The sequence below is a fragment of the Bacillus rossius genome, assembly GCF_032445375.1.
Source record: "Bacillus rossius redtenbacheri isolate Brsri chromosome 9 unlocalized genomic scaffold, Brsri_v3 Brsri_v3_scf9_1, whole genome shotgun sequence".
NCBI lineage: Eukaryota > Metazoa > Arthropoda > Insecta > Phasmatodea > Bacillidae > Bacillus > Bacillus rossius.
The window spans coordinates 15,398,364-15,470,452 of NW_026962012.1; the positions used below are offsets into that span (position 1 = coordinate 15,398,364).

The 72,089-nt window shown below is 39.4% G+C and overlaps 1 protein-coding gene across 1 annotated transcript; it reads right to left on the bottom strand.

Moving 5' to 3' along the window:
• Positions 1 to 3,325: 3,325 nt before the first annotated feature.
• LOC134542723 (pickpocket protein 28-like) lies at positions 3,326 to 46,215 on the bottom strand. Its single transcript, XM_063387197.1, has 18 exons — positions 46,061 to 46,215; positions 45,945 to 46,022; positions 45,829 to 45,906; positions 45,713 to 45,790; positions 45,597 to 45,674; positions 45,481 to 45,558; positions 45,365 to 45,442; positions 45,249 to 45,326; positions 45,133 to 45,210; positions 44,861 to 45,094; positions 41,569 to 41,665; positions 34,349 to 34,503; positions 29,530 to 29,734; positions 24,292 to 24,562; positions 20,894 to 20,953; positions 18,455 to 18,641; positions 12,129 to 12,220; positions 3,326 to 3,516 (listed from the first exon to the last, which is right to left on the bottom strand). Exons 1-18 carry the CDS (start codon positions 46,213 to 46,215, stop codon positions 3,326 to 3,328), a joined length of 2,271 nt encoding a protein of 756 aa, XP_063243267.1.
• Positions 46,216 to 72,089: the final 25,874 nt, after the last annotated feature.

Below are 72,089 nucleotides of genomic sequence, written 5' to 3' on the forward strand. Positions count from 1 at the left end.
CAGCCTAAATTATGTAATGGTACACGATTAGTAGTTAAAAAATTAATGGATAATCTTATTGAAGCAACAATTTTGATTGGACTTCATAAAGGTGAAGACGTATTACTTCCACGAATGCCACTTATTCCGACAGATATGGCGTTCGAGTTCAAACGACTTCAATTTCCAATACGCCTTGCGTTCGCTATGACCATCAATAAAGCACAAGGACAATCTTTGCAAGTGTGCGGTTTGAATTTAGAAAATGAATGCTTCTCTCATGGACAGTTATATGTCGGGTGCTCCAGAGTCGGTAAACCATCTGATCTATATGTTTATGCAAAAAATGGGAAAACAAGGAATGTAGTCCTTCCATTAGCTTTACAATAAAAATATTTAAGCTAAACACATTTTTATTTCTTCTATTACATTCCACAGCCATGCACAGTAAAATATTAAATTAAACAATGAATTAATATTAAACTGTGCCACAGCAAAGCGTGGCCGGGTTTAGCTAGTTGGAAATAAATATAGTGGACATGCCCTCTAGTGCGTCATGCTATTATTCCTTCAAATTAAAAAAATTACATTTCCAAATATGTATTTTACTTTTTTATAACTTAATTAATTCTCAGTCTGGTAAATAACTCAATGGCCGTGAGGTTAAAGCCGTAGGTTTTCCAATCCTGACGTCATAAATCTGATAGTTGGAATCACAGCTCATCCATTATATTTTGTATAAAAAATTAATTTAATGTGTTGATAAGGACCATAGCATATCTGGTAGTTCTTGGATCATCGACTTTATGTGCATGAGACAGAGCGACCAAAATAACGTAATCCAAGATTTTGGCCTCCAGAAAATATAGAAAAAAAATGGCGGCCGTAATATCGTCTAAGATGGTGGCGTCCAGCAGACGAAATCAAGATGGTGGGCATGATGTCAGAAACTAAAAAAAAAGTGGTTGTTAATTCAGATCCAACATGACAGACATGTTTTTAGCATTTAAGATGGCGACCATTACGAAAACTGCAACATTCAGAGACTGGGGCAGAATCCAATTTGGCGACTGAGATCAAAGGTCAAAGTCATGTTCAAGATCAAATGTAAAGGTCAAAATTCAAGTCATATTTTAAGGTAAAGGTCCAAGTTCATGGTCAAGGTTAAGGGCCAATTCAAGGTCAAATTTATAGGTAAAGGTCATCCAGTATTGCCGCAATGACGTTAGGGCGGTCGGTCATTGTTTAGTTCTCGGCTCCAGAACCAGGAACCATCGCCAGTACCAGCTAAGCTAAATTAGGAACTGATGGATCAAGCTATTCTGTACATTTTAGAGTATTTTATTGAAGAATCTGCTTGGAAAACATTTAAGCATCTGCCTTGCAGGGTTTTGAGGATACCTGGAATATTTCAATCAGGACAGTTGAATTAGTATTAGATGTCGGTTTCTGCCGAATTTGCAAGCTAAATATTTTACTAATGTGACAGATTTCTCGGTTTGGTTGAGTGAAATATTCTCCAAAATATTTCATAAATAATTATTTTTATACTTTCCTCTTTTTATGCTCAGATTCTCTTGCACTGTTATGAATGTGTTTTAAGTGAATAATATATTATATTTCATATTTGTTACACCCTCTTATTAAATAGCAGAGGGCTAAATGTAAAACGTTACGTTGTTTTAGCAAATTATATACTTTCACAGTTTGTCATGATCTATAGGATTATGTTAATTGTTCCTTAGGGCATATTTTTACCGTATGGTAAGGTAATTATGATAAGTGAATGAGTGAGTGATATAGGAGTCACTAACAGATTTATGAGAGATGAAAATTTTACAACTTTCCCTGAAGTTTCGGTCAACCTTGTAGTCTGCAACTTTGGCGCGGTATATTGAGATCTTGCTGAGTCTTAGGCCGGGTCTTCCTGGTGTTATTGATAATTTCTGATAAATTTGGCTTATTTACAAGTGATTGGGCGAAGCTTGGGTGTAGATGATACTTGTTTACATTTAAATTTGTTTTGCTTTAATAAGTTAATATTTACAGTTATTTTTTCGTATTTTATAAATTCTACTGTACTGTCTGTTTTTAGGTTAATACAATATATGTGTTTTCATTTTTAATTCTTCGTAATATGTGGCTGTATATATATATATATATAAAAAATTATGTATATCTATATATATATATAAAATTATGTATATATATATACATTTAAGTTTTGTTCCTGTAATCAAGTATTTAATATCTTAATGTAACATGTGAATGTAAATGCTGTGTTCAATTAAATAAAATCAATTGGTTTTGCACAATAAATTTGTCGTACTCCATTTCTTTGTATTGTATTGTATTGTATTGTTTATTGTTTATTGTTATTGTTTGTTTGTTTATTGTTTATTGTAGAGGTAAACATAAGTAACTATTCTCTCAAGAAAATACAGGTAAATTATAATTTCTTTTTTATTTAATAGTCAATTGCCGAAACATACAAGTAACATAACATCACAATTCACTCTAAGATATCCTCTCAACAGCCACAAGCTTGTTGTCAAGGCAACGGCTGAGCTGGAGTACCTCAATACCGCCTCTGCTGGCCACCGCTCTGTACTTACCATTCCATAGGCTATAATGCGTATTATTGCCGAATTTATGAATGGGAAAGCTTACAGTTATAACCATGTTTCACGATGTGGTATAGTACAGTGGCTTGTAAAATCGACCACCTAAACATGATCCAGCTCCTCGAACTATAATCGCAAAGGTTATCTTAGACGTGGGCAGCCGACACCAGGACACAAGCCGCCGCCCTCCTCTCTTGGACAGAAGCGAAGGACTGGTGAAGACTTCCTCTCCCCCGCCCGTGGTAGAACTCTATCAGCTGTGTGTGGGAGTGAGAGCGAGCTTCTGCTGGTTCCTCATAGATGGCAGGCCACGGGGCGAGCACCACATACACCCTCCCCGTCTGAATGCCGTCTCACCACTGACGCGCTGGAACTAAGCTCCTGACCTCCCTACACAATAACGGCGACCTACAGAGGCATACAAACACTTTAGAGGTCAACTGATCCCAATTTAATTGTTTTCGGAGCTGTGACGGTATTTTACCATTCACCAATCGCCTTAACAACATGCCTAAAAATAATAAAAGGCAAACGCAGTTAAGAGGTATTATCAAAGGCAGCGTGGGAATAAACTGCCAAAAGAGGCGCCAAAATGTGCCAGTGAACTGATGCAAGATTATAAAGGTAAATATGGTAAATATAAAATAATGACCTGCAATGAATATACCCTCTTAACTTGCAATTTGATATGATAATATTACAGGTTGTTAAGTCATTTAAGTTCAGAAAATTGCATCCAGACTCTCCAAGCCAGCGTTCATGTCTCTCAAGGCGATTGTGTTTCCCTTATTCGTGCAGAACACTTTCTTCAGATTGACGTTCAAGCACGGTCTTATGGTGAGGTAGTAGAATATCTCCACTACGCTTATGACGCTGAACCCGAGAAACAGGCCCAGCAAGCCACCGCAGTTAGCTGAAACACACATACAACTTAATTTAAAAATACCTTTGAAAATAAGCCAGATTAATGCAAGTTTATAAAAAAAAATTATTTGCTTACAAGGAATAAAAATACATTTATATAATATTTTTAATTATATATAATACTGGGGTTTTCTTTTTTGTACTATGTATACGAATATTACATGGAAAATGTTAGAGAGTTTAGATAGGGGATCAGATATCATAAATATATTTATATAATTTTAATATTTAGAATAATTTCAAAAAAAAATTTAATTTATTCCGCGTTAATTTATTTTTTGCTGAATTTTACTTAATCAGAGTAAATGGATACATTAATTCTATTTTAAAGATCCAAAGATAAAATAAAAATATATCTGTAGATTTTATTATCTGAAATTTATTTTCTACCTGGTTTTTGCCTGTAAGTGATGGAATTTAACAAACATTCCCAAACGTTTTGTTAAAATTTCTTAATTTAAAATCTTAACGCACTAATTCTACATTAAAGCGACGTTTCCGTAACAAAAAATTAAATTAGTCCTCTTATTATATTTCGTGTAGCCAAATTAATGACCCAAATTGCATTCAACCAGATTGAAGCGTACCGACGCTCTATGCGCGGCAAAGGAGGCTTCGACCCGCTGCTACGATACAACTATACCAAATACCCAATACAAAAATTTCCTTCTGTTAGGGAAACTTTAAAACATAGAAAGTGTGTTAAATATAAATCGTAAGAATAGATTAAATTTAAAAAACGACATTCTTTTATTTCATAAAAAAAATTGACAAGTTAACATGGGAGTATAACTCCAATAATAACAAAAATTAATATTTTTATAATTTCAAATGGACATCAATCAGAAGGAATATAAAGATGTGTAAGTAGGCAGAATGAAAATCTCACGCGGCACGTGTGAAGTCAAGAGTCCGGTGGACAAAAGGTCGCCAGATGTAGCCTACCACATTAGCTACAGTTCACTAAGCAGGACAGATAAGACAATAGACATTATTAGATCGTACAGACACACTTAATTCATGACTACCATAATTATATCAATTACAGTGTATGTAAACATAACGTTAAGTGAATGCAGTAATGCAAAAATGAATAAGAAAACTAAAACATAAAACCATGTACAACCTATGATCCAGGTGATTTGTTTATCATATACAATGGGTGAAAAACTCAAACATGGCCAAGTAATGAATATTAAAATGGCCTCTTACAGCCCGTGAAACCTAAGTTCCCAAAAATTCCCTAGAAGGCAAAGATAAGGACATAAGTGCCAGACAGAATACCGATCGTGAGTGTCAAATATGTACACGCCAAGACTAACTGTTGAACGAAGATAGTTTTCAAACACTAAATAGAAACATAATTTCTTCAATGTGGCAGCTAAAACTAAATTGAACAGCATAAAAAAATTACAACTCTAATAAATTACTCTAATGTACTATAAACCATACGTTCTGCAGCACTGCCATCCGCAAATATGACACTCGTTCAAAAACCAGTAATAAGCAGGAGACCGCTGATTCATCACTTGCCATCCGGGGCACTTAGTATAAGAGGGACCAGAAACCGATATTTTTTTATATCTCGCAATGTGCATTATTTCAGATGCGCCCCACACATTTGTTAAAATCGTTTGGATAAACCGGCGGGGTGCGTGTATTGTGCGATAGGTTTGGCACACGGGCCTGTGTGTGTGCTGGAATGTTGTGTGATGTTAAAGTTAAGTTTTCGTGCCGTCAGCGTGGGAAGGAAGCTCCCCGCCGGTCGGGTCGGCTAACTGGCGTGATGTAGTGTCGCGATGGTGAGCGATAGAGGCTTGCAAGTGTGCTGGAAGATCAAGTGCCATAATTACCCTCGGGAGAGGCATGTGGACCGAGCCGCTCCAAAAAAAAACCTTCAGACACGTGCATGGATATAGCTAGCCCATATGTTCATGTTCAGGTGAATCATGCCGACACTCCCGTATATAATCTTTGAATATATATACTGTATAGAAGTCGCGAGCGGATAGGATTTACTCTACGTTTTTCAGAAGCGTATGATGAGCAGCTTGGGAACTTCACCGCTGCAGTGCGCTGCCGTAACGCCCTGTATCGTCTTAGTTGTTATTTACACGTTAGAGCGCAGCACTGTCGCCCGCTGTCATTCCCCGCACCCCCCACCTATTATTTACTGCAGCTCAAGGTCGTTCAACGGGAGGGGGAAGGGGTGTTTGAAGAGTTCGACACTTGTCCGCTAGGGACCACCACAAGTCGATACCCTATAGATGGTGGCGATTGCGGCGGTGAATTAACCAACTACCTCAAAACCGTATTAGAAATTTTAACCTGGGCTGGCGACTTCTATACAGTATATATATTCAAAGATATAATCGTGTGGTCAGGCTGGTGAATAAATAAATATACACTGGTTAGTAACGAGTGTCTGCACTAGCTGCCGAAGACTACCGCGACCCCAAGCAGTCGGTAAAAGACCGGGCGAGTCAACATAACGTAGAAATGTCTCCCCCGAGGGAATGCCAGTAGTAGATATGAAACAAAAAAAATATCTATATTTACAACTGAATGTTGTTTCATGTCTTTTATGCTTTACTGTGTGATTTGTACGCCTTGGATGGCACAGGAGAATGGCAGAGAATCTTAGGGGGCTGATGGGGCTGATTAGTTTTGTTAAAGTTCGTGAAAATTGAACGCGGACGTACAGGTAATTTATCCGACCTGCAAGGTTATTTGAAACTAGTAGGTAGAGCTGGGTTGGTTAGTTTGGTGTGCCAGAGAGCATTTATGAGTTCATAGAATATTTTTGTTATAATTATTTGGGCGCGTTATGAAAAAAAAAATGATGAGAATGCATTTTTGCGATGCGCGCGGACCATGTAACGAAAAGTTTACAATATAAGAAAAAGGTACATATAAATAAAATTTAACATTTGCTTTTAAATTTTATTCTCTAGTGATTATTATTGAATACTGGTCTAAATAATTAAAAACTTCTATTTGCTGTGAATATTATTGAATGATATTGTATTTTTAATCAAGTGTATTTATTAAATTTAGTTTATATTTTTTTATGTACAATTTATTGCATTACAAAATATTACGTTATTATTTATTAAATAAATTTAAATAACATATTTTAATAAACGTTTAGCATTTCTATTATTTTTATTTTAACTGAAATTTATATAGATTATTTAACTAAATTAAATTATTTATTTTAAACTTGTTTTTATATTAGTATTGAATTTTTATTTTATTTTAATTTGATTGAATTTACACATTACCAAGCGTATTTATAATATTATTTCAGTCCTTATGTAATATTATTTCTATTGATGTTTTGCGTACAAATTTAATGTTAGTTTTTATTAGTAAAGTTTCTGGCTAACTTAAAAACTGGGCTATATATAAGTAAGAGTTCCACTCCTAAGGTGATGAAAATCGTGTATATATTGCTTTAAAATAATTAATTATGTCTCTAAAAATAATCAACGATAAGAAATTATTTTTCCTACGAATAAAACAATTTAAAAACTACAAACCACTTTATAGTTTGCGAAATTCAACCCATAAGGGAAAAAGGCGCAAGCATGCTTTTATAACTTGTGAGTCGGAGCAGTTCGGTTTGGATCGGAGCTGTTGCGGACGGTAAAGAAAAGCATCTCGGTCGCGCGGGGATCCACACGTTGCTGGCGAAATTGTAATATTTTTTTTTGACGTGACAAGGTCTAACAAATCAATGAACGCCGGCTGCACGCACGAAAAAGTGTCCCGTTACGCATATTGTCCCGTTATGCTGTGTCCCGTTACGCTAATTGTACGCTCGCGCCGCATCTATCTCTCTTCCACTCGATTGGAACAACCATCGATTTGACTATTTCGAGGCACATTAAACTTGAAACACTCCCATTCGTTTCCTACTTTTCCTATCATCGTCCTATCCTTAACAGAATAACACAGATTGGAAGAAATTAAATAGAAAACTTGTATAAAAGTTATAGTTAAAATAATCTCTTCGTTAAAGTAATAAACATATTTGAATTAATGAGTGCAAATAAAAGTAAAAGTATCAATTAAATTGTAGATTTGATTTTACTCCTTCTTTGTATCCATTAAAATAGTGATAATTCAATAAAAAAATTCAATTTTATTCATAAAAGTAATCAATCATTTCATCAATGTTTTGTTATGACGTTGTCACGTTAAACTATCGTCCGTAAACCGACTTTACAGACAACCAATTTTTTTGGTAAATTTTACTTTGGTTTTCGCGATGTGCTCGTGGAATGCTTGGCACTCCTGATCTCACTTTACTGAGGAAAAAGCCTAGGCCGTGAGGAGGGCACGACTCCCTCTACCCATGGCTGGCTGGTTGACAGCGCAGTTGCACGTTTCTGCAGCAGCGTGGCCAAGCTTCAGTTTTAATTTTTTAGCAGTGTGAAATTTTCTTTATTTTAATGCTTGCTAGTTTTTGCACGAATTGTGGTGTGCCATTATGCGGTGGGTTCAAGGGTGCTGTGTTATTTTAATTTTTTTTATTCTGGTGTGTGCTATAGGTGTTGTGACTCCTACTCCTAGACCATGGACCACAACATCCTGGAGTGCCGGGGTCTGGCCTGCGGAGGGAACGACACCCCTCGGCCCACTATGCAGGCGGGACACTGCTGCCGGCTCCAGCACTGTGCGACGTTGCCCGACGTGTGGCACTGCCATCTGCCGGGATGTCCAGCCAGCCTCCAGCGGCCGAGTGGAGGCTGGAGATGAGCCAGCACCGCGTCACTCCAGTCGGCTGGCGGCCTCTGTGCTCTTCCTGCGTCGGCAGGTCGGAGTAGTGGGTTCCCCTGCCCTGGCCTCCGCCTGGACGACAGCCTGTGTGCTGGTCCCTCGGTCGTCGCCGGAGCTGGTGGTGCCGTCTGGGTGCTGCTGTTGCGTGGTTGTCAACGTCGGAGACGCACCACAACACCGAAAAACCACGACGCCGAAATGCCAAATTGACCACAACGCCGACAGATAGAAAACTGCTGTGTACCACAACGCCGAATTACCACAACGCCGAAATACACTAACGCCGAAAAATGTCATTGCAGGACTGCCACAAAGGTTAGGTTAGGTTAGACTAGGTTAGGTTAGGCTAGGTTAAGTTAGGTTACATTACGCTAGGTTAGGTTAGGTTAGGTTAGGTTAGACTAGGTTAGGTTAGGCTAGGTAAAGTTAGGTTACATTACGCTAGGTTAGGTTAGGTTAGGTTAGGTTTGATTGTGGTATTTCGGCGTTAAGGTGAATTTAAGAAACACACGCAAATTCATTCAGTTTTTATTTCGGCGTTGTGGTACACAGCAGTTTTATAGCTGTCGGTGTTGTGGTAACGACCCGTCAGCGTCGTGTCTGCAGCCGTCCCGGTGTTTACGCAGGCAAACACTGCCTTGCAGAGGTGCGTGCAGGCTGTGTGGGCAGCCTGATTGCCTGGCCAGCAGGCAGACTGCCTGGTTCAGTGTTCGGGCGGCCAGGTACCACCGCGCTGGAGTCTCGCGTTAAAACCCGCATGGTGTGCGGGTTTTTGTAGTCGTTCGATCGAGTGTTCACCGTTTTACCTTCAGGGCCTGTTGCATCTCGTCTGGTGAGTGGAACTTTCTCGCAGCGCTGAGTTTTCTGTCCCGCTTCGCCGATCGCTCAGATAAGGTGGGTCGGTCTCTGAAATGGCACGCGAGGTTTGGTCTCGTACGGATCCTGGAGTTGAGAACCGCTGATCTGGGCAGGCTCTTTGTCTGCAGCGAAGAAGAAGTATTCTTTCACTTGTTGCGTGTGCTCCGCTTACGCACAGCAAATAAGTCGCGCGGCGCCTAACCGCGCGCCGATGCAACCAGCACAAGCAAGTGTTCGCGCGCTGCGCGCATGACGTTCGGAGCCGCTCGGCAGCCCTCGGGAAGGCTCGTTTTGGCGGGCTGCCAACCGGACATCGCCGCAGGCGCCGGTTCCGGTTGCCCCGACCGAGAACAATCTGCCATGTTTGATACTAGCAGTTCGCAGAGTATAAAAGGGGGCCCATTTTGCGTTGAGGGAGGAGACTCGTCGCGACCACCAGCGACACCAGCCGGAGGCCCTGCTGGCCTTCCCCGTTCTGCTCTCCGTTCGGTGCGCCCTCTCCTTGTGCCCGCTTGCCCTCTGGACCAAGATACCCGTCTCCGGCTGTGGGCATCACTCATCCTGCCCATCTTGATGTACGGCGCCGTTGTCTGGGCGTACGTGCCGGAGTACTGTAAGCGGCCCGTTTACTCCGGCTACAACCGCGGACTCCGCACCGTCCTCGGCTGGCCGCTCCGTACTGCCGTCCGCCTTCTCTACCGACTGGGGAATGTGCCCTCCCCGCAGGAGCGGGTTAGAATGATTGCTGCCTCTTTCTTCCGGAAGATCCGCCGGCATACCATCCCGGTGATTGCGGCCATCGGCGATTATGACGTCGCGGCACCACATGCTCATCGCCGCATTCGTGATTTTCTGCTGCAAGATCCCCTTTGACCTTAGTGACGAACCACGGCCTGTCCTCCTCACATTGGCATGACTTTGCCTGCTCCCTTCTAACGTGAAGATTATTTTCCTCGTGGCTTCTTGCTGACCGCCCTACCTGTTCATCAGCATCGGTTTTTCTTTTGCCCCGTGCCACTTTCTTTCTTTCTTTTGTTGGCGAAATGTCATTTTGTTTCTTTTTTGCTGCCCCTCCACCATGGCTGCGGGCTGGGTTTTCCAAATTTTCCCAGCATCTTATACCTTTGCTGGTAATACCTCATTTTCATTCTTTGCTTTATTTCCCCCGCTCGTAGCAGTGTTTACGAAAGAGCTCCAAGAGCTGGAGCGTTTGAACCCAACTGTAGGTGGTGGGATCGTGTAATTTACACGAGTGAGTACCTTACTCAATAGGTGATACTTGACTTGTCAAACCTTTAAAAAAAAAAAAAAAAAAACCTGCCGGCCTTGGCTGCGGAAGGAAGCTACACCGTCAACACGTCTCGCCGGTCTGCCGTCACGCTGCCCGTTGGAAGAAGCTACCACTTGGTAAAGTACTGTTTCGTCGTAGACACTTATAGACCGAGTGGGTAGAAAACTTAGAGTGAGAAGAGGGGCGGTGGTGACGGAGGCAAGGCTTGGAGACGGCGGTGTGAGCTGTGAGTCCCGAGGAAAGACTTGACTACCGACTGGACATACAGCACTTAGGTGCGAAACAGGGCAGTGACACCCGAAGAATAAACCCAGTGCCCACACCGACGAGCATTTCTGGCGCTAAGATAGTTTGCGCAGATAGTCACTGGTAATCCATGCATCGACTTGCCCGCAGAAATACGTGTCGACAAGAGTCGACGAGCTGTTAGAGTAATTATTAGAGGTCTGCGTACCTACGCAAATACATGCTATATGTATTAGTCATCACGTGTACAAATAGTATTATTTTAGTTACTGATGTTTGGTAACTTGTTCATTGACAGAGGTCAACAATATATTTTCTTTTACAGTCTGGGAATTTATGTACGTTGTAACTTAGCTTTTCTTTGACGGTGTACCCAGCGCCAAGCGGCACGGGCAATTGTAAAGTTGATGTGTTAAGCTGCATTCACGTGTCTCATAATTGTTAAATGTTTCTGTTCGCAGACTTTCGAATCAGAGCCACGCCGCAAATAGGAACTATTTACGTTTTCGTCATTAATGTTGTAATGAATAATTTCTTGTTTAATCAGTAATAAATGTATTCAGCTGTAATAGTTTTGGATGACTTTTCGCCACACTCTGTTTCCCTTCCTACTCCTTGTTCCCCTCGTGTGTTTAATACGAGAGGCTACACACTGAGGAACTTCAGTCTAGTGTTGATGTCGTCTTGGTCATCTGCCGAGGCATTTTTTCGAACTGGCGCATGACTCTCGGCCGCACCTAGGTGGCAACTGAAGGAGACACGCGTGACCGTGAAAAGGCTTTACAAAATAATACCCCGCGAGCGCACACAATATTTCCGGGTGAGTGAATATTGAAGAAGAATGACGGGGGTTTACAGAGGGGAGGGGAAGGGAATCATGAACACGACGCACCATGCCGAGGATGATCTATGTTAGTCGATCACGGAACCAAGCACCAACGAGCCGAGCGTGGTTGCCAGCTTAGTGGCATCATAAATGCAAATAACATCTGTGTGGGGGAATAGCCTTCTTTCTTATTTTTAAAGGTTAAATTTGTAATAACATTTTTGCTACTTTTTCAGCAGCAAGGAAACCTTATAAATGTATTGAAATGAATCTATATAGTATTACTTCGTGTGATGCAATACAAAGGCCGGAAATCGTAAAGTTAAAAAAAAATCTATTAAAATTTGAAATGTGCTAAACATGTGTTTTAAAAAAAAAGATTGTCTTTGTGTAGGTTATTCAGCTATATACGTTTTTATTTAGTCCAGATTGTGCATAGTTCGTAGTTCAGTGATAGTGTCGTAAAATACGTAATAATACATTATATTAAAATTTAAAAAATTCCTAATTGACATTAATACTTTACTCTTAATATTAAATCACTCAAAAAATCTTCTCTAAAATGCAAAACATTAAAAAATATATATATTTTTACCTATAAAATCTGCATTCCCATAAACTTCAGCGCGCCGACTCGGGATGAATTGAGGCGTCTTGAAAAACATCACCACTCGCCCAATGTTAGCCCTGGAACAGAACAAACAAGATAACTTCTCTGATAACTTAATACTAGACACGGCCGGCAGAGTAAGTGTTTGGTGCTGTCTCATCGTCGAACCATGTATTTTTAATAGTGATTTATTTTTGTCCTTTACGTCTTGAATCACAATATAGATTCTATAGCTAACTGAGGGTATGAAAAAATAATTGCTTTATATTAAACATGTAATAAACAATCTCAAAGGAGTACTTAAGAAAAACGATTCTTGCATAAAAATTTCATAAAAAAAACTAAAAATTGCTCACAATAATAATGGTAATAATCTCCATTTTGAATTCCATGTTCAATAGTTATTGCTAGTTTTTGTTCAGGTCTGTAAAATAAAACTAATTTTTCCACTCAGTCATTAAACTAGTGGTCTATGCGGAAGTACATATGGATTGTATAGCCTAATAATATGGTGGTTTAGATCTTAAGGTCACAGCAAATTACATTTAAAACATAAAAAATCCAATCTCGTTGAAGACTGCAATGTTTGCAGCCTAATCAAGTAGTGTAATATTAGGGTCGGAGTAGTTAATATGATCTGATAGCGGTCTAATGTATTTCTTATGGGACCACGATTTTTAGTCGTGTATTGGTGTCTTGGAAATCTTGAGTATTAAGCCATGTTCGGGCGTGTTTGCCTCTCGATGCCTATGATCGGGAGTTCTTCGACCATCTTCGGCAACATTCGTATTTTTAAACCTTCCCGATTGTTTGCTAGTTGTGATAGTGTCACATGTGAGGTACTCTACCTTTGGCGGACGCCACATTTTTTTCCCCCCTGTATTGGCTGCTTATGCTGTAAAAAGAATACTATATTTTAGTCCATAAGACGGTTTACTAATTTTTTTAAATTAAGTCAAAACCATTTTGGTTGTGGGCGGATTCGAACTACGACTTGCAGATTAAAAGTATTGCGACTTTGACCGCTAGGCTACTAACCCAATTTTAAATCAATAGTCTTAACACGTGTATACCACAGTGTTCTGATTTATAAATATATTTATATTTTTTAATTTTATTTTATTCACTCAATACTAGTGGAGGGATAATCTTACAGTACCAACTACCAAAAGTTTTTTTTGTTAATTTAGGTAAAGGTTTTTTTAATACCGCATTTTAAGATATTAATATGTAACGTTAACTAGTAATTTATTAATAAAATATATGTTTCTTAAATTACATTAGAAATATCTTTAATTCTAAAAACAAAAAGGCTTTATTTTTAAAGTGCAAGAAATTTTCATCCAGTACCGACCAGCAATTCTTTTAAAAATTTTAAGTTCTTAACGAGTAATATTACAAAATAAATAATAACTTATTCAAAAATTAAAAATAAATTTTCCCTTAACATAAGTTTAGCGAAATTCGTACAGAAATTCTAATATTAATTTTCAAAATAAAAAATAACATGACAAAATTTATTCACACAAGCTTAAGGATAATTTTACTTTCTCCGAATGTCACATTTAAAATATAATTTTCCTTAATTTGATGAAATTTATTCGACGTACACCTTTGCAGTTTGGCACTGTTTCTCGTGGAAAAATTCCGAAAGTAAAAACAATAAAAAAGAAAGAATTATGAAGATAAACATTTTACAGAAAACAAGACTGAAGCAGATGATGATGGACAAACGGAACCAAGGATGAAAATAAACAAGTATTATGGACAACATAACGACTACAGCACGGACAAAATAAATGTTCAACCTCTAAATATCAGACAGAACAAGAATTCCATTGAAGGAACTTAATAATGATAAATAATATAACAACACGGACGAACACAGTGGGCTAAAACGACAGACAGATTAAATGCAGGCAGACAACAAACCTGGACAACGCAGCAAAGATGTAAACACAACGATGAAGATAAAAAAGTACTATAAAAAACACAATGCAAAGATAAAAAAAGTACTATAAAAAACACAATGCATATAGCACTGACGAATACAGAAGGTATTGCTGTGAGGGTTGTATGTTTGCAACTGAGTTCTGTAGTAATATTTTTTAAAACTAACACTGCATTGAATCAGAATTCCCCATTGCATGATTCATTTAACTAAACTATAATATGCCTTCTGCAGATGTACATTCACTATGTGCCCAACCTTTACTTTTGACTCACTGCACCTAGTATTCTTCAATTGATTCATGATAAATGATACACTCGGTTTTGTCTTCTTTAGGCATTCTGCTGCTAGAATTTCCATAAAAGTCTAGTTTCTTTATATTGTTTTCTAGTGCTCTTCTCGTCTTTCTTCCTTTATATTTCTCTAGTAGTCCCGAACTTTCTATCTTCTTTATTTTTTCACATATCTTTTCATTTCTTCCAGACCTCGTTTCTGCTTTTAACCTTTTCTATTTTGTCAGGTTTTTTTTCTCCATGAGTAGATCTTTATAAGGTTTTTAAATAAGTATCCACTGATTGTTGAGTTCGTTGGACTTTTTTTTCTTCATTTTGACTTCTGAAGAATTTTTGGAAGTTTATACGTATATTTTCAATTATTTTGTTAAAATTAAGTTTCTGAAGCAGACGAAGAACAAGTGAGTAAAACATTGATATATGAGATTGAATAGGCAGCTGGTGATGAAGTTCCTGGCTAGGGTTCATTGAGATTTTTGGAGTAAGAGCTGTAGAATATTACGGTTGCTGTTCAATCAGAATGGTCCGTGTGAGAGCCGATAAACTCCCCTGTTCTGGCCGATTATTTGGAGAGAGCGATGGAGGCTGCAGTTCAGTAAGCTCAGATGGAGGAAGAAGTAGTGCCGGTCCTGATATGGAAACTATGCAGATAAAAACATACAAATTTCAAGAAGGCGCCAATGTTGCAGACTGGCGTTGATCCTCTGAAGTCACTGGAGTAGCTTCATCATTACTAGTCTTTGGCTCTCGAAAGTGCTCGGAAGGAATGAAATCCAAAACTGTAAACACACCTGGTTTCAAAGACCAAAGTCCTGTTCACGCAAAAGCTAACTGTGCCAAATTCATTCTACAGATTGAAGTGCAGGCAGTGTTAACCACACCAGCAACATCCCTCTGAGCAATTTATAAAGGTCGATACTACTTAATTTAGACACTGTAAACTTGATTGAATGCTTCTTTAAAAAGCCGCTAACATCCCTATTTAATGGATGCAACTTATGTGTAGTGTGTGGTGGTAAGCTTATCATGTGAACGGGAGTGTGATGAGTCCTCTAAACAATCAATTCCTACAATTTCAAGAATGCTATAGCAGTGATGCACCCACTTTCCTCAGCTCCAAAAATACTTCAAGGAGGAGCATATATTTTCAGAACAGCATCTACTCCTTGTTATGTAGGGAAAACAAAGAGCGGAGGAACAAAAATGTTCCCAGCAGCATTTATGCAAAGGGAAACTGTAACATTTTCCCCCTTTTCTCCTGACTTAATATTGTTTACTTGCCTTTTCCCCTGTTGTGAGATCACCTTGACATTATTGACTTGAACAATTGAGACCCCAGACTCACCACAGTTGTGTATTCTATTAGCTGGTTAATTGTTCTTAGAAAATAGCTCGTCCATTCGAGAAGGACGCCACGGGTATATAAGTGACGACGCCGGCCACCGCGGGAGTTTCGAGAGTTCCGAGAGTTCTGTGAGTGAAGGGAAGTGAAGAGGGTGAGAGACCCCCTCGAGAGTGGCGCGACGAGGAGCGACGGGACCGCGAGAGTGCGGCTGAGTGGCGCGAGGCTGTGTGTGTGTGAGGACAGGCGCGTGGTAAGGGGCGAATCACTGTGGAGCCTTGTATCACGGTCGCGCACATAAACATTGTAATTTAAGATCGTGAGACGATCAGCTGTAATAAAATGAGTTTCATTTGCTGCTGTAATTTTAATATTATATTTAATGATCTGTACACTCGTGCATTCCAGTAAAGGATGGTACTTAATATACTGTTTACGGGGTTATGATTAATGACAGAGCCAATGTTAAGGATATGCAGCATTAAAGCTGGGCGCTTAGGCTATCACAAAGCCCGTAGTGGCTTTTCTTTTGTCCTCTTAGTGAATCGGAAGAATTACACCAAATGACAATTAAGAGGCACATTGGTTCCAGAGTGTGTGCCAGGTTAGGGTTCTGGGTGAAGGCATTCGATTGGTCCACGAGCTTCAGACATTCGCTCGGGCCCATCGCTGGCTACTCCGCAGGACTCGGCTGAGGTGGAGCAGTTGGCAGCACTGCTGGTGGTGACTCAACCTGCATCTGGCTAGCCTCTTGTTCCTCGGGAGCGACTAGTTTGGAATTGCTGCGGGGAGGAGTGGTGGTGGCTGGGTCCTTAGGAGCTGGTTGTTCCTTCACCTGTCCTTGCGACCAGACTTTCTTGTGTCCCGAGTGTTGTTTCTTCGGTGACCTCTGGGGTGGGAGCTGGTCTCTAGGCGTCCATGCATTTGCCATGAGAGGGTACTCAAACTCGTATCTGTTTCCCAGTAGTGCATATTGGTTGTGGCTCTGCCATGACTGTAGGGCTGGCTGTTTCTTGGGCTGGAGAAGGTAACCCGATGGGCTTGCTTGCTGCGGGGGTGGGTGACTGGAGCCACAGCTGTCAGCTCGCTCGTTATCACGCACTGCCCGTTCATTGGGCAGGATTGCGGCTGAAAAATACGAATGTTGCCGAAGATGGTCGAATGAAATCCCGATCATAGGCGCCGAGAGGCATACACTCCTGATCATGGCCGAATACTCACTATTGGCCAGCCACAACCAAGCCAACACAAAAAATCGTACTTCTATAAGAAATACATTAGGCCAATATCGGACATCATATACTACTCGTCAAAAATCTTTAATATTCTTACAATCACATTAAAATGTGCTGGTAAACTACCAGCTCAGAGTTTTTTTAAGATTTCTATCATTGTCGTATGAATAGAATCTTACACATCTGTATTTGCACACGGGCCGGAGGCATGCGTGTCTAGAAAATTAGATGTTTTCACATTGCAGAGAAACATTAATGTAAATAAATATTGAATTAGAAAAAAAACACTTAAATAATAGGTATATCCTTTTATCACCTCTCTCAACATAATCATTATATTTTAAGGTAACCTTACATTTAAAAGGCTATGTGATGTTTATTAAATTGCATGTGCTCTTTCTGCATCAGACGAATATTTTAGCAACAACAAAATTCACTGAAAATATCCTGATAATTCATACATCCACATTTGTTTTAAGGAAGTGATTATGAATAATATTATATTCATAATTTTTAAACATGAATATATCATGATAACGAAAATAACTAACGCTTTAGATACTCAATGTCCTTAATGAGAAAAAACTGGCTAATCACTCATTTTTATTTTTACCATTTCAACTATGTACTACTAGCTCGCTGAGGAAAGGTTTTGATGAAGATTAAAAACTGACGAAAACTAGCTTCTACTGCGCAGCTTAGGTTCCCTCCTCCCTTCCTTGCGACAGAGAATTTCCGTCACTCCCCTCTCTGTCGCAAAGAAGGGAGGAGGGAACCTAAGCTGCGCAGTAGAACCTAGTTTCCGTCAGTTTTTAATCTCCATCAAAACCTTTCCTGCAGCGAGACAGTAGTAAGTGGATATTTTTTTTAATGATTTATATCTTTTTTAAACCTTCCGGTCCAATATTTAAATAGATCTCTCTGACGAAGCGAATGAGCGGTTGGTCGATGGATCCTTTGAATATATATACTGTATAGAAGTCGCCCGCCCAGGTTAAAATTTCTGATACAGTTTGAGGTAGTTGGTTAATTCACCGCCGCAATCGCCACCATCTCTAGGGCATCGACTTCTAGTGGTCCCTAGCAGACAAGTGTCTAACTTTTCAAACACCCCTTACCCACCCTCCCTCAAACATGCGTTGTCCTCCACCCACCCTCTACCCTCACCTCTCATCCCTACAGTTTTGTGACGCACAAACTCCCGTTGAACGACCTTGAGCTGCAGTAAATGTTGGGCGTGGGGTGCGGGGGAAATGACAGCGGGCGACAGTGCTGCGCTCTGACGTGTAAATAACAACCAAAGACGATACAGGGCGTTACGGCAGCGCACTGCAGCGGTGAAGTTCCCAAGATGCTCGTCATACGCTCCTGAAAAACGTAGAGTAAATCCTATCCACTCGCGACTTCTATACAGTATATATATATATATATATTCAAAGATGGCTCGAAGCAGGCAGGTGTAGGGGAAGTAGCGCAAGTAGGGGAGGTACCCGTGCCACTCCTCCTCGCTGGTGTTGATGAGGTAGCCCCGCACCAGGTCCTCCCAGGAGAAGAAGGCTGTGGACGTCTCGCCGTCGTAGGCCACGGCGGTGCAGGAGGGCAGGCAGTCGCACGAGGCGGCCTTGCCCCGCCGCTGTCCCTCCAGCTCCCGCTCCACCTCCCGCAGGATCAGCTCGTCTGCGCAAGGCCTCGGCGGCTCGGCTGACGGGACACCTCCATTCCACACACGAGGGAGCCGCACCCGAAGTTCCCCCGAACTTCACGCTCGCTTCCCCCCCCCCCTCCCGCACCGCACAACAGGTGTGTTTATCTGGGATGTAGCTTACCCATACGTCTTACGCCCGTTCTATCTCATTGTATAGACCGGTGTGGCATTAAATTTTGCGGTCGATCAGGATAGGTTAGATACATTATAAATGCTTTAAAACATTGTGGATGGTTGGTTATGTTAGGTAAGTATAGCTACATTAAGAATACTGTAAAATCATTTTATGGTTGCTTAGCAAATAATTTTGTAATATGTAGTTATCCAGGGCTAGGAAACCATTTACGTGATTTCACAGTATTTTTAATGTAGCTATACTAACCAAATCAACCGTCCACAATGTTTTAAAGTATCTATAAAGTAGCTAACCTAACCTAATTGACCATTAGTTATCATGAGTTGTCCAAAATAAACTTTCACGGACACACGGCAAACGAAAAATATGGTGGCGTACAAATAAATACCGTTGCCTTGTTTATGGTTTTTCCTTTTATCAACATCGCCATATTTATTTACAATGAACAAAAATAAACCGAAGATGCACGATCGGGCGCTTGGCTCTCTCGTCTGTGAAAAGGCTTCCCCTCGGCTGACACTTCACACTCCGCCATGTTCCTGTCCCGCTTCGAGCGGATATCTCCCGTGGAAATATATCTACAAAGTAATCATGCTCTCGACGGATAGAGTTTCTTCACAACGGTTAACTATCCTCAAAATACTACGTCTGCGTTTGAGCCCTTGTTTCACCTTGACCCAGCCGACATACTAGACAAAAAAAGGTGGTTGTCTGTAAAGTCGGTTTGCGGACGATAATTTTACGTGATAACGTTATAAGAAAACATTGATGTTAAATTGAATACTTTTTAATTTTCAAATATTATTTACAGTTTTTGCAAATTTAATTTGAATAATTTGTTTAAATATAATCACGAACAATTAGTTGAAAAAGCCCGCCTATACCTGTTTGATATTATAGAAGATTTTCTCGCACGGTGGTTGGCCGGTTCTTGCACGCTCTTCTCAGGCGGAACGTGACAATTTTTCGTGCGTACATCGATTTATAAGACGTTATCACGTCAAAAAAGAACGTTTTGTAGTTTCAAGGTCACCGCACCCAAGCTGGCTGCCGGTCGCTGAAGTACATCTCTCAATTCACCCTGGAAACTCTGCCTGACTCTCAATTTATACTCTATTACTACGGTGCTTTTCACGGTACGTATAACATTATTTAATTACAGTTTAAACAGTATACTTGTATTCAATTGTTGTTCACGTAATACTATGAAATTGTTAGGTATGTACATACGCTAATACGGTACAATATCACGTTTCCTAGAACTATAATCACCAACCAAAAAAAAAACAGTTTCAGCAGCCCTCGATGAAACTTTGCACATGTACTAAGACTTCCGGACAATTTTTGACGTTTTCTATTTCCTTGCATTTTTCCCACCAACCAATGTTTCACACATAACGTCGGCGCCTGTTTCCAGGGGCTAAACTTTATGCCAACTCCCTCGGTGGCTAAACTAGAACCAACCACCTTCATGATAGAAATATTTTCATATCTGTTTGTGTAAAGATGTAAGTTACTATGTAGTTACGAAAAAAAAAAAAAAACGTAAGTACGAATTAAAATTATTACGTAAAAACCCAATAGTTTTATATCTATTTAAACTCATATGTTGGGAAATAAAGCCATAAATCGTGCTTCTCGGATACCGCCCCTAAATTTTGGCATTTTTGACCCCTTCCTTTTCCAAACCTATACTCTTTATTGGCATCGTTGAAAGGATACAAAGGTGATTTTTTTTAATCCATTAGATTTCGGACGATGCGTCATTGTTAGTTTTACTTATTGTTGTATTTAACAAACAATTTAAACTAAATTATAACATATTCACAGTTACTTCAGTTAATGGTACCTAAGAACATTAAAAAAACTAAAATTAATATTTTGCTGCAGATTAAGTGCATGGCTGATTACAATTTTTTTTTTAAATATTACTATGCTAAACAGACTATTTAACATAAATCATTAAATTCCCTATACTATAGTTTCAATAAAGAAAAAAAATAGTTAAAATTATACCGAAACTATGGTTTTCCCTATACCCAAAAACGTATGTTTTATGAGTCCATTAGCATAATTTTTAGTACTCACCACTTGCGTTCAACATGCATGTTTTCTTTCCAGGTCCGCACAGAGGCATATCTGCACTACCTGGAAAATGATAATAAAAGTGCATGATTATTTTAATTTTATATTCATCCATTAGATTACAAAAATTCAACTGCATTTTTTTTTATATTAGCGATATTTTTTTTACTAATAAATAGATTTCAAGTAAAGTTGAAGAACAAAGCAAGCTGATTATCAATTAAATTTTCAATTTGAGAAATATCTTCACTTCCAAATACCGCGCCAAAACCACTCCCAAAAACCTCCCTGTTTAGGCTCCAGAGAGCAAGCTTCTGTGAACGCCAACAATAATTAAATAAAATGAAAAATTTAGGTAAGTGGTCGTCAAAAACATAATGAAATTAAAACATAGCATATCCATCATAAGAAATATCCAAGTGTTAGAATAGTAAGCTTTTAAATCCAATTTTTATTTATTTAATCCTTCAATATATCTTGATATTAAATCTTCATCCTACGCCACGTCAATTAACCGAGATATGTATATAACGAACTGTCGGAGAACGAACATTTGACGAAAATATTTCATGTCTATCACAAATAGTAATTGACACCTTTGCTATACAATTTTACCCATCAAAAAAAATGTAAAACATTAAATTATCAGAAACGTGTATTTTTCAACAGGACAAAATATTTTTCAAGCCAATTCTTAGAAACGTCAAATAACAATGCAGTTAAGATAACTGATACAACATATACGAAAATATTATGGGAAAAAATAACTATTGGTGATTTTACCCGTAACCATTTCATAATGAGTCAGTCGCTATTAGGCTAAAACCTAGTGTGATCAAGTGTCCTAACGACTACTCGAAACTAAAGTTTTCCGCGCGATAACAGAACGATTTAAACAGGGTGACAGTTCAAATTTTCTATAAGTAGGATTCATTGAGTCTTAGCAAAGATTCTTCTGGCAACATAAAAATTAAAAAGTGGTACGGCCAGTCCACATGCTAGTTGTATATATGTGTATATATTGTTACGAACGCGAGAGACACAGATTGCTATGCCAGGTTCGGAGTTGGCTAGTGGCCCTGCACGGCCATTGGCGTCACGTGCCGTCCAATGACGTAAGGCAAACCACGTGCGCCTGGCCGGATCACAAAGGTCGTCGCTACCCCCGCACAACTCTTCGCTCCTCGCACATCGTCCCGCCTCGGGCTATTATCACATTTAGCGGCCTGGGAATCCCGGGCTTACAGAGGCCGCCACGTGAAGTGGCGTGAATATGAGTCACAATTCTTGATGTTTCGGGTGTCGGGTCAGCCCGGGATGACGCTACACGTCACAGCCGCTCTCGTCGGTTCTAGAAGGTTGCGATAGGTACTTAGGCAGTGACGCCGGCCTCCGCGAGTTCCGAGCGAATACCGCGAGTTGTTCCGAGAGTTCCGTGAGTGAAGCGAAGTGCGACATCGGAAGAGGGTGAGAGACCCCTTGAGAGCGGCGTGACGTGGAACGACGGGATCGAGAGAGTGCGACTGAGTGGCGCGAGGCTGTGTGTGGGCAGGCGCGAGGTGAGGGGCGAACCACTGTCGAGCCTAGCTCCTGTGAGGAGTGTGAACTGCGGAACTTCACAGACGTTGAGTTACTTGCGAATAAACGTTTTTAAGTGCGAGTGATTGGTGATAAGACATTTTTAAGTACAATCGTTTATCAGTAATTTAAATAATAGTATTTAATAAAACGGTAATAAAACTTAATTAGGCTATCTCTTACGAACCCAGTTCTCCTCACATAAGTCGCAACAATATTATATATTTTTCGTACATCTTTTAAGGCCAGAAAGAGAACTCGTGTCGTTTCTCTGTTATTGATTGCCCAAAATTGGTCGTTGTAATTTATTGCCTGCTTGATGCAGTCAAGATAAATCACACACGTTGGTAAAACACTTAGATATTCCCTTCTCTTAAACCGTTCGTTTCTCTGGTTTAAATGTTACACCTTATTTTCGTACATGACAGATGATTGATTCAGACTTTTATTTATGTATAACGCTCGATAATTAATGCTGAAGGAGAAACAAAGTATCAATGCAGAAAATACATTAATTGCAGTGCGATTAACGACACGTGTTCTCCAAGAATGTTTATATTTAGTGGTAGTGTCGTGTGATCTCGCACCAGGTAACCGAGCACATCTTCACTTCTTGTCCTGGCACGCGCCGATCTGCAAATATTACGCTATTCATCCTGAAATCTATATATGACATTGGGCTATAAACACGCATTTCATTGCATCAAATTTAGGAAGGGTCTGGCCTTTTCTGATTCATTGTTAATGCTTAAAGTTACGTTTATTCTTATGGCACATAAAAAACATTTAAAAATATTTAACAATAATTTTAAAAAATAAATAAAATTAAACTGTTCGTGCTATTAATCTGAAATTCTGCTATCCACCTTCAATAAAATCTCTCAGTTTCGGAATTTTTCGGTTTGATCACAGAAGCAATATGATAACACAAATGTTTTCAAAACATTGATGGTAATCTGTATTTTTTCTTGTCATAGAGTAGTTTATTACCACTTGGTTTAAATTTCAGTGTACTGTTATTTTTTTATTTCCCAACAAATTTATATTGAAGTTCCATAATCCGGCAATTCGTTCCGAACTTGCTGGATTAAAGAGCCTTAATGAACCACGTTCATTTTAATTTTCCTGAGAAGTAAGGAATGTGATTTTTTATTAAAGTGTCGAGTAAAATGGTAGGCTCCCACTAACTCACAAAACACTCCAACACAAGAGCATAGAGTTCTCCAACCACATCACACAACACTCCAGGTTGATTGCGGTAATGAAACAACTATTTCCAATTTGTGTGCTTTCATGTATCAAGTGGGACGTGGCCACTAAAATTTAAGGCACTTACAGGAATTCAAGTGGTGAAATTTCACGAAGAAAAAATTGCATACCAGGTTGCTAGTCAGTGGTTGATGTCTGCTTTGGAAGCCTTTTATTTCATACTTTATTCTGCCACTATCTGTTTGTTAAGTTTGGAATATAACATACACTATTCACTTGTTGACAGATTGCCGTCTTAAAAGGGGAAGCCTAAGATGTACATCAAGCTCTGTCCCTGCCCGAACACGCCCGAATATTCACCTTCGGCCAACCTCGGGTTTATTTATATATATTTATATTTCTCTGTTTATTTTGATGTAGCTATACTAAACTAACTAACCGTGACCTAACCGACCACTTTTAATATTTGAATTCATTTTTTCCTGCGCGGAAATAAAACGAATCCCGAGGTTGGCCTCAGGTGAATGTTCGGGCAGGGACAGAGCTTGATGCACGACTCGAACAACTAGATGAGATGATGACTGCCGCCCCAGGCACGTGCGGCAGCGACTCACGCGGCATGTGGAAGCCCACGCAGCCGCAGAAGCCCAGCGTGAAGTTGGCCAGGCACTCCTGCTGGCAGTTGCCCTGCGTGTACACGCGGAAGAACCGGAGGCGGCGCTCGTGCTGGAAGAAGCACTTGCGGTCGCGCGGGATGTAGCTCTTGAGCGACGGGCTGGTGGTCATCATGGATGGTCGGATGGCCACCACCAGCTCCTGGTTCAGGTCGGAGCGCAGGTACTGCTGGCTGACGCGCGGCAGCTCGGCCGGGTTGTGCAGCAGCACCTGTAGCACGGACAGCTGTGTCTTCCACATCCCGGCTCGCGTTCATTCCATACAGACTATACTTGTAAGCATCGACGTTTGAGTTTTCTATTCGAGCCCAAAGTCCGGGTGGTGTTGGAAGAATACAAAATTGGAGGGAAATGTTTTGTTCGGTGAGTTCTCAGGAAGAAGACAAACTCCGAGTCGCACCTGTGTTTTCGTACCACGTGCGTCTCTCCCTGAGGACGTGAGCAGATAGAAGTTCCCGAAACGTCGCTTGTTTCTGTTTTTAAAAAAAACTATTGTGTTTGTTTCGTCTTTTCGTTTTGTGGTGTTTTTGTCTCGTTTCAACTGTTGTGCTGAATTTTTTTGGGTTCAATATTTTTGTGCTGTTATAATTTGTGGGGGTTTTTTCGTTCTCTTAGTCCATTTTTCTTTGTTTGTTGACCATATTCCTGTTATGGAATATTATGTGGTGTTTATATCCTGTTAACAACAGCAGTTTTTTGCTTAACTTGTGTTTTTGTCTTTTGTGTTTGTTGTAGTTTTCTTTTACAGACATACATGTGCTTAGAAATGGCGTATGTCCAAAAGCTTACATCAAGTCATGCACTCCCATTGCACAAATCTTTCAAAGATAATAAACTCCAGGAGATTAAAGATAAGTGTGGAGATGTTATACCCAATAGGACAGGGAAATAAAACCTCTTGCCCTAAAAAAATCGAGCCGACTAATGAAAAAACCGGTTGAATGCGTCCCATACCAGTGTTAACCTTCCAAAACACGAGCTTTTAAGGAAATTATAGATGAGTTGAAGGAAGGAGACCATATTACTACTTCCAATCATGTCCTACCATCGCCTAGATATTTCGTTAATAAATAAAAGCCGGGAAATTGCCATTGGGATTTAGATTATCGTTTATTGAATGGCAAGCATAAATAAATGCATTCAGGGCCGTAGCAAGGCTAAGCACCCAAATGACTAGACAAGTCGCTTTACCTCGTATGCGACTAAAAGCAACAGCTTACACATCATGACTCATTAAAAAAATAAAAGGCTAGCAATGTTTTGCCAAAACTACAGTGATCTCGAACAGGAAAAATACACAACGTCGCATGGCTATACGAGCCCAAGAGGTATGCCTTCTAGGATCACGTTACTATAAACAAAATTTTCAAGGGTGGAACCGTAACATAAATCTAACTAAAATTAGGAAGTTGAGGTATTGCAGAGTCAACTTACCTTTTGCATGCCGCCCACACGCAGCAAATACAAAACCTAACAGAAGAGTAGCTTAAGAGCATGTTGTCCCTTTAATAGCAAGACGACAAATAAGGTCCGATACTCGTTACATTCATGAGAAAAACTAGCCTTAACCTCTGCGCAAGCACGGGAGGGGAAACGTAGCAACGCCAAATAGGATGTACAAAAAGGAGAGAGAAAATGAGTGGGAGCATCTCTCGGTTAGCTCTATGGAGCGAGGCCCGTATTTCAAATGTCGGAGTCTGGCGACCCTGTCACCAGCTCGAGGTTTTGTGATAGGTGCGGGTGAAATGGAGTTAGATCCCCAGTAAATTGCACCAAAAGTTAATAGTAGTATATAATTGGGACTACGGAAATGGGTACATGGTGAGGATTTGGATTATCGGCCGCCATCTTGGATAGTGAAGTCACGGCGGCCATCGTGGTTGACGTCATCGTCGCATTTTTTGTTACGGCCGCCATATTGACCTTGACTCCGACCGCCATCTTGGATGACAACCTGAGCGGCCATTTTGGATCCGCTATATTGGATTCCGCCATTTTTGATTATAGAAATTTTTGCCAACTTTGATTCTAGAATGTTCCATTTTCGTAATTGGCCACCATCTTAAAAATCTGTATATTTAATGCTATAAATATGGGAAAAAATTAAAATTAATAAAAACATTTATTATTTTATTATTAAAATTTTTGTATAAATATTCCGCCGCTTTGAATATTATGATGTAACTGTTGTAATTTGGGGCACATTATTCATCTTGAAATTTGTAATTTTCATCAACAAATTGGTAAAAAATTAAATATTTATAAAAAATATTTAATTACAATTTTGATAAAAACACACATCATTGAGTCTTCGGTTCGCACCCGGCGAGGGCGGAAAAAAATGAATCCTTTCCCTGTATGTTTGATGGGCAGCTTGCAGACAGACCCACAACCACTTTTCCAAATGTATGTATGAACTGACTAACAAACCCCCTAAAAAAACCTAATCATTGACCAGGGAGCCTTCACTTTTCTACAGTTCATTGCACCGCACCAGTCTTGTACCCAGGAGTCAATTTGGTTGACCGTGATATTAGGCCTTGACCTTGAACTTTGACCTTAATATTTCACCTTGACCAGTACATTTAACTTTAGCTTTGACTTTGATCTTTGATCTGGACCTTGACCTTGATCTTTGACCATGACATTCAACTTGACTGTGAGCTTTGACATTGAGCTTTAACTTGAACATTGAGCTTAAATTGGAACATTGACCTTTAAACTAGATTACTATCATAAATTCCGTCATCACGACATCGCGTGTCCCACACCCTGATGTTGCACTTTTCGTTACGGTAACATCGCCATTGACTGAGCTACTTCTTCATATCGCATAATCCATAACATTGCAATATTTGTTATTATAAATTCACCATCGAGTGCCCCACTCCTTTATATTGCACTTTTAGCTATGTTGACCTCTTCGAGAGCACCACTATTTTATGTTGCATTTTTCTTTACTGTAGAACCTTCCGACATCTTGGATTTGCATGTTTTGTAATGTCACTTCAGCCATTTTGTTTTTGTCTTCTGGAGGCCGCCATATTAGATACCGCCATCTTGTTTTCAGTACTTGTTACTAGGAGTGATAGTACACACATCTTTTGCTAGAGTACACCATCAAAATATTAGTTTAATTTGTACTTACTAGAGCACAAGTGTGTATGTAACCATAGCATACACCATATTTTTGGCCATCGTAGCATCCAGCAGAAACAGGGGAAGTGGGAAGAACCAGCTAGTTAATTTTAGTTTAGCCTTTAATGTGGTGCAGCATTGTTCCACGAAATTTACTTTAGCTAAGGGTTTTTTTTTTTTGGGGGGGGGGGTAGGATTTCTGCCATTCTTTGTTAAATGTATTAGGTAAATTTCCTGAAAATTCAAATGAGAATATTCATTGCAATTTGGAAAGTAATTGGATTGAAGCAGCTGAAAATTTGTATAAGGCCCGTAAGAAAGATAGTGGGCATTACAATATGTGGAATATTGTAACATAAGTTTTTGGTTGGTCAGGAAGTTTTGTGTATGCAGCTGATCGTCTGGAGTGAAGAAAGAGAGAGAGAGAGAGAGAGAGAGATAGAGAGAGAGCATTGGTGTAGTCGGGCGAGCAGATGGTTGTGGGCATGCAGAAAATGCGCGGGTGAAGTTTTACAGCATACAAGTGTGTCCTGCGCCATGCCGATCTGGGTCTTTGTTTTGTTTGCTAGATGACACACCAAATTGTGTGTGTGCTTTGGTGGCACACACTTTGAATGTCAACAACAAGTCATCCTGGCAGCACTAATCCCCGCCGAATGGTTTAGACAACCACTTTGGGCTCTTTCGCCACGTCAGAAAATATATTTTTATTAAGAGAATTATTTTAGACTGTCTATGTCTTGATTAACTTTGCAAGTGGCCTGTTACTAAGTGAACAACAATTTTACGGGAAATGGAATTGGTAAATCTAGAAAATGCATATATTTTTTTAAACAGTCGTAATGTTTTGTGCAACCCCTACAAATTAAACTGAACTAGTGTTTTTTGATTAATCATTCTGCGTTTATGTTATCAGATATTTGGTTTACCGGTCGAATAGTGAATTTTGTATAAGTTTGTTTCTATGCCTTGAACTATTAAATAACTTTCATTTAATATGTTTTTTTTAATATAGTTTATGTGGTAACTCTTTTAGCGGTATGTCGGAATTATTTTTGTGTTTAGCTTTATGTCATTTTTATTATTAGTACAATTTTATTAAGCAATTTATTGGATTGCCATGATTTTAGTGTAACAGTAAGTTAAATGGGATGTTTAAATTATAACGTTTTTGTATAATGAATCAATGTCATTGCCAAATCGGATGGAAAACAAATTATTTCGTTTAAACTTATTTAAATATCTAAAATAATTTTTTTCAAATAAAAACTGCTAACTTTTTTTTACGACTTCAACATTTTCTTTAGTTTTTTAACACCTTCACTTATAAGACATCACTTCTAAGGGAAGACAAGGCTACAGTTTTGTGTTAGTTTCTGAGTAGGTAATTTAGTAAAGTTAAATTTGGTGGTTGTTAAACATTTCCTAAAGAACTAGAAGCCAATAAATAACATGCCTACAAACTGTTATCTAATTATAATAGCGTGGAACCTGGTAGTAGCCAATAAACAAATGATTTTCTACAAGAATATGAATTCTGTACTACATTGTGATGAAAATTTACTTTAATTCTATGGTAGAGTAGTCTTAAGAATATTTCTTGGATTAATTTAACGACAGTTTAAATTCAAACCATTTTAAATTCTGCAATGGTTTTACCTGGGTCACATTAGCTAGCTTTAAGCTAGGCGACCAATGGGGCGTCAGTTATGGCGTCAATCGCAGCCATGGCTGGCCAGTAAACCCCAATAGCACACGATGCACGCGCCCTTGTCCTGCATGGTTAAAAACCCGCATGGTAGAGTGTATAGGCTTCGGCCTGAGACACACCTAGGTCCTCCCCTAACCTGGACCCTCCCCTACACACTTAGAATTAACTTAGGCTAGGAAAAAAAAAAGACTTAAATTGGACCACAGTGTTTCGTGACGCGCCAGGGTAGTCTAAAACAACTGCAAACCACCAAACGTTCCAATCACATTCGTGAGTGTCGTGAAGCGGGTGGTTTGCTCGGGAGCTGGTGAGTGCCGCGGCGCACTGACCTTGAAGCCCTGCACGGCGCCCTTGCACAGGTAGTCGATGTCCTGCGAGTAGGACCGGAGCAGCACGACGAAGCCCGCCTCGTAGCCGGCGCCCAGCGCGCGGCGCGGGTACGTCTCCAGCGGCGCGCCGGGGTCGTAGCCGCTCTCCAGCGACCACCCGCTCGCCTCGTAGTCGTGCTGCATGAAGTCGTAGCCGCGCTGCACACTGGCCGACACCCCGCCGTCACTGCCGCGCTCTGACGAGCAGCCCGAGATGTGCACATCAGGCTCTGTCCCTGCCCGAACACGCCCGAATGTTCACCTCCGGCCAACCTCGGGACTTGTTTTATTTCTGCGCAGGAAAAATGAATTCAAGTATTAAAAGGTGGTCGGTTAGGTTAGCTACATTAAGAACACTTTAAAACACTATGGACGGTTAGTTATGTTAGTATAGCTACGTTTAAATAAACAGAGAAATATAAATATACATAAATAAACCCCGAGGTTGGCAGAAGGTGAATATTCGGGCGTGTTCGGGCAGGGACAGAACTTGATGTACATCTTAGGCTTCCCCGCTTTGACCAGGGTTACTGCTGCCATTCTCTTTGGGCGAGCAACAAGTGCCGCATGTGTACTTTACTTGGACAGTTAGTAATTAAGTGCTCTTTTTTTCAACAGTTGGCAAACTTGAATTTAATTTTTTTTGCTGGACAGTTTAAGTTCATTGCTTTTCTTGTAAATTGATTTCGTTCATTTACAACTGTTTAAATTATATGTCGATAGTTAAGTAAACTAAGTTTAAAGATTTCCATTTTTTTTTTGTAAATACGAAGTTAAAAACGTTATTTGGTTAAATAAGTATGATACAAGTTAAGTGAAATGTCTCAGTGACAAGTTTCTTGCAAAAAATTATTTCACAATTTTAAGGGTGGTTTCCACCCTCCCGTCACGTCATGTTATGTAAATGTGTGACGTTCCTTCCTACTTTTATTTACCCCTGTCGTTATGCCTCCCAGCAATACACTGACAGATAGATATAGCACCAGTAAAGTTTGCACCTGGCTACTAAAGAACAGTCTAGTGCAGTGGTTCCCAAACTATTTCAGCTGGCGACCCACCTTTCCTTATAAAAATACCTCCACGGTCTATCGGTGCATGGTGGAGTAAAAAACCTTATTTGTATCGTATCCCTTCTTATATATAATTTACCATCAAATATTGCATATATATGTATGCTTTTTTTTAAAGATACCGATTGATTATTGATAAACAATTTGTGTTCTGATTTGAAAATGGTTGACAAAATATAAACACTTTGTAGCAAAACAGTTATTTATTTAACAATACATATGTGTTTGCACACAATTCGATTTGTTTCGATTTTTTTATCTTTTCTGGTGGTTTATTCGATGGTTTCTGATAGTTTTAGGATCGACTGCAACCCTTCCGCGACCCACTAGTGAGTTTGGGAACCGCTGGTCTAGTGCATTCGACCTCCACGTGGTCCGGAAGCCAGCCCCGCTCGCGGCGAGCTCTGTAAAGAACCTTCTGGGTCCTGAAGTTCGTTAGCCAGAGAGTAATGTAGTGCCCCGGCTTCGAGACGAAGGAGGAGAAGCAGTCCGACCAGCGCGGGGGCCCACCATTTGTCCGAGTGTCCACTTCTCCGAATGACCACTTCTCCGAGCTCCTTTTGTTCGAAGGACCACTTGTCCGAGCGGCCAACTCTCCGAACTTTGAGGGGCCAGCGCCAAGCGACCGTAGTGCGCCGTTGTTGCCTACCATCGCCGCCGACGCCACACTGCTCAACTCGTCGACAACTACGCCCAAGGACTTTGTTGTCGTGAAGGGTAAGCTTTATCATCCTCAATAACTGGCACGAGACAGCTCTTACCTTTGACGTCCCGGGAAGTGCTCAGGAGGGAGCGAGTGTAACTCGCTTAACGAGTAGTAATTGTAAGTCGCGTAGCGAGTTGAAGTCTTTACCTTCGGATTAGAGGCGCTTTTTGACGTGGCGAACGTGACGTCGAAGGCGAGGCGAGTTGGGGAGAGACTGTTGCCAAATACTCGCAATATCTCTAACAAACTTTCGCCACATTATATAGTGACAGACCACTGACGCAATATACAGTACGATCACGAACACAAAGTTTCCCAGATATTAAACACTCAGCCACCCTGTGATATAAATCTAAGTCCTGCTGTTTGCCGAGTTTAAGGCTGTAATTGTGTGGTCTTGGAGGTGGTAGTCTTGGAACAGCCTGAGGGACGAGTTGTCGAGGACAACGGGTCCAGAAAGAAATAGAGCGAATCCTGACGCAGAAAGCACGGTTAGACAGGACATCGCTACGAGTGACTGCTCGTCGGAGGAACTCACTGCCATTTATCACAATGTTACAAGGCGAGTTACAGCATTTTGTACAACTGTCCTTAACGTGGGGGTATTAATAAGAAATTATTTTCTAGAGACTGGATTTTATATTACCACAGATAATAATCCTTGTTAGTGGAAAATTTAATTGTTGCTGTTGATAGAATGCTTATTTAAATGGGGTTTTATGCTGAAGTATATTGTAAGGTAATATAGGTTGGCTGCTGAATGAGTGAATAAACAGATTCATAAAAAATTTAAGCCTCAGAAAATATTTATAAATAACAATAAAGGCATTTTCTTCATTTACCAAATAATAATCGATGTCTGTAAATACTGCAATTAAAAATTTGTAAGCAACCATAGGCGTTCAATCGTAATCAGTCGTTTTATACATATGCCACTTTAACATAAATGGCTTTCATTAACAGCAAATGGCGATGATGATATTACTATATTGCACAGATAAAGAAATTTACCAACTTAACTCGACAATATATCCACCAGTATAATCATGAGTAAAAAAATTAAAAATATATTTTAAAATATTATACAATTATAATACTGATATAATACCCAGGGCTGAAACTTAAATATTAATAACTCTATCCCAATAATAATGTTCGTTCTAACCGAAAGGTTAATTACGAAAATTTTAAACAAGTTACGGTGATGAATAGGATCCCCATTGGAATTAGGCCATTTATAACTTCAATAGTCGCTTTATTTGTCGCTGAGATGTCTCGTCGGTAAATGTATTTTTGTAGTGACCTTATACATTGGAGTTTTCTGTATTTTGAAGTCTGATGTGTTTAGTAATTATTATTGACTAGATGCCAACATAGGCATTTGTAATACAAGGAAAATAAAATTTGTTTGTAATTTCGGCATTTACGTTCTTTTACAATTGCTTCAACGAAGTTAATATTTTGTAAGAGCTTAAAATTTGAAGAAACTGTCCGCTTATTTATTATTAACTATTTGAGAAACTGTCCGCTTATTTATGATTAACTATTAAATGAATAAATCTGAGTTTTGATAAATAATTGTTTCGTTCTACAAAACATATTTTTTATCAGTTCTTTAAATGATTCATACAATGGGGATTTTTGATTTAATGCAGTTTTTTGGACATACGCCATTGCAGTTTTTCACTGTTTGTCATGGGAAAATTCCGAAAATAAAAAAAAATTAAAAATATGAAGTATCGACAACACAACGATAACGATTTTCGGAATTTTTCCATGACAAACCGTGCAAAACTGCAATGGCGTATGTACAAAAAACTTGCATTATATCAGCATATTTTTTTTATGTTTCACAGCAGTTATCACGAGGCTCAATGTAAATGAGCATAAACATAAGACGCACAACAAATCAGTTCGCACAGAAAAAATGTCGTTTAGGGCTATTACATTTAAATTTTGTAAAAGAAAACGTAGGGAGTTAGGTAAGTCTAAGGTGATACACGAGTGATGTGGCTGAAGTGCTTTTCCTACCTTCCTTACGGGTTCACCCTCTACACTTTTATAAATACTGTCTTAGGATAAGACTCTGTTCACATTTTACTCCCACCAAGTTGACCTGTGTTCGACTTAAGAGTGAAACCGGGTGGACGTTACCATGATTTGATGAGTTTTCTCGTGGTACTCCCATTTCCCATTGTAATACATTTAAAAACTGCTCCGTCGTACAGTCTCACTAGTTATTTGCCTCCATCACACATGTATTTCAAGGGCGGGAGATCATGGAAGAGTTTTCACTTTATAGTAGGTCAGGGTTTATATTATTTACTTGGCAGGTTTCCTTTAAATAATAAAATTATTAAAAAAAAAGTTTTTAATTTTTTATATAATTATTTCTTTTTTATCTATTATTTTAATATTTATTTAATTTCAGTGTTTAAAAAAATAGAGTTAATTATTTTTTCCTTGTCACCCCAAACAAAAAATATATAATTTTTCTAAATAAATAAACCAAAAAAAAATTTATTAAATAAAGATTCACAGGGTCTTCTCGTCCTATAAAAAAATGTAAGCATTTAACTCAAAATTTAAGTTCTGATAATATAAATAAACAGTTTAATACTTCGTCCAACCATCTATACAAGTCAAAATTGCTGCTGACTGCTCCGCTAATAGCGAGCTTTAAGAAAACCCAGGAGCGCAACAACTAAATTTCCAAACGGGAGGCGATATACCTTTTTATAAAGAATCATCTATCCCCCCCCCCCCCCCCCAATTGAAGAGGGGTGGTCCGGGGGTCCTCCCCCGGGGAAAATTTGTATTTCAAGGTGGAAAATGGTGCTATTTAAGCAGTTTTATTATCTAAAAAATTTATTACACGGCACTTTCTTTGCCCCCATTTGCCCCCACTTCAAGGTTTCAGAGGGGGGGGGGGGCAAAATACCCTTGCCCTCCCCCCTGTTGTTGCGCCCCTGAGCCAACAGGAACAGGGGCGGGCTGCACGCACGTGTCTGCAGTGAACAGCTCGGCGGGGGAGAGCATGTTGAAGGTGTAGCACAGTCCCTCCTCGGTCAGGCTGGGCTTGAAGAAGTCCCCGGTCAGGTTGGAGTCGCCGTTGCGCCACACCACGAACATCACCGTCTCCTCGAACATCGGCGCCGCCTGTCGGCACACGGGAGCCTTCAGCACCCAGCATCTCACACACGTCTCAACAACTAGTGTTGTTCACAGGCTTCATCTCTAAATTACGTTATAAATAATTAGGGACAGGAAAAATTCGCGGGTTCAATGACCTGTAGGATGAACTCCATAGTTCTGCGTACTCTCGGTCAAATGCCACCCACTCATTGGCTGCTGTCTTGTGAGACGTCCCAACGTAGCAGCCTGAGATTCGATAAAGCTTTGGTCGGGTGTTTCTCATTGGCCCAGAGTCATCCAGGTGAGTAGTGAACCAATAGAAGAGGCAGCACTGAGGTATAACTATTTGTATTTTAGCCTATCGCGAAATGAATCCGCGAATTTTTCCGGTCTCTATAAATAATACATAGAGACCTGAAAAATTCGCGTGTTCATTTCGTGTTATGCTAAAATTCAAATAATTATTCCTTAGTGCTGCTTCTGCCATTGGTTCACTGTTGATCTGGAGGACTGAGGGCCAATTAGAGACCCTCACTCATAGAAGTGTCGAATCACAGACCACCCAGTCGGGACGACTCACAAGTCAACAGCCAATGAACGGTTGGCATTTGCCCGAGTGTGTAGAGGATATTTGAGTCCATCCTGGAGGTCATTGAACCCGCGAGTTTTTCCGGTCTCTAATAATACATTATCATTCTGAATTCAACCAACAAATTACGGCTGAAGTTCATTATAAGAATATAAATTAGAAACAATTAACTACACATGATCTAAAGTTCATCACAGGACTGATATACGGCTTTATAGTTTTAGCTGAACCAATTTTTTTATTTTTAATAATAAAGAAACTATTTATGATGAAACGGCAAGCATATGTGTTTTTTTCTAGTTGAACAAAGTTCTACAAACACTGCAAATCTTGTAACAAAGCAAACTTATTTAATGTAAGTAATTATTGGTAACAATGTTTAAACCCATATTTTTTTTTTTTTTTTTTTTTTTTTTTTTTTTGTGAATTGAAGAGTAGTGTGTAATAGCCGATTCTGGCACAATGTATTTCTTATGGTGCTTGGAGGCTTACTCAGGTGTGACTTGTCAATCGTCAGGAATCGGCCATGTTCGGACGTCTTCGCCTCTCGATGACTATGAGCAGTACCTCGGTGGTCATTTTTAACGACGCTACATCCGCCATCTTGGAATCATCAATTTTGGAAAATCATTAAATCTAAAGCTAGAAATTTAAAAAAATATCTAAAAATCATCAAAAAATAGCTTATTAAAATAATTATTTATTCGATTGATTTCAGTCCTAGGTTCTATCCATGCTCGATGCAAAATTTGTAATTTCAGGTAAAAAATATTTATTTAATAAAATACAGTGAAAAAATTCCCAAAAGAGGTAGAAATTTCTCATTTAACAGACTCATATTGATTCGATCGAATCTGTCCTGAGTTCGATCCTTGCTTGATACAAAAAAGAGGTATTTTTATTTTAAAAAACTTATTAAAAATAAGTTAAATATCATAAAAGTTGTTTAAATTCCTCATCTAACAGCAGTCAGTAATCTGTCGAAGTATATTGCCCACCGTCATAAAAATTTGTAATTTTTAAGCAAGAAATTCGGGAAAAAAATCTACAAATTCTCAAAAAAAAATCATCAAATAATTTACCGCTTGATCAAACGTTCCTATCCTTTGTTTGATCATTGCTCAATGCAAATAAAAATTAATTCAAATAAAATATATTTATGGATTTAAATTTAACATCGAATTGACAGGTTCAATAGAATAAAATAACAAATAAAACAATTTATTACATAATTCCTGAAAGTAAAAACAAGGAATTTAATAGCGTTTTTCGATTTCTAAAGACTTCTTAGAAGGCGAAGCGAGTCCTTTGCATGACTTGACATGTGATTTCAGGGCATCTCCACATGACAGTCGATTAACCAGGCACGGCAATCAGTGGCCACACACGTCCAGTCATATCCAGTTGCTTGTCTAGGAAAGTCAGATACATTGTACAGACACATCAGTCGGTTAGTCAGGCTGACGCGTCAAGTTGGTGATAAAGTAGGCCCAGTTGGTAGCCAGGAACGTATATTCAGTGTCCAGGAACACACGTCCAGTAGGTGGCAAGACGCGACCAGTAGGTAGCTAGTCAAGTCTATTCAGTATCCAGGCTCGTAATCAGTGGCCAAGTACATTCAGTTTGTGGTCGACACGTCCAGTTATCAGCTAATAATTTCCAGTCAGCGACCAGTTGTTGGCAAGAAACATTAAGTTGGAGGCCAATTACGTCCAGTAGGTAGCCAGCTACTTTATTCAGTGTCCAGGAACGCACATCCAGTAGGTGGCAAGGTACGTTCAGTTGGCAGCTAAGCATGTCCATGCTGTAGCAGACACATAATTGGTGACCAAATGAATTCATTTTGTGGCCGACGTGTCCAGTTATCAACTAGTTATGTCAGTCAACAACCAGGCTAAACACATCCAGTTGGTGGCAACATATGTCCAGTCGGTGGGCAAGCACCTCTATTCAGTGGCTAGGAACAAGTTGAGTGCTAGGCATGTCTTTTCAGTAGCCAGGCAAGTAATCCGTGGTAAGTTACATTCAGTATGTAGCCTACATTTCCAGTTATCAGCTAGGCATGACAATAAAGCGATCAGGTACGACAAGTTGTTGGCTAAACACATCAAGCTGGTGGCAAGGTACGTCTAGTTGGTGGCCAGTCTTCTCTATTCTATTAATTAAATTGACTAGTGAAGTCAGTAGTATTGTATCCTACTGTTGAGAATGTATCCCTCAAATTATATTGTATCCCTCTGATGAAATCGTATCCCGGTGATGAAATTGTAGTTTATCCATTTGAATTTTCGTTGAAATGTCCATTTTTCCTTAAATGTGCTTCTTTCTTGACGATTGTGCATCAACAAGAGTGTATCCAGGACATGATTGGTCTCGCGGTGCAGGGATACCTGGTCTATAAGCCGGTCCTTGAACATGACCATATTTGAAATGTCAAGTAGGTGGCAAGGCACGTATTCGGCGGTCAGACAGGTCCAGTAGGTGGTAAGGCATGTCTAGTCGGTGGCAAGGCATATCTATTTGTTGGAAATGCACGTATTAAGTGATCAGGTACATTCATTATGTGGCAAGAAGCATCCAGTCTTTGGTCAGGCTAACACAATTTGTTGGTGACAATGCACGTCTATTCAGTGGCCAGGAACGCACATACAATAAGTGGTAAGGCACATCCATTTGGTGGTCAGGCAGGCACATATTCGATTGTCAGGCACATCTGGTTGATGGCAAGGTGTATCCAGTTTGTGGCCAATCACATATTCGATGGTCAGGCACGTCTAGTATGTGGCAAGGCGCATCCAGTCGTTGGCCAGGCATGTCTATTCAGTGGTCAGTCATGTATTTAGAGGTCAGGAACATTAAGTTCGTTGGCTAGACACTTCCAGTTAGTGGTTAGGTACTTCCAGACTTTAGTAAGGCTAACATGTTCTCTTAGTGGCCAGGCACAACTATTTAATGTGCAAGCACATCCAATAGTTGTTGGCTAGATACCTTCAGTCTGTGGCTCGGCACATCAGATATGTTGGACAGACACAACAGTCAGACAGTCAATATACAGTAGGCTCCAACTTCTCTGTCATTGGCTCCAACTGTCTTTAAGTCAAACAGTCTTTGGAGCCAAGGATCGTATCCTACTCGGTTAATAGTTCGTGTAAGTGTATGCCATTTTAATTAAATGGACTAGTCAAGTCAGTAGTATTGTATCCTACTGTTGAGATTGTATCCCTATAATGATATCGTATCCCTCTGATGAAATCGTATCCCGGTGACGAAAGTGTAATTTATCCATTTGAATTTTTGTACAAATGCCCATCCTTTTCCTTAAATGTGCTTCTTTCTTGACGATTGTGCATCAACAAGAATGTATCCAGGACATGATTGGTCTCGTTGTTCAGGGATGCCTGATCTATAAGCCTGTCATTGAACATGGCCATATTTGAAATTTTCCTATGGGTTCGACGAAAAATACCCCTTGGTTCACAGATGCTTGGCCTCAAAGTCTGGCATTAAACATGATATATTTAAAATGTTCGTCGAGTACTAACGAAAAATATCTCTTAGTTTGGAGATTCTTGGACTACATAGCTGACAGTGTACTTGACTTGTTTGAAAGGTATATCAAGTATCGAAATATTACACCTCTTAGTTACTGACTTTATGTTCTTCACCACCAAATGGACATGCCTCACCAACCTATCTGACATACCTGGCTACAGAATGGAGGTGTCTATCCAAAAACTGGATGTGCCTGGCCACTGACTGGATAAAAGGCCTTGTTAGCCTAACTGTTGTGTCTGTCCAAACTATCTGACATGCCTAGCCACAAATTGGAGGTGCCTAGTCAACAACTATTCAATATGTCTAGCCACTTAATAGATGTACCTCGCCACCAACAGATCATTTTAGCCTGAACAAAGACTGGAAGAACCTAACAACCAACTGGATGCTCCTTATCACATAATGGAATTGCCTGGCCACTTAATAGGTATCTAACAACTGAATAGACATGCCTGGCAACCAACTAGGCATGCTTTGCCACCTACTGGACCTGTCTGACCACAGTTTGCTACTAACTTGATGTATCTAGCCAACAACTGGTCGTGCCTGGTCGCTGACTGGACATGCCTAGCTTATAACTGGACATGATGGCCAAAAACTGAATTTAGGGCTATATTTACAAAGTTGGACCTATAGGATGCACATTGCAGATTTCAGTTGATGAGGCAAATTCTGAGGTGCTGTTAGTGAATACAATGAAGGGGCTGTTTAAGTTGAAGCAGCTACCATTCGGTGTAAGTTATAGTCCAGCGATTTTTCAGCTACAAATGGAGATGTTGTTTGCTGGAATAGCAAACAATACCATAATAGTACCGTTGTTAGATATTTTAGTTACTGAAAGATATGCAGATGAACACAGGCAGTGGGTACATAAGATCTTGAGAAGGATAGATGTAGTATGTATGGCAAAAAAAAGTCAAAATGCAGGTTTGCTGTACACAGTCTGGTAGAAGGTGTGCATTCATCACAGGATAAGATCGAAGCGATTCACAAGAATCCAGAACCGTCATCCCGAAAAGAGCTGCAGTCATTTATTCACCCCTTCACTGTGGGATTCTTTGTAAATGTACCAATGAGCATAGTGAGGCATTTGGCAAAACGAAATAACTGTGGCAGTCAGATGTGATGCTGACACACTATGATCCAAAAAGCATCTAAATCTCACCTGTGATGCTTCTGAATATGGAGGGGATTTAGTCTTGACCCATGTAATGGAAGATTGATGTGAGACACCTATTGCTTTCGGATCGCGAACTTTCCATAAACAGGACAGAAAATTCTCACAACTGGATAAAGAAGCGCTAGTTATTATATTTAAAGTCATAAAATGGTGTGACAGCAAGACCATTTACTATTGCGAGTGACCATAAGTTCTTACTTCACCTATTGGATCCCACTAAGCAAACTCCAGGCAAACTGTCTCTCCGGCTGTTGTTTTGGAGTTTATGGCTAGCCATGTATGACAACCAGTAAGTCCACAAGATGGGGACCATATTTGACCATGCTGATGCATTGAGCCAGTTGCTTATACATGACGGATTTAACAATGTACATGGTAAGTAAATTATGAATATTTTCAAATTATACCCCTTTATTTTTTCAACACCCTCCATCAGTGGTTCATCAGATCAAAAATTGTTTCAGACAAAAGTTGTAGATAAAAATCATAAGATTTACAAACATTTTGAACGGAATTGATAGTGTACTTACAAAGGTAGTTTTTTTATTGAACCCCTTATTTTTTAACCTACTGTAGGGATGGTTCTTTTAATCCCAAAATGTTTCAGACAAAAGTTTTAGATAAAATTATAAGATTAATACAAAATTGGCACGAATTCGATGTTGTTCATATCAGGGGAGTTATTTTTTCCTTCCAACCCTTGTTTTTTCAACCCCTTGCAGTTATGATTGGTCGTATCAAAAACTTATTCAGTCTAAAGTTTTTGGTATTACTCCTACGAGTTATGGTACGTTCAAACGGATGTGATATTTTCCATATTATGGGCGTTACAGCGATATATATTTCTTTTTCAAAAAAAACCTTCCACATTTCTAACTCTTTGGTCCAATATTACTCACTAACGAATTCGACCGAGAATTTCCACTACTAGATGTTATGTATAAGTTTGTAAGTGATTTGTGAAAGATTTCAACATTTATCTTATCCACAAAATGTTATGTATATAAATATATATAAACATTTCAGTTTACGATGGTTTTGGTGTCTATGCAGTATGAAACGAAAAACTATATTAAAAATTTCTGAAAGTATCACTATAGTAATGGCCACAATAGGCAGTATTTCTTTTGAAATATGAAATCTACTTAAAAGACTAACAATAGAAATTTATCATTTTTTCATTTTAGTTGTGCTAGTAGGCGTATTTAAGGGGTCACGGGGGTACTGCCCCCCCCCCTTTCCAGACGCTTAAAAATTGACAAAGAATGTAATAAAATAACGTTCATTAACACCCTAGTGTTGCCCCTCCCCCCCCCCCCCTGGACCAAAATATATATATTCTTGGATGCATCCTTAGTTGTACTCTTGTTTACAGTTCTTAATTATGTAAATGTGTACAACTGATACGATTATAAACTTTATGTAAGAAATAAAATGTAACCATTTAAAGGTAACGTAATGTCTGAATTGTTTTTGATTGTTCTATCCTGCACTTGGTCTTAACTTGGGGAGAGTGAAGTGTATGTATGTTTTACCATGGTTTTGTAAACAAGAAATGACTGATTGATAATTTGAAAAATATCGTCAGAATAGAAGATCATGGTTTGTATGATTAGGTGTGTGTGTGTTCATACAATACTTTACACCAAATATGTTGCAAGTTTGACAACTCTTAATATACTGCATGCAGTATAATATACAGCTATTTAATTCTCAGTGAGGTGTCTAACAGTAGGAAATAAACTGTAGAGGCATATGACTTCACCTCTCGGAAGAATTCCACTGCCTCCTCGTCGGTTGTGTCGTTCCCCTCGGCAAAGGCATAGTCGCACAGCAACGACACGTCTCCCAGCGTCTTGAGCCTGCCAGTTAATGGACTTAATACACTCTCGTAGAACGAAACCTTAATTTTAATTTCTATAACTGGTACAATATTATTTTTTTTAAATTTTGTATTGAAAATAATTTATTTTGTTATTTTTTAAATTATTGTTTAAAATGTCATAATCCAAAAATTTTAAAATATGTTAAAAATTGATGAGAATTTTTTTTCAAATTTACACTACAAGAAATTTTATATTTCCATTCTATAGTACAAATTTTCAATTTACAAATAATAGTACAAATTTTCAAATTGAATACGTAGATTTGAATCATGACATCACATACACAAATACACAACGAACTGTCCAAATGAAGGTCCCCGCCGTCTCTGTTCGACATGGCGATACGCTCAGGAGGCTAGACGGCAGCACACGGTGGTTCCTTCACTTCCAATGGTTTGAATGGTTGTAAGATGCCTCTTTTATCTTAGAAGTCACAATCATTGAACAGAATTTACTCCTTGCCATTCTCTAGATGCTCCTGATTTCTCATGAAGAGAAAAATCATTTTTGCTAGGGGTGTAGTATTACCATTATTTTTAATAAATCCTAAACGATTTTTTTATGTTCTCATAGGAAAACGTAAGCATTAAAATAAAAATCTGATACGAATCAACTATTCCATACCCTGTTGCATTGAAAATGCACATTCTAAACCCTAAAATCACAGTCGATTTCCAACGCTATCTAGGAACAGTGAGATGTCTGCTCTCCACCACAAAGGCAAAGGAGCGCTCGGTGAAAGAAGGTAAATGATGGTGAAATATGGTAAATGTTAATGAGAGTGAAAGATAGAGAATGATGGGAAAATATGGTGAATGATGGTAAAAGATAGTGAAATATGGGAATAAGATTGTGAAAGATTGTTAAACATGTGAAAATATTGGTGGATATGTGGGAAAGAGGTGAAAGATGGCAAAAGATAGTTAAAGATGGTAAAATGTGAAATATTGTGACATAATGAAATATTATTAAAGAAAGTAAAAGATAGAGAAATATGGTGAAAGTTTATGAAAAGTAGTGAAAGACTGTAAAACATGTGAAAAGGTTTGAAAGATGTGGGAAAGTGGTTAAAGATAGTGAAAATATAGGGAAATGGGAAAGATTCTTCCAGATAATGAAATATAAAATAAAGTAAAATATAGTGAAATATGCTGAAAGTTTGTGAAAGGTGGTGAAATATGGCAAAATATGGTTAAAGATGGTGAAAGATTATGAATGATGGTGAATGATGGTGAAAATGGTGAAATGTAGTGAAAGCATGCAAGGTGACCTGTAATAATGCTTTCTGGTAAAACTTCAAGTGAGACTCCTAAATATAACTGAAATATTGATTTTTGGTTTTTATGCTAGTTTCAATTTTTGTTACTAATTTCAAAAATTATATTATAGAATCAATGTCGTCTACGTAGTCCAGGTGTGGAAACCCGAAAGTGAACTGCAGATGAGTGATCATGACACAATCATTCAGGGAAAAGAAATGATTAAGTCTTATTTGCCTGACTTCTGACGAATAGCAGAAAATATGTAACATACTTCTGCTAACACAGTTGGCTACAAACCACTAAATGCAATGCTTATGTTGTGTGACGTCCTTAAAAATGGTTCTAGATTAAAATAATGGCATTACACTGCGATAAATAAAACTAAGGCGCAGCCTCAAGTTGGCGCCTGGCCGGGCCCAGCTGTGTGCATGGCTGCAGTTGGAAACCCTCCATTCACAATACGTTGTAATTTATACGAAGATACAGTTAACATAAATTACGAAGTACTTGCAGTTTGAAAAAAAACATGAACAATGGAATATCCCTTGCTAGGAGACGATATTTTACGAAATTAACGTGTTAAATTTATCCGATGACAAACAACATATAGAAGCCATTACCATTGCCTGTTCAAGTTTTTTTTTTTTTTTTTTTTTTTTTTCCTTGTTTCATCTTAACTTTCATTTTTTTTGATACCGATAAATGCAAAGACCAGTGATTTCCAAACATGTTTTTGGTTATGAAGATACTGATACACACAACTGAAGTGTTGAAGAGAAATAAAATTACCTTCAGTATTAGGTCATGGAATTATATAGTAACCTCCTGAGGTTACCGACGAGAAGACTGCACGACAGTTTAGTGACTGCGCTTAAGGGCTCCGGCTACTCGGGCACACACACGGTGCGCAGAGCTTCAGGTAAAACAACTCGATTTGAAAAATACTCGAGATACCCGAGTGGCGTCTGCTTACGAAAAACATTTAAGAGTTCGGTGAGGGCCGAAAAGTTATTTTGATTTCAGATTAAGTTTTTAATCTGTATTTTTAGAAGAGTTAAAATGGATAAAAACGCAATTTTTTCAGAGTAATTTTTAGGCGTAAAACAACCAGTACAGATTCTTGAAAGCACTTAAGGGACTTGCACTACGGCTTTATCTTCATTTCTCGGCCATATAATGATACGGTCACCGCTCAAATTTCAAAGTTATCATGTGACGACGAGAAGACTGCGTGCCAGTCCAGAGGAGACACCGCGCTAGAAGCACCAGCGAGCGTCGCGCTTATCATCCCGCCTCACTAACATACATACACCCCTGACGAGGCTGGCCCCTTAAAGACTACGAGGACTGTGGTGCGCGAGCCAGTCGTCGCCCTTAAGGGGCCCGCCTCGTCAGGGGTGTATCTGTGTTAGTGAGGCGGGATGATAAGCGCGACACTCGGTATTTCTAGCGCGGTGTCGCCTCTGGACTGGCGCGCAGTCTTCTCGTCGTCACAGGATAACTGTGAAATTTGAGCAGTGACCGTAACATTATATGGCGGAGAAATGAAGATAAAGCCGTAGTGCAAGTCCCTTAAGTGCTTTCAAGAATCTGTACTGGTTGTTTTACACCTAAAAATTACTCTGAAAACATGCGTTCTAGCCATTTTGATTTTCCTACAAATACGGTTTAAAAACTTAATCCGTAATCAAAAGTACTTTTCGACCCTCGGCGAACTTTAAATGCTTTTCGTAAGCAGACCCCACTGGGATGTCTCGAGCAGTTTTGAAATCGCGTTGTTTTTCCTGAAGCTCTGCGCACCGTGTGTGTGCCCGGGTAGGCGGGACCCTTAACGCCCGCGCGCCCAGCCAGGCAGCCACCATCATCCCTAGCCGTGTGACGGAGGCAGGCTACCAAACAAAGCCATTACTGTTCTCCCGTGAGGTTTCCCTTGTTGTAGATGGCGTGGGTGAAGTTGAAGGAGCGCTGGCGAGCCTTGGTCTCGCTGCAGATGGTGACCGCGGGGAAGGGGATCTCCCAGACGGGCGTGCTCCTCTCGTCGAAGGACACGATCACAGGGGCGTACGTCCACTTGAGCCACATGTTGTAGATCTGCTGCGAGCACAGCCCCAGGCTCAGCAGCATCACTAGCGCCCAGAACAACCTGCGAACAAACAACAACACTGGATCACAGGGGCGTACGTCCACTTGAGCCACATGTTGTAGATCTGCTGCGAGCACAGCCCCAGGCTCAGCAGCATCACCAGCGCCCAGAACAACCTGCGAACAAGCAACAACACTGGATCACAGGGGCGTACGTCCACTTGAGCCACATGTTGTAGATCTGCTGCGAGCACAGGCCCAGGCTCAGCAGCATCACCAGCGCCCAGAACAACCTGCGAACAAACAACAACACTGGATCACAGGGGCGTACGTCCACTTGAGCCACATGTTGTAGATCTGCTGCGAGCACAGCCCCAGGCTCAGCAGCATCACCAGCGCCCAGAACAACCTGCGAACAAACAACAACACTGGATCACAGGGGCGTACGTCCACTTGAGCCACATGTTGTAGATCTGCTGCGAGCACAGCCCCAGGCTCAGCAGCATCACCAGCGCCCAGAACAACCTGCGAACAAGCAACAACACTGGATCACCGGGGCGTACGTCCACTTGTGCCACATGTTGTAGATCTGCTGCGAGCACAGGCCCAGGCTCAGCAGCATCACCAGCGCCCAGAACAACCTGCGAACAAACAACAACACTGGATCACAGGGGCGTACGTCCACTTGAGCCACATGTTGTAGATCTGCTGCGAGCACAGGCCCAGGCTCAGCAGCATCACCAGCGCCCAGAACAACCTGCGTCCAAACAACAACACTGGATCACAGGGGCGTACGTCCACTTGAGCCACATGTTGTAGATCTGCTGCGAGCACAGCCCCAGGCTCAGCAGCATCACCAGCGCCCAGAACAACCTGCGTCCAAACAACAACACTGGATCACCGGGGCGTACGTCCACTTGTGCCACATGTTGTAGATCTGCTGCGAGCACAGGCCCAGGCTCAGCAGCATCACCAGCGCCCAGAACAACCTGCGAACAAACAACAACACTGGATCACAGGGGCGTACGTCCACTTGTGCCACATGTTGTAGATCTGCTGCGAGCACAGGCCCAGGCTCAGCAGCATCACCAGCGCCCAGAACAACCTGCGAACAGAAGGCACTTCTCGCGCTCCTAAACTGCGCTCCTCTGCCACTACAACAGGCCTCAGCTGCAGCCGCATTTCAGCGCGTGAGCAAGAACTAATAGGGCGGCCTTAAGAGTTCTTAAAAAAACAGACATAATAATCTAATATTTTGCATTGTATTTAATACTAGGTATAAGTTAAAATAAATCTTGAATTCTCTTCTAAATTTTCGATGTAATTAAACCATTAAAATCGCTTCAGGATAAATAATTACTTCGGTGACACGTGTTCCCCAGGTTGACAGTGATTTACTCTGGTGTACAGGTGGATTTTTGGCCCCGAGTATAATGTAGATGGCGGGCCGAGCGCTGGAGATGGAGCGAGGTGTGAGGTGGAGCCAATGACCGATCGACATCTGATGTCACAGCGGCCATCTTTGGTGTCAAAATTAAAAAAAAAAACTCGAAATTTCTTTAAAATGAATATAAATTCCTAGAAGATTCCCTATTTCGAAAGAAAATTTCCCGTCTTTACTCCTGAAAAATACAAAACTTCCAAATGTTCCCAATGAAGCTTAAATTCCCCATGGGCAAGCCTCCAATAAGCCTCTGGTGGGGAGCTATGACCTTGACCTTGCCCTTGACAGCCATTTTGGCACTTTTCTTTACGGCCACCAAATTGAAAATCTGAAATTATTACCCGATTTTAAAGGGAAAAATTTATGATATTTATAAAAAATTAATTAATTTTTTATTAAAAACGCACTTACGTTATGGATTCCTCGGTTATGGATAACCCGGCAAGGTTATTCGATTAAAAAATGGCTACTGATCCTTCCTCCACGGAAGCCACCAGCAGACTGACCTCTCACCACCAATGCCAAGGCATATATTAGACTCAGTAAGTCTGACGTCATGGTGGCCATCTGATTTTGGTCTGCTAGAGGGCGCTGCCACCATATTAGTTTCATTTTTACCATTTTTTGATCGAATGAACTCGCTGGGTTCGAACAGAGTTGTCCATGACGTAAGTCCGTTTTTAATTAAAATTAAATTAATTAAATTTTAATTAAATTATAAAAAATTTCCAATTAAAATTGGGTAATAATAGAGTATTTTCCAAATGGCGACCGTAACGACAAGTGAAACGATGATGTCATTACTAAAGTTGGCAAAAAAAAAATTTTAAATATTTTGAATATTTTGTTATGAATTTTAAATTTTTCCCGAATTTATAGGATAAAAATAATGATTTTCAATGTGGCAGCCGTAACGAAAAAAGGCCACGATGGCGGTTGAGGGTAAGGTCAATGTCAAAGCTCCCCACCAGAGGCTTATTGGAGGCTTGCTCGTGGGGATTTATTTAACCTTCAATGGTGACATTTTGAATTTTTTAATCTTTCTGGAATTAAAATGGTAATCTTTTTAAAAAAAACGGAAACTTTCCCTCGAAATAGGGACCTTTTCGTGTCTTTTTTTTTTTTAGGAATTTTGAGGAATTTTTAAGGAATTTTGACACAAAATAATGGCCGCCGTGGCATCAGAGGTCGGTCGGTAATTAACCCCACCTCTCACCTCGCTTCAACTCCAGCGCTCGGACCACCATGTACATACCACTGTCTTGATATACATGACATTATCAAGACACAGTTAAATAATTTTTATTTTTAATTAATAATTATTGCTGGTTTCAGTATTTTAAGGCACATATTATATGTTAATATTATATTCATTGAAGATATGATAACATATAAACTTCTCCGTAGGCACAATGATCGTATACATTTATTTGGATTTTCGCCTTGCTTACATGGAAAAATACAGCTAACAAAATTAATTTATAATAGGAACATTAATAGTATGTTTATCCCATGAGTGGGCTATCTTTTTTTTAAATAAACTTTATGAAAAATCCACATAAAGTAAGTTTGTTTATCCATAAACACCATTCCTGTTGCGCACAAGAGCCTGTGACTTGCCTCTCCATCCAGTGCCTGTTCCCCGCTACCACGTGGACTATGCCATCCACCGCGGCGTTGCTAGTGTAGTCCAGGAAGTACTCCCATAGCTTCGAGCGAACTCTTCTCTTCTTCTGCGTCGAATCTTCTGAGCGCAGGCGGCTTGGCATTTTCAAATTTTCGGCAGCAGCTTCCAAGGTCCTTAAATAAACCGCAAGTAAAAATTCTCAAAGGCATTTTCGGAAATTGTATGTCTATGATAAAAAAGAAATCATAATGCAGTGTCAGAGATTTTCTCGGGAGAAACATTTTTCACTCATATAATGACGGCGTTATGCATCAACCAGCTAAGCGACATTTTTCAAAAATTCAGCTGAGCACACCATCTGTTGGCAAAGTGGTCAATCTACATGTACAAGAGCTATCAAACTTTTGTTCGCAATATAAAAAAAAACAACGTGAAAAAAAGTTAAGCACCATTCCTCACATGTGGGTTATGATGATATGCATAACTCAGCTATCCGCCTCGTCTGTTTCGGTTTCTCGACAAGTGGTGTATCGATTTTCTCATCATCCGGCTAAGCGACAGTTCGTATTACTTTGGCAGTGTGTCTGCTATGTTGGACTCGGCTGAGTCAGTCGAGATTAGGTGATGATACTGTACGGTGATGTTATGAGGTTTATTCCTAAAAATGGCAACAAGAATTCAACGAATATTTGCGTTACCAAGAGAGAAACTATATCTGGCTGAGATTGAAAAAAGGACAGAAAGTGAAATGTCTTGTATATCAAAGGTAAGTTCCAGTTCCATTATTAAATTCACACATTACATGGATAGAGTAAAATAATGTTTACAAAATTAAATATTAAATTAAACAATGCTTTGGTCTTGTATCAAATTATTCCCATACAAAATCATGTTACATTTTGTGATCAGAACAAGCTCAGTTCACCAATTCTGTACTACAATGGTACAATGATGCTTCATTGTGAATGTACTTGTTTTGATTTTAACTAATCATAAAGAAAAAATTAACAGTATTAATTTATTATTATAACCTATTATGAACATAAACACCTATTATAACCAACCTAGTCATAAGAATACATACTTCCATTTTGATATGCACTAATTGCATGTCATAGGCTACATCATTAATAATTTATTATTGTGAACTAAGCTATAGAGTGCATTGTTGCATAATTTATTGCAGTATACTGTATTTATGTTAACCTTTACATATGTGTTTCATATATAATCCATTTTTGTGTTACAGGTGGCAGAATGTCATTTGGGTGGAAAAATTGAGGATACTTTGTTGCAGGTAGCACATTACATTACCACATGCAATCAGTCGGAAACATTGGCAGGTGATCCTGTAGAACTTACTCCTCTGAAGACTGCTAATGGTGAGTCCTGTTATGATGTTTTATTTAACAGAAGAGGGAATCTGCCCCCTAGTACATCAACAAATACATCGATTGATGCCCAGTATATTGAGTATTCTAACATACTCCACCAAAATCATATTGACGATATTACTTCATGCCCATTCAGTGGTATAGAGCTTGGTACAGTACAAACATTAAATGCTATAGACAATCATGTTGTAGAGATCAGTTCAGTCATTTCTGAAACGATATCCGATAGAGTTCCTCCTATGAAATCTGCCAGCTCTCTCAACAATCTAGAAGACATTGCAATAAGTGCCACTGACATTTCTACGATTCCTCATCCGTCTTCAAACAATTCTGTTGATATTAATGTATCAGCAACTACAGTAGTTTCGGCAAATACATTCAATGATGTAGACCATCGTGTTGTAGAGATTCGTTCAGCCACATCCGAAACAATATTCGACAGTGCCCCTGTCATGAATGCAGTCACGTCTATTAATTCACTAGTAGATGCAAGTGTAAGTGCCAGTGAAATGCCAACAATTGCTCTTGTATCATCAAATAACTCCTAAAATGATAATGTGTCACAGGACACTGAAGAACAACAAAGTACAATACAAAGAGAAGGTGTGCATTTAGGAAGACCGAAAAAAGTAAGGAAACGGAAAATACCTGACCAAAGTAGAGATATCAGACATAAACGATGCCAGCTAAACCAACAATATGTTAGTCAGCGTGGTAGTGTTGTTTACCCAAAAGAATTTCGTGACTTCCATTGCAAGGACAAATGCAATGAAAAAATAAGTATAACTGAAAGAAGAAGGGAATTTGAAACATTTTGGAATCTCGAATCTTATCAAGCTAAAGCACTGTACTTGTCTATTAGAAACAGTGACAGTGAAATTTCTAATACCTGGGCACAGTTTTTTGCCCAATGATGACGAATTTGGAGACATTGAGTGTGCTTTGAAAATACAGCAACGATTGTACACCCCTGGTGATTACATACAAGTAATGAAAAACTGTCGTACCAAAAACAAACTGACCATAATAGAGATGAGGAATGAGGATTTTGTGGGATCTGCTTGCTTGGACAAGAAAATCACGAACAGGAAGAAGGACATTGAAGGTAAAGGTGTAAGTTGGCTGAAAACAAGAAATATTCAAATTGAGAAGAGTAAACCATTTTCTCTTGTTTTTAGAACATCATTTAACGGCGTAGGTCAAGAAATTTGCTTGAAAAAAAGAAATTCGTCACGCTTTGGTGCTCGAGATGTTGTGAGTGGTGATCATTTAGTACCATTGTGGCTTAATGGCAAGGCAATATCTCCACCAAAATTGAGTGATCTCAAAAGTATTATGCATCTCATCCCAAGTGACTGCAGAGATTTCTATGATAAACTTTACACTAGTGGTGACACATATTATTATATTGATGGTTTTGGTGAAAGCCTGGATTTCACATTACAAACTGAGAGCGTATAAACAACACTGAAGAATGTTCCTTTTATTTACTCATTGGAGTTCATTTATTATATCTATTTATTTTGATGTAATTGTGTATCTATATGCTATGAGAAAAAAATTGGAGCACCTGTAAATAAACTATTTTTGAACACTATTAATAGCCTCCATTATATATTAATAATTATTTCTCTTATATTGTTGTTCGCAAACTAAAACAATGTTACCTATTCATTCAGTGGTAAACTTACATAACTTGTTGTTCCATAACACAATAATCTCTAATATTTTGCATCAACAAGTTAACTACCACGCATTGGTGCTTAGCTGCTTGATGCATCTTTGGTTACCGTAATCAGGAATTGGTTAAGTGACATTAAATAAAATCAACGAAACTATTGTCATTGATAGATTTTATTGTGAATAATTCAAACATGGGTGCAGATATACAGTATTGTACCAAGTATAGACTTCATAGGGGTAAAAATATATCATGTTGGCCTGTTTCTAAGCTAAAAACCTTTGAACCAATTTTACTCAAAACTGTCAATTGTCGCTTAGCTGGTTGATGCATAACGCCATCCTAAATGATCCCTTTGTAAAATTTGCAATGGCAAATGTAACATTAAAAATAATATCGACAAGGTGCGGCGCGGAAACTTGCTGATTTGAAAGGCCAATAAAAAATAAAGTACTAGAGATGTCATTATAATTTACTTTTCTTGTTTGTGTATATATATTACAAGGAAATTAAATAATAGCACCTGAAAATTTTCCGTTATATAGTTTTAAAGATGACATCCATCAAATGATAGCCCCCATTGTCCATTGTCAATGCTTTGAGATACCTGATTTCTGAAGTTCTGTGCAACTCTTTCAAGCATATCGACGGGTATGTTGGCGATAGCTTGGCGTATGTTGTTTTTCAGATGAGGTAGGGTCCTTGGACGGTCATTGTAAACAATTGATTTCAGATAACCCCATATAAAAGGTCACACGGAGCCAAATCGGTGGAACGGGCGGGCCAAACAAGGTCGCCTCTCAATGAGATAAGGCGCTCTGCGAAATGTTGATTCAAAAGATACATTGAACATCGCGCGGTGTGTGCCGTGGCTCCATCCTGTTGAAACCAGACATCCCCTACATTCATTTCTACGAGTGAAGGCAGACAAAATCCTTCAATCATTTTTGTGTAACGAGCCGCAGTCATCGTGACTGCGCGTTCATTTTCCTCAAAAAAATAAAGACCAATTATCCCCACTCTTGACACTGCACACCACACAGTTACTCGTTCTCAGTGAAGTGGTTGCTGATGAAGTTCACGCGGATTGTTATCACTTCAATAATCCTTTTTTTCACTTCCCGAAATGTGAAAGTGAGCCTCATCACTGAGGACTGTGTTAAAATCCCATTACGCAAAACGTTGTGATAGGCGTGGCAGGTAGTTTACACGAAATAATAGCTTTAAAAACATGACAACGTTTTAAGCTGTGCTCACTTACAAGATAGTCAAGACTGAGTACAACGATGAAGCCACTACACTAAAGAAAAGTGTCCTGCGTGACGACAGTAATTTTTTTTGTCTTGAACGTGATTATGTTAATAGCTCCCTATGATCTCGTCAAAGAACTTGTATGGAAGGACGTTGATTGTTTAAGGAAGACTGAAGACCATGGAAAATTCATCACCATGAAAAGTGAGAATAATTCCAGTTCATTTCAAGTTTATCCTTTGTACTTTGGAAAAATTATGCATATTTGGAAAGGATTCTTGTAGACGATGAAAAGGCTTCGATATCAAAGATTCTTGCAGTTATCTAAATGGAGATCATGATAGCTAAGATGATTATGATAAATTTCTAGCTGGTGATGAAACAGAAGATCGTAATGATTTCCTGAATTGAAAAGAAGATGAAAGCATCTGCAGAAAATACATATTGTTACGAATGTGGGATGAAAGGGCGCGACGCGCACCATTTACCTGAGCAGACTGAGTGGCCCCACACGGCCACTGACGTCACACGCATGCCTTCAAGGACTATAGCGGCTTGGCCTCATCAACCCCCCCCCCCCTTCCTCCTCACGGCGCTTGTATCTATCCCTCCGCGGGACACTGAGTGAAGTGGCATTGTTCTGGATGCTTCGAGCGTCGGGTCGGCCCGGGTTGACGCGACATGTCAACAACTACTCCAGTGAGTTCCACAAAGACGGTCAACGTACACAAAAGCGGTGACGCCGGCCTCCTCGGGAGTTCCAAGTGGCGAGTTGAGTGAAGTGCGAGTTCGGCGAGCGGCGAAGAAGTCCAGCGACGGGACTGTGTGAGTGCGACCGAGTGGCGCGAGTATGTGTGTGAGGTAAGGAGCGAACCACTATTGAGCCTAGCTCCAGTGAGGAGTGTTAACTGTGGACTTGACAGATGCATAGTGATTTGTGAACAGACATTAAGGGTGGAAATTTAATTATTAAGGTAAATATTATTAGCAAATAAAATGGTATCAAATTAATTGGGGGATCTTGACAAACAAATTTCCCCCGCCTCAAACATTTGTAGTCAGAAGTGGGATAGCCCTAATTAAAGGATTTCAGATTAACTTACAGTGAACAAAAATAAATAAAAATACCATGAAAAATTGGAAATTATATTTTCGAGAGCGAAATAAGTGTTAGAAAATGAATTTTGTTTGGAGTGTAGTCGCAGTAAATTTTGTGTTAATGTAAGTAGAAGTTTTGGTTAGTACATAGGTGAAATTACGGTGTAGAAAAAGTGCAGTAGTTATAGGGACAGATAAATAGTAAATGAAATAAAGTCAAATATAGAACTGCCAAAAAGAGATGAAGAATGCTATGACGACCGATATTGACAACATTATGAAGAACCAAGGAGAGATAAAGATCTGCCAAGAAGAGTTGAAAAGGGGGCACGAAGAAATGAACAGGCATTCAGTTGGAAGTTAAAAGTGCAGAGTTTGAAGCAACACCTCGCAAAACAAGAGCAGCAACTTGCCAACAGGAACAGCATCTAATTAAGCTTAAACAGGCAACAGAACAGCATGTAGAATATGTGACCGAGGAGAGCTGTTGGATGTTTAACTAACCTACAGCTTCTGCAAAGCGGAAGACTAACTCCGAAGATGTTAAGGCATAGGGCACTTCCAACCGACACTCCAAATTCAAGCCAACCATCTTCTATGATCAATCTTCATGGACAGTGTACAGAATACAGTTCGATGCAGCTGTTGAAGTGAATGGCTGGGGCGAGGAAGAATAGGCTTCAGCACTCGTCTTGGCCTTGCGGGGATCTCTACTCGAGCTGCTGCAGACCATATCATTTCCAGACCAGAAAGACTATAGAATAATAGTAGAAGCCTTTGAGCTGATGTATGGCGACCGACACATGGGTGAAGTGTATAGAATGGCCCCGAAGACACATCAACAGATATCTTCAGAAACACTCCAGGAATTCGAAGCTGACATTGAGCAGCTCATGCAACTCACCTACCCAGTATCTCTTGCAAAGTTCCAACAGCAACTAGCCACCAGTGCATTTATAGTTGGACACAGAGATGCGGAGATTCAGCAAATTCTTCGTTTGGCCCGGCACAAGAAGAACTGCGATGCCTTGGTCCATTACTTGGAAAACGAGACAGCATGTAGTGCTTCAAGAAACACAAATATTAGGACTAGGAGAGCTGGACTCGAGCCCTACGATTAAGCGAATTCCAGAAAAACCACTTACGAAGGTGATATTGTCACGGCGCGTTTTTTTCGCGGTTGTTTTATTTGACGTTTTAGATTTTTCACTTCAGTTAGATAGAAGGTTTTGGCAGTAATTTGGGATGGTTTGTTAAATTTTGTGTTAGGGCTGTCGCGTTCAGGTAGTGGCCGCCCGGAAGTGGGATGCGCGGGGCATTGCCCGCTGCGCTTCACGCGGCTATCACGTGATCGGGGCGTGCTGCGGGCCCAGCCTGGTCGGCGTTGCGACCGCTGGTTGCCTGGCGCGGGGCATGCGGCGGCGCTGGCCAGGCTCGCTTCTGCTGCGCCCGCGGGAATGTTGGTAGGCGCGGGGAGTGGCGGAAGCGGGAGTTGCTGGCGTAGCGCGTCCTCCTCCGCGTGGGGGCTACGTCCTGTACGGACGGGAGTAGGAGTTTTGGGGGGTCGTCGACGGGAGCTCGAGCGGGAAGGACGTGACTGGTGGCGAGGGAGGAGGACCCTCGAACTGGTCACCAAGGTGTAGATTTTCCAGTTAAGTAATCTTCATTTTTATCATGTAGTTGTAGACATTTTATCTGTAAGTTGGTAGCTGTGACCGCCGTGAGTCTAGTTATTCTACCGTTAATTTTACGTTTAAGTATACTGGTTCATTTTTAGGAGTAATGGCTAGAGGCCTGACTTAAAATTGTATTTCAGATTGTAACTTTAATTGTAAATACATTTGCCAGTAATCGTTTTAGAAATCAAAGTAAGGGGCTAGCAGGCCTCAGTTAATCCGTCCATCTTACGTGAGGACTTTTGTCGGACGTTTGTGCGAAAGACTGTGAAAGATTTTAAAATATTCGTTGAAAGCCTTTATTTTGAATAAACATAAATATAGTCCTCAACTTGCAGTTCTTCGTTCTTATTTTAATCTTAATTTCCTTTCCCAGGCTATCGTCAAAGTTTATCAAGTTATTTGTTATAACGGTTGTTAGTCAGATATTTGAGGTCATTTAATTAGAGGCTTTCCTTGTAATCCACAGTTCTGAAAGATCCCCGGTACAGCTCTAGTTTACGTCCCTTGGTATTATTTTGTACAGGCTTCCCTGATGCCTGGTAATGTATCACGCAATCTCAGGGTGGTGGTGGCTTTAATAGTGTATTTATTGTCGTTTTGTGAGTTAGAGTAAGACGCAGTCATCTCATCTCGTATCATTCCATTTCATTCATTTCATTTCATCACATTTTATTATCATTTTCACACACCCACATTTCATCTCCATTTTATAATTTAATCTTTTTCATTTTTTTTCACACTGCTACAATATTATCAGAGCATTTAAGTTTCACTGAGTGACACTCCAGGTACTGATATTAGAAAATCAGTTGTATGTCCACGGTGCTTTGTGTGAAAACAGCTAGGACACATCCATTTTGACTGCCAGCCATGCATAAATACATCGCAGCAGGAAGAGAAACAGGAAGAACAACAGGGAAACGAGCAGTAGCTATTGTGAGGGGCACATGCCAGCTCTACAGGAAATGGAAGACCCTACGGTTTTTCCTGTATCCTTACTTCTTAAAATTCATGACAGTTTGTTGCTTAGAGGATGGATCAATGGCAGACAATGATTACTTATTGTTGACACAGGGGCATCGGCATCTATAGTCCGCATAGACATTGTAATTAGGGAAAAGCTGAACGGAAACCCCATCCCATACAGACCAATAACAGCTACTGGATACACTTCACCTGTACATGGACATATGGATTTGTAGTTAAGTTTTGGAACTTGGACATTATCAGAGACCTTTCTTTAATCTTATATCACCGATGAGGTAATTCTAGGAGTTTGCCATAATAAATCAATATGGATTCGTTAGTGATATGGAATGACAGATACTGCATATCAGAAGGGAAGATGTAGCTTTGTTTACCCCGAACAATTTGAAGATCCTGTAGTGCAAATGATAAACTATTTCAATTCCAGCCAACCATGAACAGATAATAGCATATAGGGTAATGGGAGACCCAAGGAGCAACATGAGCTACCTGTTTGAGCCAGATATGACATTAGGATTGGAGAAGCTCCTAGACGCTTGGAGCATTGCGAAGGTTTACGAGGTTGTATCAGTCAGGGTGCCCGACCTTGATTCAAGAACAAGGGTTCTGCCTCAGGGAGACCCAATAGCTATCGGTGAAACAGTCTCTTGGGTAGGCCAGAGAGTGTTTTATTCTCCTATTAGACATATTGAGCAGCCACTGAATCCAAATCTAGAACAGTAATTAAGATTATGCCGAAGTTACTTCCCAGATGGTTAGATAGAAGAAGTGACAGCTTTTCTGGTATGCAACCAGAATGTATTTTTCTCAGGAGATACTAACCTTGGGAGAAAAAGTCTGGTTTACCATCGCATCAACACAGGTGATGCGGAACCGATTCCACAAGCACCACAGCAGCTCCCACTAGCAAAACCGGAAGAAGCAGAGAAGTTGATTGTGTATATGATAGAGGGTGGTGAAAGAAAACCATCAGCATTCGCTTAGGTTTCCCCAGTCGTTTTAGTAGCGAAGAAGGATGGCAACTGAGATTCTGTGTGGACTATTAGAAGCTGTGTGACATCTCCAAAAAGGATAGTTATCCTCTCCCATGCATATATGACATACTTGATACAGTCTCTGTCACCAGATAATTCTCTACACAGTACCTGAAGAGTGGTTACTGGCAAGTGTAGCTGCACTCTGGGAGTAAAGAGAAGACTGATTTCTCAACAGGATGTGGGCTGTTCCAGTTCACTGTGTTATCATTCGGGTTATTTAATAATACTGCAAGTTTTGAGAGGTTGATGGAACTTGTGTTGCCTTTTTCGACATGAAACATGTCTAGTATACCCGAATGACATAGTTTTAGTGAGAAATTAGTGAAGGATCTTTTACAAAATATCCAGGGTGTGTTTTACAGGCTTCGTCATGCACAACTATAGTTAAATCCTAAGAAGGGCTTCTTGTATAAGCATAAGGTAACATTCCTAGGACATATTTTATCACAGGATGGAGTGCGAACAGATCCCAAAAAGATCGGGTCTGTTAAGGAGTGGCCTCAACCTAAGAATAAGCATGATGTTAAGAGTTTATTGGGACACTGTGCTTACTATAGGTTGTTTGCGCCTGGGTTCTCAGCAGTCGCAAAACTACTCCATCAGCTGACTGAGGACAAAAGAGAATTTATATGGACTTCAACATGTAAAACTGCCTTTCAAGACTCGAGAAATCCCTGTGCTATAGCCCCATATTTGCCTACATCTTCCAACATGGATAGTATATATTCAATACAGAGGCAAGCGGAGATGGGTTGGATGATGTGCTTTCCCGGGTTCAAGATTGAAATGAACGAGTAATAGCATACTACAGTAAAGTTTTGTCTGAGCTTGAAGGCAATTATTGTGTTCCAAGAAGAGAACTCCTGGCTCTAGTGAAGTATCAGCAACATTTCCAAGAATATTTATACGGGATAAAAATCCTTTTATGCACTAGCAATGCAACACTTGAGAAGTTTTTATAGTTCAAGAATACAGGCAGACAACTTGCTCGGTGGATTGAACAGATACAGCAGTATGTTAGTCGGAAAGAACACAGGAGAGGTCGAATTCACAGCAATGGCGATGCTCTCTCCCAAAGACTAGGCAAGGCAGGCTGCAACCATTACAAAAGGGCAGAGAAAAATCAGGGAATTAAAGATGTTCCACACGAACAACCATAACTAACGGTGATGATAAATGGTGAATTACGTATTCATTTTTATTCTTGAATGTCTGGTCATGTTTGTAATACCTCATGCTATTTTTGTACATTTTTGACACTCAGTGGTTCCCCACTATCTGGTCACGCGGTACACTGTGTGATGACAATTTACTGCATTACAGATGATGAGTTTCCTCATTTTTGCAGCAATAGATTGACCGCTATCTTCAGGAAAAGTTGTATTTTCATGTGAAAAAAGAAATTTTGGACAACAATCCTACAAAACAAATAACAAGGGTTTTTTTTTTTTGACAGTTAATAGGTAGTGGAAACAACTCAATAAGTTAATTATTTGTTGTATATGATATGTAGTTGAATTTAAACAGGGCTTCGTTAAAATTTTAAAATATGTAAAATAAACTGTTTTTAGTAAGCAAATAAATTATTTTTAATATTATTTTGTTTAGGTTATTACATACAAATACTCAATTATTTTTGTATTAGTGAAGTATTGTAACATTAAAGTTTAAAGAAACATTAAATAAAAAATTCATTTTACCCATAATTATAACTTAAACGCTTGAAATTTAAAAATTTAATTGGAAACATTTAAATTATTGATTTTAGTAAATGTGGTAATGTGCATGGCAATTTAGCCCTTGCCCTCTCATCATTTCTACACATAAATCAAAAATATTCCGCTGAGACTAGGTCTTTGGTGTCCTTCCCTGTTGGTTTTTATTATTTCTTTACCTAACCAAGACGAGAGTCAGGTCAGCAGAGTGGCACTCGTGTGGAAAAAAAAAGGAGAGATTTAATTGCTTGGAAAATTGTTCTACACATACTCCTGCGTAATCATTATGAGCACAATGGCTGTCTCAGGCAGCTATGGATGTTTTATTATAGAGTTGTCTGAAAGAAGGATTTTAAATCGATCTTCACTTCAAAATTCTTGGGGAAATTCACAACGAGGTTATAAACTTTTCTACCTCAAAAGAATCGTTTGTGTCCAAAAACAAAACTTTATTGAGGGCTGTATTCAATAAGAAGAAAAGACGCTTGAAGAAACATATATTACAACTAAATATTAATTATGGTGTTTCAAGCAAATTCTTAGAATCCATTACTTCTAAAGAGCAAGAAAATAAGAGTTGACTTGAACCATCATTTCTTCTCTGTCCAACGCATGTTAGTTCCCGTACATGCAGCTTGGTGTATTTATTAAGCTAAATCAACCTAATTCTTCCTCCAGAATATATTAAGGTTATTTTACAGTTCATGATTGAATAATTTTTGGTGAGATGCTCAAACGGACATGACCATAGAACACAACTTAATCGGATCTATGAACGTTTAACTTTGAGAGTAAAAGAAATAAGTTTTAAAATTCTTTATAACAGATTTCAAGGAAGCAAAGATCTCCATTTTTAAGGACTCTAGTAAAGCGGATGTTTTAGTTGTTGCATCGGCGAAAACAGAAGCAGAGTTAGTACGATCAGCTGTTGTAGTTGGTACAGACTCGGATCTACTTGTACTCATTGCTGCCTTAAATAAAACCCAATGTGATGTGAACATGTTAGTTAAGAGAAATTCTACCAACACTAGAACAGTATTTTGTAGTACAGAACCACACGAAGTCCTTGGTTACATGACGAAACAAATACATTTCATGCAAACTTTTATAGGATACGCCAATACCTCTGCTTTGTGCAGAATATGCAAGCTACGAAGTGACAGTGAACTGCAGAAAGTGGTGGAAATATTTAAAAACCCAGACGGGTCACAAGATTGTGTAGTAGCTGTAGTGGAGCTTAATTTGTATGGAGGTAAATTTTTAGACGGACTTGGAAAATCCAGATACGAGAATCATGTGCAGATCATTGGTAAAAAAAAAATCTTCAAACTGAGTCAAAAATCTGGCGAGGAAGCCTGTCACACCCACTTTATATTAAGTCTTAATTAGGAGCACTGCATGTATTTAATTACCGCATGAACGCTTTTCCATAAATAATATACCACATGTAAGTTAAAATTTGAATTTAAAAACTTATTTTGCAAATATCCTTCTTTTTATATGTTCCTGTTCTGCAGTTTGTATTAATTCTCTTTAGAATTTTTTTTCAATTCCGAGGGTTATGGACAGTAAAAGTAATAGTATCAAAGTTTTCTTGTTTATTTATTTCAAAATTAATTTAGTATCACGCAATCTGATTCACGGATAGTTTCAGGAATAGGTAAACTGAAGGAATTTTACATAGGGTTTATAGAGTGTCTCTCCAAATGTGGAAAGTATGCTTCACAGCAGCACGTATTCAAGAATTGTAATTGTATCTTAACTTGGCTACAAATTCTAACCAAAAAATATATAATGTTAAAAAGGTTATCTAAAAATTATAATTTACTTTGGATAATATACAGAAAAAATGTGATGCATAGTTACAGTAGTTATCTAATTATTTGATAACCAAAACCCCGTACTTCCCTAACACAAGATTATTTTTGTTTTTGAGTTGATTAAGGTTTATCATGAAAGTATTTTTTTTTTTTAATATTTGAAAATGAAGGATCATATTCGCATTACAAACATATAGTATATGTCATTTTAATCCCTCCAGACCGAATTTTACATACATAAATTGTTTATAATATTTCATATACGTATTATATTTATAGTCTGCATATGTGTTACATGTTATTAATATAAAATGTTTATCTTTTATTTAAAATTAATTGAGTTAGTTATATTACGTAACTATTTCAATTTTGAACTCTGACTTAAAACTGATAGGCTGCATATTCATGTCATGCCCACATAATGATGTTCTTGAGCACCTATCTCTCTACTACATTGGTGAATCCAGAAGGGGGGAGTTATAGCACCTTGTTCACACCCCCTTTACCCTAAGTTTTTTTTAATTTTCTCCTAATTCATTATTATAGTTCACCAAACTTAGTTGAGTATTATTTAACTGCAGTGCTATATAAAACACGACGTTTTGTAACACAAATAAAATGTCCATTCTAAACGTACTAAAATTGTATCAGGAAGTTTAATTTGGTCCTCCCGTGACCTACAATGTGGAGCCGCCCTGGCTCCGCCAGAGCCGTGCGCTGACAAGCGGGATGCCTACAACTCACGTAGTTTCGGTTCCCTGCAAGAATTTCCGAAGATTTCCGAAGTTTTGCGTTTTGGTTTTAACTCCACTTCAGCCTCTAAATCATAAGTTTCCAATGAAAACAAGCATGTTGTGACCGACCTAACCTAACCCTTCAATTTTTTTTAATTTCAATTTTTAAGAGAAATCCAAAGTTGCACGAACGTGGCAGGGAACCGAAACTACGTGAGTTGTAGGCTTCCCCTGACAAGCAGCGAGCCAATAGCCAGGCCGGCTACAACACTCACGTGATGGCGTCATGCGCAGCCGAGCCGGAGGTATCCATGGCGACTACCAGCGGCCTCGCCCGCCGGGGAACTGAGTCGCGAACCGCACGTCAGGTGTCCTCCCCTCCCTGCCTCCCCCTTCCTACCTTCTTCCTGGTCACACGACATCGTCTGGCTAAATATCACAGATATGAACATCAGCAAGTTGGTATCTTTTGTTTGTTGGCTGTTGCCACCACATTTTATTTTATTTTCCTTTCAAATTTTATAATTATGTTTGTTAGTGGTTTGTTTTCCTTTCAGGGCACATACCATTTTATAACATATATTTTAACTAGGAATTGTCGAATTAAATGCTCAATTCCTCTAAAATTATAAAATATTTATTATTCGAGAAAAAAATATTCCAAGAAAAAAAAATTCCAGGATGGTAAATTTTGACATTCAAACAGTATCAACTCTAGTTCACGAAGCCGGTATTACATTGCTCAACAAATACTATCAATGCCGGTTTGTGTTTGCCAACAGCTTCAGTGCTGCCAGAGTATACATGTTTATAAATTAAATATATATATGTGCTTTTTATTTTTTAATAAAACGATTAAAGATGTTCGAAAATTCCTCAAAATTAAAAATTTTATAATTTAGCTCACTTATATTTTTCCTGATCTTTTAGGTCTAGATTCTGGTTTGAGATCGAGAAAATGAATAGTTTTCTTTCGTGACAGGCTAGAATTTAAACGGTTTTCTTTGATACTGGTTCTGTATAGCTTACCTGGATGAATTTGTACCAGTTACAATCCTATAACGAAATATGTATGACCATGTATATTTGACGAGACGAATTTGAGACTAGCAGAGAGTTATATGGTCGTCTGGGATTTGTTATTGGTCGAGTTTCCTCAGATACACTACTAATTTCAGCAACCAATCACAATTATTCACCGCGGAAGCAAACGAATTCTGAATGATCAACCGTTTCCAAATATAACAGAACAAAGAACTGTGCTACAGCAATTGTATTTCAAGTTGCTGTCAGGCCGTGTGGTAGTTGTAATAGGTAAATAAATTAAATACAATATCCTGAAATCATTTTTAAATGTACCCGCACAATACGATTTCCTGTCCAATACAGTCAAAAAATGTTTTGGTCCCTTCCATTTTGTCCTTAAGATTTAAACTTTTTTCCCCCATAAAAATGCACTTCAATGTTTAAATTCATAATTAGTTAATATATTACAGCTTACTTATTTAATGAACAGAACAACAGGAAGAGGATTTAGGATGAAGGCAAGTACAAACACTGCATTATATTATTAAAACGTGACTACATACGTCACACGTACGAGATGCAGCGGGTTGACTGCCCCGGTAGTAAAGTGGGTGTGACAGGCTTATAGTGTCCCTGTTCCATGGTCCTGACCCAATCCTCAGTTAAAAAGGCATTACTATTTCACGTCTGTCCTTGGTTATACTCTAGCAGAATATGCTGGCAGGTTGCAGCTGAAGTAAGGGGAAGGCTCGCCAGATTTATGACATAGTTTGAAGTTTTTTTTTACCAATGATCTGCACATGATTCTCGTATTTGGATTTTTCAAGTCCCTCTAAACATTTACCTCCATTCAAATTAAGCTCTGCTACAGCTACTACACAATCTTGTGACGCGTTTGGGTTTCCACCACTTTCTGCAGTTCACTGTCACTTCGTAGCTTGCATATTCTGCACAAAGCAAAGTATTGGCGTATCCTATAAAAGTTTGCATGTAATGTATGTGTTTCGTCATGTAACCAAGGACTTCGTGTGGTTCTGTACTACAAAATACTGTTCTAGTGTTGGTAGAATTTCCCTTAACTAACATGTTCACATAGCATTGGGTTTGATTTAAGGCAGCAATGAGTATAAGTAGATCCGAGTCTGTGCCAACTACAACAGTTGATCGTACTAACTCTGCTTCTGTTTTGGCTGATTGAACACCTTAAATATCCTCATTACTAGGGACCTTAAAAACAGGGAACTTTGCATTCTTGAATTCTATTCTAAGGAATTTTAAAATTTATTTCCTTTACTCTCAATGTTAAACCATCATTGTTTCCTTTAACATTTATGGCATGGTGATGTCCGTTAAAATGTCTCACCAAAATTTATCTGATCAAGAACTGTTAAATAACCTTGACTTATTCTTGAAGTATAATTGTGTTCATTTGGCGTAATAAATACACCCAGCTGCATGGAGGGTAACTAGCATGCGTTGGACAGAAAATATATGATGGTTCCAGTCAAATGTTCTTTTCGCTCTTACGAAGTCATGCATTCTAAAATGACAAATTACACTGGGTCCTTGGAGATAGATGATAGGGTCTCTGCAGTGACTAAGGAGTGAACAAGGGCAAGAAAACATTGAGTCTCTGAAGAAAAATCAACGGCCCTCTGCAGTGACTAATGTGAGAGACGTGGGTTATATTACACTGAGTAGGTACCTGAAGGGATATCCCCGGGCCACTGCAGTGACTAAGGTTAGACTCATAGGCAACTGTACACTGGTTCCCTTGAAAGAACTCACCCACCCACTGCATTGACTAAGGAGTGTACGACGACAAAAGTACGCTGTGTCCTTGGAGAGAGTTCGCCGAGCCTCTGCAGTGACTAAGGTGAGACTTATGGGCAAGTGTGCACTGGTCCCCTTGAAAGAACTCACCCACCCACTGCATTGACTAAGGAGTGTACAACGACAAAAGTACGCTGTGTCCTTGGAGAGAGTTCGCCGAGCCTCTGCAGTGACTAAGGTGAGACTTATGGGCAAGTGTGCACTGGTCCCCTTGAAAGAACTCACCCACCCACTGCATTGACTAAGGAGTGTACAACGACAAAAGTACGCTGTGTCCTTGGAGAGAGTTCGCCGAGCCTCTGCAGTGACTAAGGTGAGACTTATGGGCAAGTGTGCACTGGTCCCCTTGAAAGAACTCACCCACCCACTGCATTGACTAAGGAGTGTACAACGACAAAAGTACGCTGTGTCCTTGGAGAGAGTTCGCCGAGCCTCTGCAGTGACTAAGGTGAGACTTATGGGCAAGTGTGCACTGGTCCCCTTGAAAGAACTCACCCACCCACTGCATTGACTAAGGAGTGTACAACGACAAAAGTACGCTGTGTCCTTGGAGAGAGTTCGCCGAGCCTCTGCAGTGACTAAGGTGAGACTTATGGGCAAGTGTGCACTGGTCCCCTTGAAAGAACTCACCCACCCACTGCATTGACTAAGGAGTGTACAACGACAAAAGTACGCTGTGTCCTTGGAGAGAGTTCGCCGAGCCTCTGCAGTGACTAAGGTGAGACTTATGGGCAAGTGTGCACTGGTCCCCTTGAAAGAACTCACCCACCCACTGCATTGACTAAGGAGTGTACAACGACAAAAGTACGCTGTGTCCTTGGAGAGAGTTCGCCGAGCCTCTGCAGTGACTAAGGTGAGACTTATGGGCAAGTGTGCACTGGTCCCCTTGAAAGAACTCACCCACCCACTGCATTGACTAAGGAGTGTACAACGACAAAAGTACGCTGTGTCCTTGGAGAGAGTTCGCCGAGCCTCTGCAGTGACTAAGGTGAGACTTATGGGCAAGTGTGCACTGGTCCCCTTGAAAGAACTCACCCACCCACTGCATTGACTAAGGAGTGTACAACGACAAAAGTACGCTGTGTCCTTGGAGAGAGTTCGCCGAGCCTCTGCAGTGACTAAGGTGAGACTTATGGGCAAGTGTGCACTGGTCCCCTTGAAAGAACTCACCCACCCACTGCATTGACTAAGGAGTGTACAACGACAAAAGTACGCTGTGTCCTTGGAGAGAGTTCGCCGAGCCTCTGCAGTGACTAAGGTGAGACTTATGGGCAAGTGTGCACTGGTCCCCTTGAAAGAACTCACCCACCCACTGCATTGACTAAGGAGTGTACAACGACAAAAGTACGCTGTGTCCTTGGAGAGAGTTCGCCGAGCCTCTGCAGTGACTAAGGTGAGACTTATGGGCAAGTGTGCACTGGTCCCCTTGAAAGAACTCACCCACCCACTGCATTGACTAAGGAGTGTACAACGACAAAAGTACGCTGTGTCCTTGGAGAGAGTTCGCCGAGCCTCTGCAGTGACTAAGGTGAGACTTATGGGCAAGTGTGCACTGGTCCCCTTGAAAGAACTCACCCACCCACTGCATTGACTAAGGAGTGTACAACGACAAAAGTACGCTGTGTCCTTGGAGAGAGTTCGCCGAGCCTCTGCAGTGACTAAGGTGAGACTTATGGGCAAGTGTGCACTGGTCCCCTTGAAAGAACTCACCCACCCACTGCATTGACTAAGGAGTGTACAACGACAAAAGTACTCTGGGTAGTTGGAGAGAACTCAGTGGGCCTTTGCAGTGATTAAGTTGAGAACATGGGTAAGGATACACCGTCTCCCTGTAGATAACCCGCTGGGCATTAGTATGACTAAGGGCCGGTTTCACAAAGTCTGGTTATCGTCTGATTATCTTCTGATTAAAATGTAAGTGCTGGTTAGGAGAATTGCCTGTTTCTCAATATAGGGTTAACAGTAATCGGCCGATTAACTGATGGTAACCTATGGCTAAGTTAAACACAAGAAGAGGTTCCGATTAGTTTGCTTCTGCTGATAGTTTTGAGTTTATGTGTATATTTGAAGCTGTTTGAAACTACATGGTGTGCAAAACAGAGATAATTGATTGAAGTGCCACAGTGATGATGGCGAATGAATTGAACATTTTGTTTAAAGATGATGATGAAGAAATTGTTGGTTATTTAAATAGACCACGGATATTTCGAGTAAGGCCAAATCACTTTCAAATGAATGACAGTGATTTTGCAATGAGGTTTCGGCTTAGCAAAAATTCGGTCCTAGCACTGTTGCAAAAAATATAAAGACAGTTTGAAGTGCCCACAGACAGGTTAGTGATGGATTTTTTCATGTTAAGCTATTACAAGCAAACAAAAAAAAAAGTACTTTTTGTGTGAGCTTCCATTTTAAATTTATTTGGCTATGTAAACATGTGAGTATAAACAAGTATTTTTGTTTTCAGGAATTTTTCTGTCTCTCCTATTGACCAACTTCTAGTAACCTTAAGGTTTTATGCATCTGATGGATTTTTTATTTCCGTTGGTGATTACTTCGGTTTACACAAGAGCACTGTATGTCGTATTGTAAAGAAGGTTACTCTTGTGATAGCAATGCTCCGCAGAGAATATATTGCATTTCCCGAGACAGATTAACAATATCGGCTGTTACATGAAGAATTTTACAATGTGGCACGGTTTCCAAAAGTAATAGGAGTACCCACATCAAAATTATTTCAACAGGTATGAAGAGTTACGTAGTGTGTAGTTTAGGGGTATTTCTTAAAGAGTATACTTAAAAATCCTAAAATAACTTCATTCCATTCTCTAAGCCATCCTGAATTTAATAAAAAAACCGGAGATAAGAAATTCCAAATAGTTTAATAGAAAACGCCGTTTTTATTTTCCATCACTATACCTTTGCATTCATGTTGTCGTCGCCATTGTTTCTTGTTTACTAATATCAAAAAAAAAAAAATATATATATATATACAATTTGATAATGTTGTCACATGACAGTCACGTCGTAGGCTATTAAAACGTAAATAACAAAAAAAAATTACGTGAGTCCCTACTGTTTAACCAATCTCAGGCGTCAATCCTTGCCAGGGATGTTTTTTAGCAGTATGGAGGCGCGGAGTGTGACTTGGTACGTGCGATAGCAAGTGACTTGACGTATAAAAGGAATAAAAATATAAAAGGAAATCTCGTATCCAACATAAAAATTCCTTTTTACGTCAAGTTACTTGCTATCGCACGTAACAAGTAATCCTTTGCGATGCATCTTCTTTTTGTCGCCATGTAACCGCATCGGTTTTCTTGCATTCTACGATACTGGCATACTTTTCCACTAAAGATATAAGTAATTCCGTTTCCGAAGCAAGAAAATTTCCGGATCGTGGCCGCTTATTTTCGTCCATATTGATGTTTGTTTACAATTTTCTCTAACCGAACCTTAAACACTGGCCAAAAGTAACAAACGAGGGTAGCACGACAGGCAATCGCGATCCGATACGTCATCGCCTGGTTGCCATATTTCCCATTGTTTAGTTAAACACTCTTTAAAAGTACGTTGGGAAACAGTCAAATGATAATCAGTACTTTAATGTCCTGTTTGAATTAATCGTTCGATTAGATAACCGAAACTTTAAACAGACTTTGTGAAACCGGCCCTGAGAGGATGACAGGCTAACCACAGGGCTGCAGGGTGAAACGCCCTTCTGCCCAGCACACGCGACGTGACGTCACAGCCGAGCGGTCGGCGGCGGGCGTGGCTAGTGAGATGTCGCACGTGGCGTGGTTAATGAGGTCGTGTTAATGGCGACCGTGAGATAGGGCCTTCGTGCGCTAATGGAACCTCGCGCATTGCTGCAGAGTAGGCCTGCTCCTAGATAACAAACTAATATTCATATTCTTTATGATAGCTTGGCATTCTTTGTGCAGGCATCGCTAATGTCAGTATTAAATAGTGTAATAATACATGACTTCTGGAGACAGCTATATTTTTTTCGATAACAGGCATAATGAAGTAAAAATTATATTTGTATAAATTTTTCGAACCCTTTTATCACACAAAGAATCATATTTTCTAGTGACATCCGTATTAAAAACTTTAAATGGCTTTGCGTAATAGTGGTTCATTATATAAAAAAATGTTTTATTTTAAAATAAAAACACTATTGTAAGTTCTTTCATTATCTATATTTCTTTAAACTAGTAGGGACTGGATTGATGATTCATATCTTATTATAGAGTATTATAAATATATGTTTGTGCAATAATAGTTCAAGTCCACTTTGATACTTGTCATTTACACATAACTACCTTGCAGCCTGGACATAACTGTTAGAAACTTACAACGGACCTGTGGAGGTTTCTATTGCGCAGCCTCCAACATGTTAGAAAGACGTCACAGAAGATGAAGACTCTGTCTTAGGCACCTTAGCTTTATGAGACGGTAACGGATACTTACGCATTACTTTTCCAGTGTAATTTGTTTTTAGTTTCTTCAATGGGAATTTATTTTCTCCTTGAAGAATACAATTCTCTCAGGGACTTAAAGTCAGGCTTCTATGTTTGTTGTTCGTGGTGGTGGGCGTACGACTTTTCGCACTTTTCGACAAGGTACCCAGCCATGGATGCCAGCGATCCGCTTAGAATTTAAATAAATACAGGTTAAGTGAATAGTCCAGGGTTTTTTTATTTTTAACACTAGGAGTATCGTTGAAGTATTTTAGGGTGTTATGTGCTAAACGCGGGAGGAGAGAGATTTTTTTTAAAGTAGTGTAGGGAGCAATATAAAACACGAGGTAGTTCACAAAAAAAGAATATATCTATGTTATAATGAACAACTAAAGCCTCATTTAAGATTTTAAGTACGGATTATAGGAGAAAAGCTGGTTCTTCGTAAAAAAATTATCATCGTCTTGCCACAAGGTGAGATATTTTGGTGTCGTTTCTCTATCGGTCTGCAATTTTAGGTATATTAACTAGAGCTCGTAGTGGTTTAGTGGAAATTCTTTTCTTAAAAAATAAAGAATGGATCTTTCCTTTCTGAATATTAAACAAGTCTTCTAAGTTTAAGTTTAATGTTAAAATTTTAAAATTTTAGAAATAAATTTAAAAAATTCATACAATAAAAACTATAAATATGTTGAACATATGTTATGAATACAAGAATATTGTTTTCCCAAGACTGAAGTTTTTTATTTTTTTTCTTATATTTTATTCTATTTTCTATTGTTAGGAAGAAAATTGTATTTGTTATGAAAGAGTTTAGCACAGCGAACTTCACGGCCACTTAAAGTTTACGACACATATTAAATTACTGCTCCTGAGAAACCTTTTCCTTCAAATAATTTATCAGATTATAAGTTGTAAATATTTTGTATGCATGTAAAATTTTAATAAATAATTATAAAAATACTGAGTAGTCTCTATTTTTACGAGCTAACTGACGTGTTCGTAATCATTATTGTAGGTTCCAAATCGATCAATTTTATACCAAGTAATGGCCATTAATATGTATGAGAAATAATGTACAAATTTAGGGAGTTCACATGAGTAATATACAAATGAATGTCTTGATAAGGGCTTCTAGGTGTAAATTGTGATTGTGGGGTCAGCTTCTTCGTGAGTAGTATACAAATGTACGTACTGCGCCTGGCTTCTGGCCGTGGATTCAGATTGTCGGCCGCCATCTTGGATTGTGACGACACGAGTTGGATGACCTTGACTTTCAATTTTTGCCAAAATTTGCCAAACATTCCTCAAAACTTGCCAATATTTGTCCAAAATTCATAAAAATTCGAAATAATTTTTAGTTTTTTTTTGAAAAAAATTTGCCATAAAATCTCAAAAAAAAATTGAAAAATAAAAATTTCTCTATATCGAAGGAAAAATTCCCTTTTTTTGAAATAAAATTTCCCGTTTTAATTTTCAAAAAATTCAAAATTTCTGACTTCCAAAACTATAAAATTAAAAAATTAATTAATTAACTTTTATTATAATTTAAATTAAAAACGCACTTACGTCATGAAGTTCTCAGTTCGAACCCGGCGAGGACAAAATAAAAAAATTACTACAGGTCCTTCCTCCACGGAAGCCACCAACAGACTCACCTCCCACCACAAATGCCAAGGTATATATATAGCCGGCTAGTATGATATCACGTCCACCATACTGTTTTCATCTGCTAGAGGTTGCCTTATTGTTTTCGTCAGCTGGAGGCAGCAATCTTGTTTTTGTCTGCTGGAGGTCGCCATCTTGTTTTCGTCTGCTAGAGTACGCTACCGACATTTGGTTTTCGTCTGCTAGAGTGTGCTGTCGCCATGTTAGTTTAGTTTTCACCCGATAGAGTGCAGTAATTATTTATTGCCAAAGCACCCGCCATTTTGCCATTTGGACACCATCTTGAAAATATCTGATTATTTATCTAGAAATTCAGGAAAAATTCCAAAAAAAAAAAAATCTGTTATTAAAATAATAATTAATTGATTTTACTGATATGAATCTTAGGTTCATTTTCTCACTCAGTGATTAGAGTAACTATAACTTAAAATCAAATGAAATTATGTGTCCTATTAGACTTAGTGGAGTTTATTAATCATTCTCTCTATGAAAAAAAAAGACTATATATGTTACCTGTCCGACGAATTCAATATTTTGTTGCGTTGCCTAACACGGAATTCTATTGATTTATTCAATCCATGAAATACATTCCAAACTGTTAATATACATTGCTATACATGTAGTACAAGTGTCTTCGTACCACGATACCAAGTCATGTACAATGTCAGACGTATAGGCCAGACGTCTCCGAAACACAAAACTATCTTCTTCGTCGATAGCTAATAAAATATATATCAAGCAGTCAAAAATAATTCTTCCAAGAGTCAGACCTAAATTATCGATAAAATAATTTACAAGCAATTATACCAACAATCAGGTTGAATTCAAACAAAAAACATCCATTACTCAGTCAAATAATCTGCCTTTAGACAGCTGAGAAGCACTATCGTGCAAGATGGTCTACCTTCTCCTTGATGTCTAGCGAAGCTTCTTGCGATCTTTAGTGAGCATCCCGCATCCCACATAAAATAAATAATTTTTATCTCAACACAACATGTGGCGACATCTGTTTGCAAGAATCAGGACTGCTTAGAATAAGTTCTTTTGCATAAGATAAATAACTCTCGCAGCTGAATAGAGTCAAAGACAATTAGAGCCATGTAGTCTCGTAGCCTCGCAGACATATAGCCTCGTCGACCTGTAGCCATGTAGTCTCGTAGCCTCGTAGACATGTAGCCTCGTAGACTTGTAGCCATGTATTCTCATGGTCTCGTAGACTTGTAGCCTCGTAGACATGTGGCGCTTCAGACGTGTAGCCTTGTAGCCAGTTAAAGTCTTTTAGTCTTCTGGTCCAGCAGTCTCGTAGCTTCGTAGCCTCCTAGTCTCGTAGCCAAATAGCAGCTAGACCTAAGACAGCTGGAGCCAAATACAGCTAGAGCCAAATAGCTTTGGAGCCAATTTCTGTTGGAGCCAAAATACTTTTTGGAGCAAAATACTTTTGGAGCCAAAGACTTTTCGGAGCCAAAGACCTTTTGTAGCCAAAGACTGCTGGAGCCAATGACTGTTGGACAAAAGAATTTTTGTAGCTAAATACTTTTGGATACAAATATTTTTTGTAGTCAACGACTGTTGGAGCCAAATCATATTGGTGCTAATGACTGT

Coding starts and splice junctions, on each gene's coding strand:
- LOC134542723 (XM_063387197.1), bottom strand. CDS start 46,215: ATGCGGCTGCAGCTGAGGCCTGTTGTAGTGGCAGAGGAGCGCAGTTTA. Junction 45,211..45,248: donor AACATGTGGCTCAAGTGGAC/GTACGCCCCTGT, acceptor GCTTGTTCGCAG/GTTGTTCTGGGCGCTGGTGA. Junction 29,735..34,348: donor GAGCTGTTCACTGCAGACAC/GTGCGTGCAGCC, acceptor GGTGTCGGCCAG/TGTGCAGCGCGGCTACGACT.